This window comes from Pyxicephalus adspersus, chromosome 4 (assembly GCF_032062135.1).
Source record: "Pyxicephalus adspersus chromosome 4, UCB_Pads_2.0, whole genome shotgun sequence".
In the NCBI taxonomy this organism is placed as follows: Eukaryota; Metazoa; Chordata; class Amphibia; order Anura; family Pyxicephalidae; genus Pyxicephalus; species Pyxicephalus adspersus.
Genome location: NC_092861.1, coordinates 67,499,166 through 67,562,479, shown reverse-complemented (window position 1 = coordinate 67,562,479; position 63,314 = coordinate 67,499,166). Strand labels below are relative to the sequence as shown.

The window sequence follows — 63,314 nt, the reverse complement described above, 5'->3', positions numbered from 1 at the left end:
GATCATGAGTGACTTTCAACAATAAATGTGTACTGTAGTCTTCTTCATGGAAAAATAAGACATCACCTGAAAATAAGACCTAGGGCATATTTTGGCATTTCAAAAAATATAAGACAGTGCCTTATAATCGGGGAAACAGGGTAGTATTCATACAATTTGGACAGACAAACTTACTTGTATAATAAACATAGTCAAGTCGAATCAATGAGAGCCTAACTGCATTTAGGATTGTATCTGCTTGCCAGTATAAGATTCATCCTTAACTTCTGCCGTTTATATATTGCTGCATATGAAGACATTAAAGAAGAGATTAAAGTAATTCTAAACCCAATAACAAAAATAAAAAATTGCAGCATTTTTGTCCTTTACCATTAGTTGTTTTCAGGCTAAGACGATTCACTCTAACTTTAAACAATATTTTTGTTACTCCTGTTAGCGTCTATTCTCCATGTGGCATAAGGAGATAAACACATTTCGGACTCCATCCTGGTTGACAACTATGGCCTGTAAAGCAAGAGCTTCATTAGAGCAGAGAGGCAGCAAAGAAGTGCAGATTCCCTGTTGAGGTAGTCAGCTGTCAGAAGACACTGTCACTTTTATCTGGACATCCTGTTCTTTTCTATTGTTTGCCTCCAACCCTCTGTCTACGCTCCCCATCTTAGCACAGGCTCATTCCTTTGAGAATATCAAAACCATTTTGATGGCATAATTTTTTACTGTTACTGTAATTTCATACCTTTACTACTGAGATAGAAGCAGTACCTCTTGGGACACAGTCCTCGAGCATCAGCACTTATTATGTGTGATGTGTGCGCGATTTTTCACTTCTTCAGCATATTGGCGGTGATGCTGAGTAGAGTGAAAGAGAAAAAGTCTGTCAGAGGACCATCACAATAATAATATCTCATAACGGCAAGAATCCAAATTAGAAGAAGGAAAGTACATACTAAGTATACTTGGATTCCTTTGACATCAGGCATCCTAGATTTGGGCATTGAATGGTTTCACAGAAGACAAGGACACATCTATTACTTGTAGCAAGAAAACAAGGTCTGCTGCAGGTTGATCGCTAACTGAAAGAATGCAATGCTTTGGATGATCTGATGCCAAAAGAACTTTAAAACTTAATTTGTTTAAGGCATTAGTTTGTTTTCACAAAAATATTCATTAAATCACAGTCTTTTTTTAAATGTTTCAGAAAATTTTCACCAGACTGTGACTATGTGTATCATTATCTTTTATTAACATACTACACAGTGTTAAAATGTAAGGTTTATTTAATGCTGAGCATGTGCACAATTCCATTGTGAAGATACTCAGCACATAAAAAATAGCAATTTATCACTCAGCTGCTAAACATGCTGAGCAGATCAACAACAGCAGCATCTGCTGTGCACACAAACTAATTAAAACTGTTAACCAGTTAAAGTAATGAAGCCCGCCAACCATATTTTTTACATGGTTTACGATGCACGATGTAATGCCAGACCTAAAGTGATTAAAATTTCTTTAAAATACCGAAAAACAGCTGAAAAGGGGTTCCCACTTTTATCAAAGCATTTGTGTTGTGATCATTGGCAGTTGTTGTCCCCTGAACCCCAACTCAGACGCTGGGTAGCTCAGTAGCTGCTGGAGAACTTTGACATTGTTTTTTTCTATCTTAATGCAACTTTGGTTTAGAAAGAAATTAAGATTAAAGGAAACATTAGTGATAAAGTACAAGGCTGCACGGTGGCTCAGGGGTTAGCACTCTGGCCTTTGCAGCACTAGGTCCCAGGTTCAATTCCCAGCTAGGACATTATCTGCGTGGAGTTTGCAGGTTCTCCCCGTGTCTGCGTGGGTTTCCCCCGGGTACTCTGGTTTCCTCCCACATCCCAAAAACATGCAGTTAGGTTAACTGGCTTCTCCCTAACAATTGACCTTAGACTACATTAATCACATATGACTATGGTAGGGAAATTAGATTGTGAGCTCCTTTGAGGGACAGTTAGTGACACGACTATGGACTTTGTACAGCGCTGTGTAATATGATGGTGCTATACTGTATAATAAAAGGCTGCCATTGTTGATGTACTCTGAAATTATTAGTTTCTTAGCTGCCATGGTAAACCACTGCCTCCAGCACTTTCTAGATCATTACTTTGCAATAAGTATACATATTAGCAGTTATGATTTATCTGCATGTTATGCAAGGTGAATGACTAAACTAGTAAAGCTAAAAACAGCTGGGTAATTTGTTTTTTCATGACAAGCTCAGCCTCTGTATTTCCTTCAAAGCATGTTTCTTATAATGGTGTTGCAAAACTAGAGGTGTTATGCACTAGAAATGTTGTACAGCCTTTACATTTTTGCTTCCAGTGAACTTTAAGAAAATTACTTTCTTTTGGTCCCTTCATACTATTGTTTTGTGGTTCCCAGAAAATGCAGAAAAAATGATTTGGCACCTGCACCCGCTAATGTTGCATCCTTGCTGTTGGATTATTACCTATCTTACACTAAAACGAATGCAACAGAAGGTGGTAAAAGAATCATATGTGCAGAGGAGCACCCAAGATTCTCAGATGGTAATAATCCAAATCAGTGAGCAGTGGGCACTGCCTTAGGTCTCACTGTCCAAAAAACTTATACTTTTCTACCTTTTTGATCTGCCTATCAAGAATTTGAACATAGAATTAGTTATCATACCATATTATAACAATAGGCCAAGGTAGATGTGTATAGTTCCACCAGCTATTTTTCTTTTAGGACAAAAAAATTCCAACTAATAGTAACAATATATATTTCAGAGCTGCCATAGTAGAATAAACCCTAGGGGTCCAAATGATTCATAGAGTGCAAGAATGTGCACAATAATTTACAAATATAAGCACTGACATCAGCAGCTGTTTTTATGAAGGCCGATGTCAGCACATCTCCCCTACTGTATTCTCTGAAAATTGGCATCAGCACTCATACTGTAAATAGGTCCTTGTCAGCAAGTGTTATCCTTTTCTTACAAAACTGTAATAAATAGGAACAAGTAAGAGAAAATTCTGTAGAGCAAGGCACCTTAATGAACATCATTACAATGCTTCACTACTAAGTAATGCTAAGAAATCTTTTAGTCCAATTCCAGGTGCAATTTTCGAACGTGGGATCAGGTCTAAAATTAGAGGAAAGTTACATTGCATACAATTTTTACCATTACCTGATGAATGGAACATTTTTATTTAGAAAATAAACTGTCATAATTATGGACAAATGTATCCTTGCTGTTTGGCTAGACTATTGACTTTGGCGGTTAGTAAAAAAAAATGCTCTAAGTTATAAATAAGTGTATGTAAAAGTTTTTAGACTTTGATGTAAAATTTCTTGATGGTATAAACAATACTTCTGCTATTTTAAGATGGTAAAACTGGATAATGAACAACAGGGATGAAATATTAAGTGTAGATATTATCATACAACTATTTCTTATAGTGTGACATGAAAGGGAGTGCACAATGTCTAGATTTTTGTAATTGCCAATTAGTATGTATATTCAACTCTGTTGTAGACAATCCATTTAAATTAATTGTAACAAATCCCCATACTATCCAAAACTAAAAAAATAACCTTACATAAACTTCAAATTTTTTATTTCACACATTTTTTTGTGTATTAAATTGCAAATCATTTAGCTAGGTAGTGAGTGACATTACAAACAACAATCTATAGCTGAATTTTGTGCCTTTTGTGCTGCACCTATGAAGTAGATAGAAGTATTGTTGGTCTCTGAGCCAAATAAGTTAAAGCTTTAAATAGTAGGGAGACCAAGGTTTAATCTTCTCTAAACCTTGATTTCTTGCAACAGCCACCAGCCTAAACATGCTGAACCGCTTTGGTGCGATTATTTGCTAGGATTGCTGCAACCCAAAACTACTATCGGTCCCACAAACTTTTAAAGAACAAGGAAAGTGTGATTACAATTATCAAGGTGCAAGATGGGCTCCACAAAGTCCCACAGCTAAACAGCATTTATTGAAAAACACATTTTCTTAATTGTTGGAGCATTTTGATGTTGAGGGGGTAGGTTTTAGATTCTTGGATCTTAACTGTCGAGGAAATATGTGTGCAATGGTGCACGTGAACAGGGCAAGAGCTGGTACAGGCATGGCATGCATGCACTCACACTGAAGGCCATTCATGTTGATGGGTACTAAGTAGAATAGTAATGGACCTGATTTATCAAAGCTCTTCAAGACGGCAGAAGATAAACTATATGGATGTGTGTGATGCAGCAAACCTAAATTGGATATGGTCCAGGATTGAAAACATCTGCCAACTAGTAGCAATAATTTTTAAAAAATCCAATTTAGATTTGCTGGATCACTCAGGTTCTCCAATGATAGTTTATCTTCTCCAGTCATGGAAAGCTTTATTAATTTTGGCCCAATATGTGTAAATCAAACATCCATTTTCATACAATTCAAACCCTCATAGTTTGCAAAAACAGCAGTTCTGATAAATTCCTGGGGGATCATGCTGTTGCAGTTTCCGAATATTAAAGTTCCTAGTAGTTAATTTACCTAATGGCCCTTCACCTTAAAGTAAAAACGATACTTTCTCTGAATTATGGGCAAAGTACATAGGTTTCCAGATAGAACTGAAATAAAACAGCAAACTGAGTATCGTTAACACAATAATGTCTAATAAACCTCTCTTCATTTGTATTATGTCAGTGGAGAAGGTAGGGAAGGGCTGATGTTTCTCATGAACTTAGATTACCACATCTTACCTAAAAAGATTAGGAAAATTGACCAATGTGATGATTTATACTCTTTTAGGGTGTGGACTTAGGGATGCCAGCTCAATTTTTAAGGTGTGGTGCTACTTACCCCTAGTCTGTGCTTTAATTACTGCTGGCCAATTTGGTAAAAACTTATGTAAATGGTGCTGTGTGACCTTAAGTTGACCGAATATGATTATATTTATAACCTTCTCAACATTCATTCTATGCTATGGTATAAGTGAAATGCACATGTTCATATTTCTATTTCTATTCATATTGCTATTATTTAGTATATTTATTTGTGTGAATTTAAGCAAATTCATTAGAATAAATACAACTCACATCTAGGGTGCCTCATACAGGTGACAAATTGCAGATTACTATATTAGTCAGAGTCTCTCCAGTGGATCTGATAAGTAACACTTTGGTTATATTAGCTGTGGGTCACAAAACAAATGATTACTGCTTTGAAATGAAATGGAAGATATAGTAGCTGCAGCAGCAATGGTAAATAAATGGAAATATTTAAAAGGACTATTTGCATCTGGGTAATAGATGTCAAAGCTGGCAGGAAACAGAGAAATAAATGATACATAACCAGGTGTTTGATGTGGCAGTGTGCATTTCAGTTACAAATTTCCATTTACAGAGTCTTAAATAATGTTGCAATGCTATTATCACTTTCAAAACAATATTTTTATGTCTACATTTAGGAAGAAAATGGAACTGTACAGAAAACCAGGGATTCTATCACACCTTTAATGTTAGAATGTAACCATGGCCTGTTCTACTGATTTACCTAATTAGATGACTTTGTCAATGATGGTATTTACATCTGGTCTTTTGGTATATATACAATATAAATGGTCACAATTGTTTTTCTTAAAGTAGACCGGTGAGGATAAAAATATTAGAGCTGTCATAGCTGAACTCTATTAACTAAAACCTGGCACCTGTAAACCTTCACTATAATGCCACTATATAACCTGGAAAAGACAGGCATCCCGTGAAGTCTGAGATGTTTGACCACCAATGTGACATTCTTGTCAATGTTTTACTAGGTAGTAAAGCCCACATGAAGATTGAAGTTGAATTTTCCTAAAAATATTATATATTATAAAATATTTTCATTTTTTTAATAATAGCCCCTACAGTTGTGTTATGAGTAATATAAAATACCAAACACAGGTAATGACAATGAAATGATGGAACATTTGTTTTCTGGTAAAATCTATCCCATTGCAAATATTTGGTATATTTTTAACTGTTTATTTGTGTAGGTATATAAAGGAAGACATATGCATTTACTCTTTACCTGGCTGTCCTTCCAATGAACATTTGTGCAGAGTGATTATGGTATTCCAGAAGTGGAATACCATAATTAGTGGAAGCCTACACAGGATAATTAGAAATAATACCACCTCTGTTTGTGTTTTTGTGTTATTTCTAACATTGGACCTGATTTATTAAAGCTCTCCAAGGGTGGAGAGGATACACTTCTATTAGTGAAGCTGGGTGATCCAGCTAACCTGGAAAGAATCTGGTCCAGGATTGAAAATTGCTAACAAATAGCCAATGAGTTTTAAGAAATCCATTCCAGGTTTGCTGGATCACCCAGCTTCACTGCTGAAAGTGTATCCTCCCCTGCCTTGGAAAGCTTTAATAAACCAGGCCCATTGTTTTGCTGATTACACTCCCTGATGTAAAAGCCACCAGAAATTAAATCTACAGTAATGAAATAAGGTAGGAAAGCCTGGTAAAAGTGAAATGCACATGAAAAATAGTTTTTATCCTAAGTTTACAATTATAAATTGAGTGTTCACTGACAAATCACCATAGTGTCCTTTTAATGTAATTTTCAGGCTTATCAGGGTACTATTTATAAAGTACTGACACTAAACATTACCTGGTGGAGAATCAATTACTGCCAATGAAACACATGTTCTGTACCTGAACGAGTCTCCACCAGGGAATGTTGTAATGAATGTCAGATTCATTGCTTTGTAAATGGACCCCTAGGAGTATATGCACTTTAAACATTAGGGTCACATTATTTCTATGGAGCTCTACTTGCAGATGAACAGCAGAAATCTAAGGTCGATAAATTACACTATGTTTAATTACCATGAGCATAATGACACTTTATCCACTTAACAACATCTCTTTAACTGTTATTGACCATGAGTCAAGTATGAGCAGCAATGGTATATGGAACAGAACTTGGTACAATTCCTGTCTACCTTGTATAACAAAATGTTTCCATAAGTATTCATGTATAGTAAAACAAAGCAACAGCTGAACATGTCCATGGCTAGTAATTATTGGATTTTTTTTATACAGCTGGATCCATACTTGTAAGGGTTTGACATACAGGTACATGAAATGATAACAAAAGCATATGTTTATAATAATTTACTTTTCTGACTGCTGAAATGCCTTGGCAGAATTTCCTAAAATTTTCTGCTGTGTTTTAAGTAGTGGAAGCCGGAGCAGTGGAACAAAGAGTACAGTTGGCAGAAAACAATGTTAGATAGGATGAGAAGACAATCATTGCTTTGAAAAATGACTTTAATTTCTGTGCTATGATTTTACTGGTTTACAAAGCTCTACGGTGTCTCCTGCCTACAGATGTAAGGCAATATCAATGCATTTAAGAATAATCCAATTAATCATTTCCTGTTTCAAAGCAGGAGATCATGACATCTTATAATACAGAAGTGGTTAGGGGATAACCATTTTAAATTACTTGACCGAAACCTGCAAGTAAGCTAGACCTTTTATTGTGTCTAAGGATAATCTGATTATGTTTCCGCACAACTTGTTCTGTGTTCAGAAGTGTTATGACACGGGAATCTCATCTCATATTTATAGTTCTGGTTCCTTTAATATAGTATTGTTTTATTGAGTAATATGTTGAATATAGTGTTTTAAGTTGCATCCATCAGAACCTATGTATCTCCTTAATAAAAATTTGAGGTTTACCATAGCTAATAATACCCTTCCCTCCTAGGCTTCCTAAAGGTAACTAAAATAATTGTTTCCCTACTCCAATCCAGCCCCTTATTTACTTCCATTGCACAGCTGTATGTACTCCTATAGACTCCTATATAACAGGAGTCCTATACAAAGCCAGCTCCTGTTCCTGCACGGCCCATCATGTGTAAGACCACCCACAGCTTTGAGAATCTTAAAGAGTACTACACGGAGCTATTCTGGTGGGGGATTGCATTTTAAACTTTAACTGCAGTAGATAAACAGAATAATCATTAAAATTAAGTTTCTCAAATTCTTACAAATTATTGATTGAGGATATAATTTGGTTACAAATTGAACAAATAGTTAAATATTGGTTATTGCTCGAAGTGCTCATTGACCTTTCTCCAGAGAGGCACATGGATCTTACAGTTTCAATTGTTAAATAAATACAATTATCATAAAATTAAATATTTAAACTTTATTCTGGTTGGAGACCTTCTTTAAAAGAAAGCTTATTGAGAATATGTTTACACCTGTGGCTCACAGTGTTTATTATGTCTACATATATCTTTGATATCTTCTGCAACATTTTATAGGGTCTATAGTTTTGCCATTTAGTGTCTCTCCAAGAAGCTTTTAATTTATTTGTTCCAAATATAGACATATGTAATTAACATAACCAAAAGTTAAACTGGTGGGAAGCCAGGTAACCTGGCGTATTGCCAAAGAAAACCTAGGCAAACACGGGTAAAAGTATCTTTGCAGGTAGTACCCTGGCCAGTATTCAAGTCTGTGATTTTAGTACTGAAAGACCAGAGTGCTGGCCACCTGATTTTTTCATGTCATCTTTTTGATTTTCGCAGGTGTCTGATCTTCTCATTCTTTGGCCTTTAATTCAAAAGTCAAGACAGAAAAAGTCAATAGCCAATAAGGGATTACCAATTAACTGATTAACAATAGCTGGGTGGGGTAAGTTGCGACACTGAGGTATTGTTCTGCTCAAGTACCGGAACAATCCATGAGTTATGGAACAATCCAGAGTTTTCCCCTGGCAGAGATCCAGGTAGTTTTAAATGGTGGCTTGATGAGGGCTTCTACGGAATTAAAGATATTATTGATGTGCGTGACATTTTTAGTTTTGATTACTTGGGCAGTAAAAGGGAACTCCAGAGACAGGAATACTTCCATTACAGACAAATTAAATAATTTGTCTGCTCCAAGATCAGACAGGCCCCTCGTCCTATGTGTTCTACTCCATTTGAAAGTTCCTGTAGATCTGTTGCTTATACCAAAGGTCAAATCTCAATAATTTTTGCTGCCCTGGCATACCCCCTCAGACAAACTGTCATATATGAGGGCTTGGACAATGGATCTTGGGCTCTTCTGGTCCCATGAAGAATGGAACGAAGTAGCCTTCTCTCTTTCTAAAATTTCTCTAAATCCATCATTAGTAGAGGCTAATTATAAAGTTCTCAGATGGTACTTAGTACCAGACAGGCTTTCCAAATGTCAACCCTCTACATACCCATTGTGCTTCAGAGGCAGTGATGCTAGGGGCACCATGGTACATATGTGGTGGTCCTGCTCCATAGCCCAGAACTTTTGGTCAGAAATATTCCGAACAATTTCCAGGGTTTTAGGATGTACCAAGTATTCCGGAGAGTGCTTTATTTAGTAAATGTGACGTGGGGGTTTCCAAATACTCTTTGAAATTGATAAAACGTATTCTGTTAGCAGCTTGCATCACTTTGGCTAAATCGTGGAAATCTAGTGATTTTGCTAGACCCTCTCATTGCGAAAATGGACTGGAATATGGTTAATGATCGGCTAACACACACACTCAATAATACTTTAGGAAAATTTGATGCTATTTGGGATCCCTGGAAGGAATACAGATCACACTAGATAGGTGTTGCTTCCATGTAACAAAGTTTATTTTTTTTAGAGTCCTCCACCCCTCTTTCCCCTTGTCCCTGACCTGTCCACTACTTCATCTTAGCCTTTCAGGCATAAAGGATTGTTTACTCATGTCAGATTGTTATTGTGTTTTCTGTAAGCTGGTGAGGCATATTTGTCCTTCTGTTATTACTATTGTTTTTATTATTTTTATTATTTTTGTTATTATGTCATTTTCTTTTCTCTGAAAAACTCTGAAAATAAAAATAAAAAAAACTCTGAAAATAAAAACATTGAAATATAACGGGAGCTGGGCTCCCCCCACCAATATGATGTTGTATTATATTATTTTCATTGTAATTATTATTAATAATAATAAACAGTATTTATATAGCACCCACATATTATACAGCGCTGATATACTTACATAAGTACTAATGTATGTATCAGTTGTCCTATTTTCAGTCAGTTGTCCTATTTTTTCTCATATTGTGGTTCCTACGAGTCAACCTGATTGTAATTACATTTTGATTTGAGCAATTTGATTCTCTAATCTTTCTTAACATTGATCATGTTCCTGGGATATATTTACCAATAAATATTTAATGTTTTTATCTCATTCGTTTTGCAGAAAATACAACAAAACGGGGACTGTTGTGTTCTGTTTACTTTTATCCAGCATAATTTACCGAACTTTACTTCTATGAAGACACAACCTTCTTGCTATGTTATCTATCGCTGGTGGTTAATGCTGCAAACAGCCCTGCTGGGAAACATTCAATAGGAGGCAATGCATTTAATAGGAGTCAAATCAGGTGTAAATCCCTCCCCTCATCTTCACGGAGAAATCATTATGCCTGAAAATCAGCAGGTGAGCAAAATCTCATATATTATGTATAGACCCCTAAGGGGCATTAAAGGCCACATACACACTGAAGGTTCAGCTTTTCTTTTGAATAAAATAACTGTGTGCATAATAATATCCATTGGGACCACATGTTTGATAATCTCACTTTAATAATAGACTCCTTAGTTAGTTTAATATGCTATCATAGAAGACACAAGACTGTGAAGATAATGATCTGTGGAATCATTATCGAATAATAATATGACTAATATGATTTTAGGCGTTGTTTTACTGTAGCAATATAGAACAACTGCTGGGGTTTTACACAACTCAAGACCAGCTTAGCAAATCTTAAAGACGTATGTTTTGATGTTCAGTGTATACTTTGAGTACACATTGACCTGACATCTATAAATCTTGTAAACACCTACCACTACCCAGATCCAGCTTATTCCTTATTTGGATTACTTTGTTTTAGACTGATGAAATATGTATTTAGAGCAGACAATTTTGTATTTTGTAATAAAAGTATATATTCTGCAAGTTTAGTCCATTTCAATAAAATGACGTTTTTATGCACATTCATAGGACTGATTTTCTTGTGATAGGATGTACCAACATAAAATGTTTTACTGGTATCACAGCATACATTAATGAGTGAAATCAATTTCCTTGTACAAGGGAATGCCATAAATACCATAGATTGTTGGAATTTGAAAATAGCAATTTATGACGGCTTGTATTTTGCATTCAATTTAACAAGCATAGTTGCTGCTTTTTTCTTGAATACCAATGAAGTCAAATAAAGGATACTGGCATGTCAAAGTTACGCTGTATTTTAATACTATGTGAACGGTGGTAAAATAATTTACCTGGGTCACTGAACCATGTTAGAAGGCTATATAGCTTTATTAAAAGCTAATATAGATATATAACATTATTCTGCCAGCTGACAATATGGTCATCTTGTATTGTTGGTCATCTCCTAACCAGCAGTATATAGCTACTGAATGGTGGATTGTAGAATATGTTCATAGTTGTGAAAAAACAGACATAGGTAAGACATTGATAAAGAATTTAGTATTTGTTGGCTACTGGAAAAAGCTAAGTGTTTGCATTACTGTAAAACAGTACATCTACTACAGGAGTCATTCAAATTATTTTTTTTTTTTGTTGGTAGAGAAAATTAACAGAAACATGAGCTTTTATTTTTATTATCATAGGTGAAACCTTCCTAAGTTCTGGTCACTTAAGCTACGTACACACATCAGATTTTTATCGCCCGATAATCGGCATCGGCCAATTTTTGGGCGAAAATCTGCGGTGTGTACAGTCGGTGTCGTCCATCGTCTGGACGACCGACCTGCCGGATCCACGGACGATGGACGACAGCCGATCCTAATGAAAGCGAAGGGGAGAGCGCGCAGCAGGGTGCCGCTCCGTCGCTCTCCCCCTCCCCTCTCCATAGAGCATGAACGGTGCTGTATGTACAGCACCGTTCATGCATCGTGCACTCCCTTGTCGTTGGAAAGGATCGTGAAAGATCCTTTCCAATGACAAAAATTGCAAGTGTGTACGCAGCTTAAGTCATTCCAGCCAATTTGCAAGCGCTTTGTTCCCACTGCAATTGCTTCTATAGCAGTCACATCCACCTTTTCACAACAAATGCCAACTGCCTAGCCTCAAAATGAACTAAGCTTGTATCTATCCCACACCTCTGGTATATTACACTGATTAGCCTTCATCTATGGCAGATCATATATTTGCGAAATGAGGAGCATGCGTTTCACCCTCCACCAATTGGTGCTTCTGCTGGTTTTTATTATTTTCATATTTGCATTCTACAATTATTCTAATTACTAAATCCCAGGTGCTGGGTTATCACCACCAATCCTAGTGTTTCATGCTGTTCTTCCTTTTATACCTTAAAACCCAAAACTCCTATCTCCACCTGTATCCCCCACCCACAAAACCTCTCCAAATGCTCTCTGCCTCAGCTATGGAGCCTTATTCATGTTTTAGGTAGACTTTTAGGGCATGCGCAGAAGGGGCTTTCCTCCAATGTAAAGAATTTTTCCTGGAACATGGAAAGACAAACCTATAAGAAAAGGATGAAGATAGCATTTCTGGGTGTCCAGTCTCGGCCAGAACGAAGATGGAAGACAGTGTGAGACCAACTGGACTAGAATCACAAGGAATCGACAGCTTTCCACCTATACAGGTAAATATTTTTTTTTTTAATGGTAGTGCCAGCTGCCACCTCCCCTTACCTTATATAGCATATACCTTATATAGTTCACTTTGTCTAATGGTAGATTCAGCCCTAATCCTATTGAGCATATAGCAGCCACTTTAGGTTTTATTATTATTTTTTTTAAATTCAGTGCTATACAATGACCCTGATTTATTAATCCCCTGGCGGTCTAATTATGGGAGTATTTCTATGTCAAAAGGGGTACATTGTTTTGCGTGGAAATTTGTTGTTTAATATTTTAGGCCTGTAATTCTTAGGAATAACTCCCGGGTATGATAACGTTTGAAACACAAATCATAAATTATATTTTATAATAAACAATTTTATAAATAAAATAAACTTTATGAAAAAATTTAAAAAAAAATAATCTTGTCCAAACAAGGGTACAATAATAGATTAAACTTTTGGATTTATTATTTATTATTTGGATTTATTTTTTATAACTTTATCACTGTGAATAATGTTTTAAAAGCAGATTATAATGTCACCAAGCCACGCCTCCTAAACATACTGATGCTTCACATATCACATGGATCACACTGGAGATGTGATGCAGAAGCCGGCCGGAGATCGCTGAGGACACTGCTGGATCAAGGGGAACAGGTAGGATTTATTATTCTTACCCCAAGTGTGGCTCGAGGTTACCGCTTTTGGTAGGTAAAAATCACCCCGAGCAACACTCGGGAATACCGCCAAGGCCGTTAAAGCTCTCCAAGGCTGGAGAGAATACACTCTTATCAGTGAAGCTGGGTAATCAGCAAACCTGGAATTAATTTCCTAAAAGCCTTTAGCTATTTGTTAGCAAATGTTTTCAATCCTGGATCAGATCCATTCCAGGTTTGCTGGATCACCCAGATTCACTGATGAAAGTGTATTCTCCCCAGCCTTGGAGAGCTTTATAAAATCAGGGCCAATGTACTTATTGGTGTTTTGTGCACAAATCGGTGTAGTATAAATCCCACATACTTAAAAAACAATCTAAACATTAAATTGCATGTATTAACTGCTGCTTTGAGAACATAATTCACTTGCTGACATTATGTTTTTCCCAATTCAATACACAGGACAAAAAAATGAAATATTGCATTTGTTAATTACATTAGGAACTGTCAAACTAATGTAGTTAGACCCTTTGGATATTTTCATCATTCATATCCATCTTGTTTGATGCCACTGGGCTCTGACTGTCATCTTGCCAGTAAGAATTAGAGATATTATTGCTTACTGCAGGGGAAGAGATATACAGCATCTCAGGTTCACAGATTACTACACCCACATCATGCATGCCCTAGTAAATAGTTGTTTAAAATGTTTTGGTTATGTGAGGTTCATTTACATTTATTTCTTATGTCATTTATGTACTTAGTGTTATCAGTACGCAATAAAGAATGAATGCTAAACATTAAACTTAAAGTTCTGTCCCCCTACAATTGGTGTTATAATGCCAAGGTAAACCAACTATTTATATATTTTTTAACATTTTCTTTAGTGGCAAGATGAAAGGACTAGGGTGAAAACACCCAAAACTCTAAAGCCTTTGTGACATCCACTAATCTGCCTGGGTCTCCCTACTCGTAATCTCTGACACCAAGGAACTAAAGTGCAGAAAAGACCTAAAGCTGTCCTAAAGCTAGTCATACACCCACTGTAAACAACATAATCCAACCAATAAAACATTTACCCTATATAGCGTATATTTCGGTGCTTCATTGTGTTCATAGCTACCAGGAGATCAGAGAACCTAACTTTTCCAAATCACCTATTCTCAAAGTCTTTGTGGGTCTGCAGAGCCCTAATAACATTCTGATTGTTACCCAATGCTGTCTATAACTCAAGAATAAGAAGGACAGAAGCAGCAGAAAGAGCAACAAGAAGAAACAAACAAGCAAATAAATGAATACTTTATAAATGGCATAAAATAGCAAGAAAAAAGGCAGTGTGAGTAGAAATGGTCAGATATTTTTTTTACAATGTTCTGAGAAAGTTGAGGCTTTTTCACGCTTTGCAAGAAATCTCTCCCAGAAGAACACTTCTACCAGAAGAGCTTAGATCCAATTTTCATCCTGTTCACCTTCATCTTGCTTCGTGTTTGTTGCTCTTATCATTATATTATACTTCACTGGTTCCAGATGTAGCTACACAGGGTTTCTGTGCTTTCTTCCTCTGAAATGTGAGTAGTGTCAGGTGGTGAATTCCACTGAGTATGTGAAGAGCTTTTGAAAATTGGATCAACTTCACTCAGCTCCATGAATGTTAATGAGACGGTGAGTTTAATTAGAAAGATTGTGCTGCTATTGTCTAAGCAGTGATATAATATTATAAAAAATTAAGACCAGGCATTTTATTTTGCAATATAAGTTTGTAAAATATTAACAATTGGTTTTGTAGATGAAACATTTATCTGTGACCAGAATATGTTTTTTTGTATTTTTAAATGTATTTTTATTGAATTTTCCAAACAAATATGACAATAAACAATAACTAACAAACTATAGGAAACAGGTAAGCAGAAATAAATGACATCCAGTTGTGTCGTTACCAGGTGAAATATGCTTACAACGGAATAAAAACTGTAAACATAAGATGATGAGAAAAGGGGCAATAAGGATAGATATGGGGCACAGGGGACTGTGTAGTACAGGTATGTATCAGTTAGATGGTAGGTCATCCCTAATAGATAGTATATAAAAGTCCCATGATGCTCATATTATTGTAAGTGTATCAATGTGGTGATGTAACCAGGTGGTTAGATGTTTCGTAGGAAATTATATTTAACATCACAGGAAACCTCCAATCTCTTCAATGTTCTATGGTCCTATTTTATCATACAGTGGTATTTTAGCATGTATGTTATGAAAAAATGTATGAGAGATTGTGTGCTAAAGCTAAAATATCAGTAAGTGTTTTTGATGCTCCCTGTGTGGCACATGGTGCATTATATAAAATCAGATTTAGGCTTTGGTCTATGGAAGCAGGCTTGTCATCATGTTGCTGTATAGGCAAACTATTGGGGTCCTCATTGCTGCTGTATCTGCACAATTTGTACAAATTTTGGTAAAATGCTTTATGGTATAAATCACCCACATGAATCTACCTAGAAAAAAACTGTAAGCAAATTATTATGACAGTTTGCACTATTCCTTCTTCAGTTTTAGGTGAACTGATGCTGTTGCTATACTGTATATTTATTGTATTTTATCTTCATCCTTAGCTTGCCTTTTGTGGCTATGAAATAAAGCTGGCCTGACACTGTGCTAAAATGGGGGCCATTTAAAAGCTCTCTCTAAATGAGCTTGAACTTTTTCAGTGGATTATATGTACTGTAATAAAAATCGATAAATAAAGCCAAAAATGAATTGATGTCTAATTTTAGGTAGGCAAGAAGTAGCATTAAAATTGCAAATGGAACATTTGGGCAAATGGGAAAACTGGGTCGCAGGATACCTACGTCATCCCAGGAGTCTCTGGCTGCTCCGTCTGCGCATGCCTGACCTCTATAATATGAGGTAAAAAAATGTCGATATCAAGCATGCACAGTGAGATCAGCACTTCCCCCCATCAATGTCACCTGATCTCGCGTCTGCGCTGTGCAACATCAGGTGACGTCAAAAGAACTCAGAAGAAGACTGAATAAGATGACTGCGCCCGGCACTCTCCCACGCTGGGCCCAACAAGGATACCAGGACGACTTGGGACCCGATCGAAGAAACCTCCCAATAAATCGATGGCTCTTCGGGATTAAAGGTAAGTGTGTTTCTTTGTTTTTTCTTTAGTTCCACTTTAACATAAAGCCTAATATTCATTTACCTTTATGTATATATTCTATATATAAAATGTTTCAATATATTTTTCTGATATCCTCAATAAAAACAAAGTTTGCACTAGGTATTTTCACCTTTAAAGGCATAAAGCCTAATTATGATTACTAAGTTTAGTACATTTATTTTTGGAGACTATTTTGTCAAATGTGGAACTCCTTGGCTATCATGAACAGGAAAACAACAGATATTTTTATGTTTACTTGTATGTCTGCTAAAAAGAAATTTTCTAGTGAGATTACTAGGATACTAGTTATAATATAACTGATTTTTTATAGTTTTGTGCTACCATTTTATAAAAAATACAAAAAAACTAAACAAAACAGAAGCTGGTATTAGTATTAAGCCATTGTTTTGATAGCTGATTTATGCATTCATACTGAGAACAAATGTGCAATTTCCCTTGAGAACCAAAAATAAAGAATAGCAGTTATTAAAAAAACAGAGACCTATTGTAATGAACATTTTAATGCATAATCCTGAATCTAGGTCACAGATCTAATGTAGTATTTAGCTATATTGAAAACGTGCTGCTTAAAAATGATGTTTAATTAGACATGAATCCCTAGAAGCATCTTAAAAAAAGATTAGGGATTTCTGCTAAAAAGTAAATGCATAGTGATGCTGACTATAAAGGATAAAAAAGAAAATTATAGTAAAAAAGATTGACTTGACAGGTTGATGAACACAGTTTAGGTGGATTATACAATATGCTTTGCACGGTTTGTTTATTTGCATAAATGTTAAATGTACTAAAACCTCATTACTAAAAATGCATAAACAATATATAGTGTGCTGGAGTATCTTGACACATCTTTAGGATATTGCTATTGTAAATAAGTGTAAAGTATCTATAATGTTATTGGACATGTTGCAACACTTTGATTCCTTACTGTTGGAAGAATGTTGAAAAACCAGCTAATTAAAGAGCTCTAAGGCCATCATTGAACACTGTGAATGACCTAAATTCAATTATGATGTAGCTGTTTTACTTACTCTCTTTATTCATTTCCACTTATGAGGTTATAGTGGGTAAGTAGACAAAAGCTATTGTACACAGGCTTTTAGTTTGAATACTTTTTGTACATTTAGGACATTTAATCAAAATTCCATTCCAAGCATTGTGCCGAATGTTGGGGTCATTACATTGATGAACAGACATGCAAAATAAAATGTACTGTACATGTTACAAAAGAAAAAAAAACAATTACTGCATTTGTCTCTTTTGCTATTTTTGCATTTTATATTGAAATGGGAAAAGCACACACAATGCTGTACATTCTTTCTGGGTTCTTTCCAGGAGCTAAGGCCAGGATAAGATCCTTTAGCATGTAAGTATAAATTTGATAAAGCTGAGATTAGGAAATGGAAATTGTAATTAGAACACATGGAAACTCCTATTCAATCACATTGGTATTTCTCATAAACTGGTGTTTGTAAAGATCCTTCTCCTATAGCTTTAAAGCAGGAATAGTTTTCAAACATAATTACCTGAAAGGACCACCCCACCTATAACAGAATAGTTTTGAAATTTCATGTAGGGATTAATATTATGTTAACCTTTTTTCTAATATGTTAACAGCCAGCTCTAGACTCCTAAACAAAGTGATCTCAAAACATGTCACTTTCCTGGCAAATATAGGTCGCCTTTGGTGCTATAGACCTTGCAGAAGGCAACCTGTGAGAAGGATTGATAAACACTGCAATGGCCTGTAATATTTACTATAGTCAAGTGTTACCAAATGGTTAAAACATTATTCAAAATAACACAACTTTTTTTGTTGTTTTACACTTGAATGTTTTATATATTTTTTTTTTTTGTAACTTTTGTCATTTTATGCTGATCAAAGGATATATCTGTCTTTTTGAAATGTATTTGTGAATGAAGTGTGTAACTGCTGTTGGCAGGCTTCATTCCTGCATTTATTATTATTATTAATAATAATATTAATAATCAACAGGATTTATATAGCGCCAGCCTATAATGCATCGCTGTACATTAAATAGGGTACACAGCTAAACTGAGCAGAATGAGAAATGGGAGCCAGGTTTGATATGTTGAGTTCCCCAACCAGAGACCCTGCATACCAAACAAAGAATAACAAAGGTTTATAAAAGCTAGGCTGTTAACTTCAAAACTAGATAAAGAAATGCATTTTCAGGACCTCAGGGGTTGTAAAATACAGTGGTAGATATTTGGTCTTGGAATCCTGGTTTCACGAATCTGCAGTCTCTGTATTGCTTTTTGATTGCAATGGGTACATTATGATATTTCACATTTAAAAATGTAAGAAATTGAATTTTGATTATGAAAATGACCAAAGTATTTTACCATGTACTGTATTTTTAAATTTCTGTTATGTGTTTTCAATATTGAAACCTCATATAACATAGTTGGAGTCTCCAGATTTACACAAATTATTTATGAAGACAGAACGCATGCAATTAGTTCAGCGGGTGAGAATTAGCATGGACACCTTTTCACAGCTGTTTTATTTGACTAAAAAAATAGGAATTATATATCCAGCTGATGTAAAAAAAATACCATTTGCGGAAAATGAGGATAATTATATATACTTTCATGCACATTTTCGCTTCTGCTTCTGTCTGGCTCAATTAGAGCTCGGGAAACTTGTATTATACAACTCAATGCTGTATTTTAATGATACACAAAGACAAATGTTCGTACTTGAAATTATCCTGGCATATTAAATAGGGATTATAATTGGGAAATCATATATCAGAAAATCCAGGAAACAATTTACTGCACCAACAGGTCACATCTGGGTGGTGGATCTAGACTATGATCACTTTTGTCATTCCTAGATGAAATACTATTGATGGGTGCACCTATTCTCTTCAGGTGCACAAATATCTAGATGAAACAAGTTACAGATCCCAGTTTACATCCAGAGCTGCAAGCCTTTACTGTCCTAGTGGTGTCTGCTAATAACTGACCCAAAAGTCTTCTGTGGGGCCATCACTAATTGCCTACATCTCATAAAAGTCTAAAGGGCCACCAATGCATGGAGGTCACCAGGGCAGACAAAACGGTGGAGCCACAGCTGTTAGAAAGAGCGAAGTATATACAGTACTTGTAGAGCAGGGGTGCCCACACTTTTTTGGCTTGCAAGTCACTTTTAAAATGACCAAGTCAAAATGATCTAACAACAATAAAAACTTGGACTTAACTCCTGTGCGCGATAGAGTTTATTTTGAAAGGCAGGGCTCCGGAATCTACTCGCTTTGCCTTTGCGATCTACCGGTGGATCTTGGTCCACCAGTTGGACACCCCCTTTGTAGACTGTTGATTAGGTGGGGTCAGGGTAAAGGGACAAAGGGGCCAAATATACCTTGTTTTAAAGTGTACTTATTCAGACTAAAAAACACAATATTCAGACTCTCAGCTAAAGTACTGATTGATGTGAAGACACTGTAAAGGAGATTATGTTAGCCATGGTTTTGGCAATTCCTGCATTTCTTTTTTTGTTATGAAAAGAACTTTAATCAAAACCCCATTGTATGTGTGGTATTCAGTATGTGTGGTATTTTCATCGAGGGTGTTTCATATTGTCAATAACTAATTAACTGCAAGATGGTCAGACATCCTGACATATGTTTGGAAACTACAAACTCTCAGTAGATAGCTGTCTGTGCCTGACAATACAACAAAGGCCACTTTGACATTCAGAAAAGAAAGCTGGTCTTTTTTACTGAAACACATGTTAACTTTATTTATGCATATTTAAACTGTAGATCAGTCAAGTTACAGAGATTCTTCCTATGTTTTTTAAGGATGGATTAACGCTATTTCAGTACAACCCAGGGCTCCTGTACAGGGACCTCACTAGGAATCTCTGGGGTCTATAGCTAAGTTTTGGTTAACCCCTGCCCCGCCCCCCCCCACAACATAAGGCATATGCATTGCATTCAGTAAAAAACACTTACAAATAGCACAATTGTGTAAATTTTCATAAACTGTAAAATTGTATAAACATTTTCACATAAGAAGTTTACTGGGAGCAAGGTTTTAGCTGCTTTGTGATTTACTTTTATAAAGTATTGGATTTTTAACTTCTTTTAAGCCACCCTGTGGTAAAGATGTTTTAGCTGACCCAATACTTTATAAAAAAACATTTTGCTTTGTTACAGTGATCTATTAGCTCTATTACCTTTCTGTACAGTGCTTGCAATTGTGCTGTGCTTAGAAATGCTGATCCAACCACCGCCTATGTAATTGATTGCAGCATTTTAAAAGGTACACTATAAAGATTTACTGACCTATAAATTGAATTGTATGACTTGTTCTGTTTTTCTGGTTAACATCGCTACGTAATATTTGCAATATATCTGTCATCAAAAAATGATTCTTGTAAAAAGGAGACAATCAAGAAAAACAGATAAGATGCAAATAAAATTGCAAACAGGAGTTTTAAATCACATTATTTACAGGTTTAAAAAAAGAAACATTTTTCATCAGTGCCTTGATTTGTGAAATGAATTATGACAGTGACGTACCAATGTGTAGGGTAGCTGATACTAAAAAATCTTGTTTATCCTTTTGTGTCTTGACATTTAAAGCTGAGTACACATCTAGTACAGAAAAGTGACTGTACTGAAAATCAAGCCTTAGGTTTTACCACTGCCAAATACTAGTAAATACCATAATTTTTATATATTTATTATATTCTATATATTTATCAATGGTTCTCTGGGAAAGTTATTCAATGAAGATACTGTATTTACATGTCATATACTTTATCTTTGCTTACTAGGTGTGTTGTCTAAACACAGAACAATTCACAGGATACGAAAGTTATCACATATACATGAGGACAATATATATTTTCGTTACAATCCTATCTGTCAGCAATTATTGCACAGAGGTTAGCAGTGTAGGACTCAAAATCCAATGGTATTCTCAAAAGAACCTAAAGGGGCTTCCCTTATATATAATTTTTTTTTTTTAGTCAAGAACTTTCACTTAACAAAGCCATGGGGATGGATTCCAGTTCTAAACTGAGCCTTATTTTTAAACATGTACCTTAAAGTGGACCTAAGCCAAAACTAGTACCTTACATAAAAAGGTAGACAACCCTTTTATGTAAGGTAAAAAAATTACCTTTTTTTAGGGGAGGGTGTAAAGCCCATTCCCTTCTGTCTTTATTGATATTGGGCATGGGCAGAAAGAGCGTCTTCTTCAATGCTTCCTCCGCTCTGGGAAGAAGGTGGATTTCAGGGCGACGCAGGACTAGATCTAGAAAAAGTTTATTTCCACTTTAAATACAAAAGCTTCTAAAGTAACCTAAGACATACATTAAATAACAGGAAGATCTGTCCCACCTTGGTAGACCCATGCCTAAATTAACCTGAAATAAAATGAACATTGTAGAAAGTATTGGGCCTCCTTTGGTTGCTGTGTATAAGTAATTGGGCAGCACCTGCAAATTTGCTTAGGACTAAAGTGTCAGACATAAGTAATTACAGGTAGTGAGCATCACATTGTTCCTTTATTAATGCAATAACACAGGTTATCAGCCCTTGCAACTATGCAGTCTACAGGGAGACACAGAAATACTGACTGAGCACATTTTCCTATTGTGTCGAACTCATTACCAATTATTTTTATATGTATCTTTTTGTAATGCCTTAGAAATAATTTAGTCAAATGTAATTATTTTTGGAACAAGTAAGCTGGATTACTATTGTTATTTTCTGTTGTTACATTTTGATTCTATTGAACCTTAATGAGGAGTCATTCTGGCAGAAAACAAAATGCCTAAAATGCAGCACACTGCTAGCCAGTTATAGGTGAGTAAAAAACAACCTTGGTAGCAGAAATCTAAGAATTTTTTTGACATTGCATTATTATTGTAAGATGATAAGTCTAGAGGAAGGGCAGAGGGGAGGGGGGCAAGAGGAGACAGGGGAGGTCTCTTCTACTTTTTGTTACCACACCTGAAAATGTTTTAAATAATACAAAAAATGTCATAATATGTAGTATTTTCAGCAAAGGTAAAACCTCATTAAGGCCACTATCATTATAAACAGTACTACTAATGGTTACACCAATATAACCATGCATGCAGGAGTGTAGATTTCCATCATTTAGGATACAGGTTTCAGGCTGGAGGAGTGGGCATTCCCTAAACTCCTGTAAAGATTAGATAACTGAAAGAAAGGAAAACAGATATCTGAAAGGGGAGAACTATGGGCAGCACATATCAGGAGGCTTGATGGCAGTTGTAATTATTCAGGACAGATATATGAGCCTGTCTTAAAATTAAAAATTATTTTGCACAAGTTTGCAGGGAAACTGGACAATTCAACTTTAAGACAGGAGAGAGTTCTCTACAGGTGTAGAAACAGAATGGTAAGGCTGAAGTTCAGCTTTAGGAAAGATGTACTTACAGCATAAGAAGATTAACAAAAACCTGCTTCAAAGGTAATCTCAAGCTTTTATGTCTCCAATAAAGATGCCACCAAGGTCTTTTCCATCCAACAGTTTATAAAACCCTTATTGCAAGCTGAATTCCAAATCAATAAATTGAAAAACACTGATAGGGTTTCCTTTGTTTTCACTATCCACAACACTGTTATATGTACAATATTGATAGAGTGCAGGCTATGGTCAGGTTGGCAAGGAAGGTGTCTAATTGTAATTATAGTATGGGGGTTGGCATTGTCCCTCTCCCTTTACTATCGATGCCCTACTAATATACTGTACTATACTGTACTAGGTCTGGGGTTTTGGTTAGTCAATAAGAATGATATACTATTTGGATTAAAGTAAGACACTTAAATTGTACACAAAATGCCATATTTTAGCATTTAACATGTGCTAATCTAAACGTAATCTAACAAGTATTGATCTGCTACAATAGTAACAATAAAGTAAATGATTAAAATACATACATTATATATATTTATGTGTGTGTACAGTGAAACATAAGTGATGTGTTTTATCTTTTATCCAGCAATCTATGTTGGTGGGGAAGATTTAGTGTAGAACATTCCGCAGGGGTTAATGCATCAGAGAAAGAAGTATTTACAAGAATGATTACTACAGCGGTCAGATGTCAGTCTGACACATACTGGTTCCATTTGGCAGTCTGCAGGATGCTGATACTTCTGAGTTCACTGGCTGTGTGCTCCTACCTAGCTCCAAGTGAATCTCATGCAGCCAAGATCAGCCCAGACCTCTCCACCTCTAGAAAAACTCTTAAGCTACTAAATAATATTCATAGAATCAGTAATACATATGTTGATGGAATACTGGACACTGCTAGCTATATCTTTAGCATATATATATTGGAGAAATATTTGTGTATCTCTCAGTCCCCCCCCCCCGCCTTCCCCACCATTGCTGCCGTGAAGCATGGCCTTAAGCAAACTGTTCATTTTATTTCAGCAGAAACATCATGTTTCGTGTAGGGGCACAAAAAATGGCATGATTTATTTGCAGATAAAATCTGTTGATGACTTTTTAGAATAATGTTTACCATTTGTATGATTTTAGTTTATATGTGCTGTATAACAGCTTATATTTTATATATCAAAATGTGTATTAGCTTTATTATAAAAGCTGTTACTCACTTAAGGTTTCCTTTAAATTCCCAAGAGCTGGCGATGTTTCTTGCATGTTACACTCTAATGCACATACATCCCTGTGAGCTCGCTTACCATCTCCTTTGTAAAAAAAAATTAAACCACTGGCTCGCCAATTATTCACAATCACACCCTATACACCAACTTGTATGAACTGTGATTCTTTGACACTAATATACTGCGATTACCGGCCTGACAACCTTTTAAAGTCCATAATTTATATTACATTTCTCACCAACCTTGTAGAAGGGTCCCACAATTTTTCCATATATTCATTATTATTGTAAATTTATGTTTGGTTGTTGATTTTAATTGTATTAGTCGATGATTGGTACCCTTCCCACTTCAATGTAAGAGGGATTATTTGAAAATCTGTTGTATACAGAGAGTTTGATATGAATAAGGTCTTTCCATAGGCTGAAAAGGTGTTTTTTGGAAGGTTTCAATGCTGCAATAGAGATATAATCAGGATTGTTGTCCACCTGGGTGATTCAACAAACTTACAATGGATCTGGTCCAGAATTGAAAACATTTACCAAGAGAAAAATGATTTTAAGTAATCCAATCAAGATTTGCTGATCACCCACGTTCTTCAATTTTATTCTCCAGTCTTGGAGAGCATTAATTAAATCAGGCCCATTTGCCTGTAAAATGACCAGGATAATAAGTGAGTCTCTTTGCTAGGTATTTCACTGGATCCCTTTCCCATCAAATGGCTCTGGGTTGATAAAAAAAAGTCTTTCTGAAGATCATCAGCATTGGGCATACTTTAGATGATGTGGATGTTGGTTACCTGGCTTTCTATCTGTGCATCATGCACCTAACAGCACCAGGAATGTAACAGGACCTTAAATCAACCAAGAATGATTATTAATTTACTATGCAACATTCTAACTGTAAAAAAAATTTATTAAAAAAAAAACAAAGGGATAGGAATACAGACTTGATAAATCTTATACAGTGTAGATACAGTTTCTGAATACCCGGCATGTCATCTGAGAATAGATATACTGTACATTTGTCTTTCTACTTTATACAGAGATTTCTTAAATATATCTGGTAAAAAAAATTCTTACACAAAACCAGGTTTTGAATATACACATTTTATGCATTACAAAAAAACAGGGTAAGCAACACTATTGCTTTTCTTACACAGTGGCACATTTCTGCCATATCAGATTTATGCAACTTGTCTTGTAGAAATCCAGCTCTACCACATACAAATACTAAAATGTCCATGTAAAGCAATATTTCATCTTACATGGACCATAACCCAGTGAATGACATATTTAGTAACCCTGACCGTGACATGACTGACATACTATGGTGTGGTGTACAAGTAAATGCAAACCAGATTTTTTTTTTCTTGGACAACCACCTTCCTTCCCAATTTATGGACAGTACAACTTCTGTCAACTGTAACATATAAACACAGTATGACATCACAACATTTTCTGACAAGGTACAAATACATGGGCTTATTTACCTATAACCATTAAAATGTCAACAAATAAGAGTTGGTCTCCAGCTAGGGTGTTCAAGGTATTCTTTGAAATCAGTAATACCATTTGTATCTCATTTAAAGCAAGTGCATTTCTTTAATTTCTTCAACGATAAGGTTTTGATTTTCTGGGTTGAGGTATAGTTTATTTTTGTTTTTCGACTTAAGTTTTTTTATTTTTATTCAGAGATATACATGTATATTTTTAGTAAGCTTTGAAATACGTCATTTCCAAGCGTGAGTGCATTTTTAACTAGCTGTATTTATTTCATGATGAATTAAAAAAGATACGGTATTAAAAGTTCAACATTTTAAATCTGAACTTCAAAGCTGTATAATCAGTAAAATGTAAATGAAATTCTTTTAATGTTAGATATTTACCTAAATAAATTCTAGATAATAACATTTTCCATAAACCAGGAGCATACCTAAATAATTGCATACTTTTTTTTTTTTTTAAGACTTACAGTACATGCTTAATAATGATTTATAAGTACCTGTTGCCCTGACTCATCTTTCAAATGAAAGCTTGCATTTGGTGGCCTCTGTATCAATGCATATTGATTTATTGCCACACATTATTAGATTATTTAGAACAGTTTTTTCTTGATAGAATGTGCTATTTAGTCTTTTATAGGATTCAGCATTCTTAAATAATCTGTAACTTTTATAAAAAAAAAAAAAAAAAAAAAAAAAAAAGGACCAACTTGGAATGTTATGGCCACTGTCTTTATTAATGGTTTTAATTTTTATAATCCTAAACTGTTTACTGATAAACATATGTATTTGTTAACATCTTTTAAAACACCTGCAATAATACACAGCTAAGTGCTCACCCATGATGAGCTCCACTTATAAGTAATAACTCTAGACAGCATTGTCCCTATGAAGCTGTTACCCTAATCCAGTCATGGCCAGCTCCATTGTGTGAACTCTCTAGATTATAAATGTCAAGCCCAATGTTGGATGAACAAGGTCAGCACTATACAAACCTGCAACGCTACCTTCCAAATCTACAAGATAAAAAGAAATACACCCCATATTACTTAGACATGCAGCCAACTGAGGGTTTAGTAGCTTTCAGGTGTTCAAACAAGAAACGGGAGGGGGTAGCCAAAGAATGGGTGGGATTATCTTAGAAAACACAATTTGTAATAAAGGAAAAGCATCTAAAACAAATCAAGTAACAAATGTTAAAGAGAACATCTAAAGTTTTACAATGCCGTAAATTATTTCCTCACAAATTTTTTAACAACATAGAAGGGTCATACTGGATTAGTACTAAACAGTCAAAAACAGCAGTAAATTTACCGCAGCTCATCCCCGATTTACTGAACCACAATACATTGAAGTGGCCTTACGGCTACAGTGAGGGCCCAGCCTTAGGTTGACAGAATAGGATGTTCACAGAACAAACCCACCCACAATCCACACAAATTTATGATCACCTAAAATAAAAGGATTACACAGTTAAATGAGGGCATAAATATGACCTAAAAGGAGCAGATCACTGCCCACCTATATTGCAAATACCAAAGGCACTTTTGTAGCTCTGAAATCCTGTGAACAGCATGGCATTCCTCTGAATCAAAAAGCATGAAAAAGTGTGACAATTTACAAAAGATGTCACTAAATAATTTAAGCAAACAGGAGGGGAAGGGATGGACCAAAGTGTGATGAATCGCCCCTTTTTTTATTGATCCATTTTATTTCTGCGAAGTAACTCATAGTCATTAACAGTTTTTTTCTGGTGGGAGTTAGAAACTGTTTCTATGAAGATACCCAAAAACTCCAGGCATGTAGAGGGGAGGGTGATTTATTCACTTCTTCAAACTTCGTTCTAACGTCAAACCTCTTGCACAAAGTAGAAAATGTGCCATAAAGTCAGGAACATTCTTCAGATGATGCTGGGCCCATGATAAGAAAAACATCCAAGTAATGGATGATATTGTTCGAAGCACACTGAAATTAACAGTGAGGAAACACAATTAACAAATCATTCTAAAAAAGTAGAAAAAGATTTGAAGTACCTACAAGAAAGGGAGCAGCCCATGGGAACAGCCTTATCATAGAAATAATACCTGTCCAAACGAAAACCCAAAGAGGAAAAACTGGATAAATGTGAAGTGAATTAAAAGCGGATTGAATATCTAACATAGCCAGCTACGCACCTTTACCTATCAATTTGAGCCTATGCAACACATCATCAAAAGAAGCGTTGGACACAGAGACTAAGTCAGGGGCAATATCATTGTTGAGTGGCCCTTGGGGAAGGACCGGTGATGAATAAGCTTATAAACATTTTATTTTTACATTTTGTTTCTTGGGAAAATAAACCCAAAGGTGATATTCTAAATTTTGCAAAATGGATCCAGGCATCCATTCTGCTTCAATCTCTTTCAAAACTCTAGCTAAGTGCTCTAGGCCTACAAGGGGTGCCAAGTTATCATACAACCAGAACCCTGAAATGGAGGGGGGAACACTCAAAAGTAAAACCTTCAAGAATAAGGTTTGCTATCGGCTGACCTGGGTAAATTAGCAGCCATACAAGCATGGCACTGGAGTTCTGTTCTTTAGGAAAAAGCTCCTTTTCAAGGTTCTGGGTGAATAATAGTTATACTATTAATATAATTACTTATTAAAAGCAAAACAAAAAACTTTTTCAAAGTAGAGGGTGGGGTCAGTCTAGAATCCATAGAACACTGCGGTAGCAAATGACAAAGTCATAATCCTACATCCTTCACTTCTTCATCCTTCTCTTGCTCTGGTGAACTATCATCATAGAAAAACCAAACCCTGGATTTTTTTTTTACCAAGCTTCCAGTACAATGTCAATGAGCTGATCAGAACACATTGTTCTAGATACTTTACAGTATGAAAAGAACCAGTTGGATGGCTGGACAAGGAGGAGATAAAGGGAATTCTGAACATCTCAGCTGACAAGTTACCCTAGCCAAATACAAATTTACTCAATCTAATAAATTGTTAGTTCTCATTTCTTGGTCTTCATTTTCGCATACTAGCCCTGCTGTTGTGCAGAGAACTGCCCTCATTACATGCTTACAAATCATTTTTTAAACTATTTTCTGGTGCACCACTAACACTTCTCTTTATATTCGTTTCCTATAAAATACATGGACAAGTGTAACATACAAAACAATTGGATGGAAGAGAATCTTTTCCTCTACCTTCTGACCTTTGTAAAAAAGCATACTAGACTACAGGTGGAGCCAGTGGTTTATTGTGCCAATTGTTTATATCCTGAAATATACGGATATTGTAATTATATATCTTACTGGATAATTAAATGGAAAATAGCAGTAGCTGTCCATAGTATTCAGCATCCAGTTTCCTGCATGTGTTATAGTTGGGCAGGGAAATACAAAGTAAAACGTCTATTGATCTAAATTATGCAGTTCTATGTGGGACATTGGATAGAGGGATGACTATGTACATTGTATTTCTTAGTTATTCTAATAAGCAGTAAAATACCTTTACAAAAGCCACTAAAGAAGGCTGCAGCTGTATGCATTGTGAATTATTTAATCCCAAAATAGGTGCCAGTGTTGTATTGTGATAATGAACATCACATGCATTAGTTCCTACAATGACATTTAAAATGAACGGTTTTCTTGCAAAAAATGTTAGGTGCAGTTTTATCTGTGCTGGGTTGCCTTAACATAATGCACAATATAAGGTTTGTTATGTGCGCTGATACCTTGAACAAATGTAATCCCAGCCTACAGTCAGGTTTACATCGGTATCTAACAGTCCAGAGCGCTGGCAGAATGACAAGTTTTTGCTCGCAATAAAAAGTAAAGAGGAATGACATTTTGATTTCAATTGCCTGTGTTGTAAATTTTGTAGATAAACATACATAGTCTGAACATGCAGCTACAGGATTCTTTTAAAGGTCCACCCTTCCTATACAATGGCCTTTCAGGATATGGGGAGATGTTCAATGCTCCAATCTTGTCTGTTGGATTTAGTGTGCAGTGGGCATTGATAAAAGTATTTTTATGAATGTTAGCATTTCCAAATAAAATGTATGTATTGGTGGCTACAGTTACAAAAAATAGATAAGGGGTCACACACCTACTACTATGTTTATTGCAACTCAGATTTATTTGTTATAACCTCACACGAATCCGACAACTCCAAGATGCTAAAACCTCATTTCTGGCTGGCTGTCAATGCTGCACACCCAAAGTTTCTCCTATTACCTAAAGTTTACCACTTCTGTGGAGACTGACATATACAAAATGTAGATACCTGATGTTATATCCACAATAAAGAACCACAGCACTAGAACAAAGATGGCCTACAGGCAAACTCTCCTTTCTGACAATAAGGTGACTTTAAGATTGCTGGTTTTTGCTATTCCAAGGTTAGAAAACATATAAATTTGGGACTTCAGTGCTACATTTTATACAGTTTTGTTTTTACATAACCGTTTATGTAGTAACTCATTCCTGTATATTGTATTTATATTTCTATCATTTGGCTTTTTCTTAAATTATCAGGTTTTCTTCAGTTGTGTTGCTTTCAGCAGTAGTCCCGGGTGATAAGCTGCACAAACAATCCTTACCATCTTCATCAATGGCATCAACAACTAAAATTCTGTTTGTATTGTTTTCATCGCCGAGATGTTCTGTATTTTTTTCCATTAATTTATTTCCATAAAGGGAAATATTTGTTGTGTCATTTCTGTGTGTGGACAAAAATTTCAGTTCAGTGTTCACCATCTTGTCATCATCAGTCACAGTTGCCATTTCGTGTTTACAGTTCTCCACTAATTCAATCGAACCTGCAGTTTCCGGATTGGTCTCTACTTCAGTATGATCGGTTAGCTTTTCCTCAAAAGAACCGATTCTTGCTTTTACCTGTTCCTGCTCAATCTTGGCATCCTGAGATTTTTGTACATGTTTTTTCAGGGATCTATTTGAAGCTATTGTCTTTTTAACCGATTTACTTCGCTGAGCTTTTTGTTTTGTGGGTGGTCCCCAAATGAAGTGATCGGGAGGCTGGTAGTAATGGTAAGCGTACCGCAAAAGTCTTCTTCTCTCTCTCCTTTCCTTTATAGTATAAACAAAATACTCCAGAGCACTTTGTTTCATATTTGGGATTGTGTTTTCAACAATAGATTCCTGAAGAAAGATTTTTACTAAGGGAGCCTTAAAATGCTCATATCCAAGTTCTCCTAGACTTTTTAATATACGAGTGATTCTTAAGTAGTTGTGCTGAGATCTGGAATGACAAAGGCAGTAGAGGTCATTTCTTGACCATTTCTTGGTCACTTCTTTTGTAATAATATTGTATTTTAAACAAAATATTTAAGTTCCTCAATGTAGAAAATTGTAAGGGATAAATAATACAAATACACCTGACTGGTATCTAGTATCCGTGAATTCCAGAATAAGAGATCAACATTATAGAGGTCTAATGTTGTGTTGTGCAGCTACTACTAAATTTTACCCTGGAGGTTTCATTATGTCACAAGACAAAGCAAATACTTATAGCTAAAACTCAACAAAAAAAGTATCAATCTATTCCAGCATCTCCATTTATTCCTGTACTATATCCATATCTTTTGGCTAATTAAACTAAACATGCAAGTTACTTTCAGCTAGATGGACAAATCGTGTTGGATTTAGAGAACAATATAAACTTTATGTCAACCTTGTCAACTTGTATTTGCGTCACAGATTCAGAATTTGGAATGTTTCAGCCCAACGGCTTTTGTCCCCTGGAGATAAAGGTTATGTAGCGGATGTCTATATAGTGCACAAAAATGCATGTCGCCAAGATTTTAGTGTTTAAATTTCTGTGAGTGTTGGACAGAATGGAATATTATTTTTATTGTTTATTAACGTGAATATTCCAAATGGCATTCGATGTCTCTGGGTATAGTCAAGCAGATCTCTAGTTAAGAATACATTTTGAAAGATCTGTCTATAATCTTTATCATCAACAGACTCCTGGAATGTGCAGACGTTTGCTACAATTGTTTTTCATATGGCAGAACATTAATATTATCCAGTATTTATAAAGCACCGACATATTAAGCAGCACTTTACAAAGCCCACTTTCATATCACTAACTGTCCCTCAGAGAGCTCACAATCTAACATGTTGTGGAATTGGCCATTAATCAAATTTGAATGCTTTACAATGCTGGAACATGCTGGAAAATCTTCCAGTATACCAGTACCAGCATATTAGAAGTTCGTTCAAGAGTTCACGGCTATTTGAGGGAGCTGCTCACACTTCTGGGTTTCGCTCAAAGCACCGTCATTAAAATCCAGTGGGGAAGCGCCTCCTTTGATTGTTTCAGAAGTTGCTATGCTAGTGCTGACCCCCCCTGCAGCTTTACCTTGTGACAATATTGCTCTTAGTGCCTCTGTGACAGTGGCTGCATGCTAAGGCTGTAAACATGTCAGATGATTCTTGGACATTACAAGCTGTATGTACAGCGCTTTTAGTCCCTTGACTGAAATTTTCCAACGACAAAAATCTAGCATGTGTACGCAGCCTAACACCTGTCTCTGACTTTGTCCGCTTGCTGTAACCAAGACCATTGGCTTGTTTCTGACTCTGGTATTGTCTGAGGGCCACAACCCTCTGCAGAAAAGTCCATGAGCCCTTGTGTACTGCTCTGGTGAACACTAGCAGCTTCTTAGACCCCTTTACGTGACCTATTATACAGTGAAGCAACTACATGAACAGGAGTCAAAAGCCATGATCAATTGATCATTTTATGATTAAATACCGAATTTCTATATCCCCAAAACTACTCACGACTATGTACAAAAATCTGATAGAAATTATACATACATACGATGTATACTATTCTTTGTGTCCAAACACCAGCCTGTTAGATCCTTTTTATAAAAAGATAAATTTCCCATTTAAACTAATATTAGGTTATGCAGTACTTAATGTCAGGATAATTGTTTTTAGGAGAGGAATGAGAATAAAAACCACAGGGCAGACATTCAATTAGACAACCTTTGATACTGTCTACCTTTCTGGACAAATGTATACCTTATATAAACATTGATTGCAAGTAATACTGCCACAAGAGCCATTTACAATGCCATACATCACAAGATGCCAGTGACAAAATTCTACTCAGGAATACTAGTTAGATAAAGATTAATGAATCAAAATTGATTATTCAGAACAGCGTGAATAATCTGACATACTCATTTAAGTGCTGAAATCGTTCTTGCCAGTTTGCTGATCTGGAAACGTTGCCATTCTTGTCTACCAACTTTAACCCTAAAAAATCCAGCATCATTTTATATGCCATAACAAATCTTTTGGTTGCCTCCTTTGTCTTTTTAAATTCCTTAAAAAAAAAAAAAAAAAAATCAAGTCAGTACACGAACAAAAACCATCTGAATGCTTTACAATTTATTTTACAACACATCTATTATGTTATGTTATCTTATTGGAGTTTATGATATGATATCTTTTTAAATAGGATTATTGTTCCTTGACATTTTTAAACTATTTAACTCACAAATTATATAATATATACTCCTGTAGGAAAGCTATATATTGTGAATAATGTATTGAGTTAGTATAATTAGCGGACTTTCCAGGCCTCCCTCTTCTGCATTTGATCCTTTGGTATATATACCTTGCAGCATTGAATTGTTGGTTTTATTGAGTGATTGTGTTTAGTTCTGAACTTAAGTCTTTTAATGGTACAATATATGCAGTTCATAAAATTGGGATCTATTTCCTAAACTATGATTGGTAATTTATAGTGATACCATTCTAGATCCTTTCAAGGTTTGCTAGATCACCCAGGTTCACTAATAAAATGTACCTTGTCCAGTCTTGTAGATCTTTATGTATCAGGCCCAATGTCTAAATCTGTCTATTCTTTTAAAATAATGTTTACATTTAAGATGATCAAAAATCCAGAATGCTATTAAAACATTTGAATCATACTACAGTACTGTAACTGCCTGAAAAACACAAAATAACTGTATAGCTAACTAAAAAAAACAATTATAGATGACAATAACATAAAATACAAGTGTAATGAAATATATAATCAGAATTACGAAGTTTGATTTAAAAAAAAAAAAAAATTGTTCTTTATTTTTAATAAATCTTAGGGTTTGCATGCCAGCTGGAGATTTAGTTTTGCATATTCCAGGGCTCATTAGAAGAAAGTCACTAAACATTTATAAAAAAACGACAGCCTAATCAAATTAGCATAAAGCTTCACAATAATTTGCTCATCTAATATTTTTTATAGCTTGATGTATTTGATGTCACACAGGTACTTCTAAGAACATCAAAGATGTCCCCCCTCTCTGTTTTTTTTAAAAAACCATGCAAACAAATGTCAACCCTCAAAGCTAAGTAAAAATGCATATTTATATTCGGAATTGTGAACAGGTTATGTGAAGCTGCGGCCTTTAGTCAGTATTTTAAAACATGGGCTACTCAGAATTTTTATTTCAAACCTGTAACCATAAAAATGCAGTAAACATTTATTTCAGTTTCACAGACTTGCAGTTTACCTCAATTTCATACGAGGTCAGTTCCTTGGCATAGAAATTTAAACCTTGCTCTCTTAGAGGAAAAAGCCTGCAACATAAGAAAAAGACTGCAGTGTAATGGATTCAAATATCCTATTTCCATATACTTGACATTTTAAAGATTAGATGATAAGCAAACAAATTAAGGGGAATATATGGCTGAGCAGGATCTTTGTTGTTTATAATCCACAGTACAAATCTGAAAGGTAAAAGCATGCATGTCCATGACTGTCAGTAAAAATGATGGTGTGCATTGAGACATAAATTTTATCCTCACCTACAACTATTTTTAATCCATTCCCAGCAAATGGTTTTATTTTTTTTTACCCTGCCCTCACACAATTCCTTGTGGCCCCCACACAATTAACTATATATATATATATATATATATATATATATATATATATATAATTACAACAACATAATTTGTTTGACTGAAGTTTTACTGTAATAGGCATTTATTAGAGATAGGAGAGATCAAAACTTACCATTGTATATATGTATGATTATGTTCCAATTTATCATAGTCATACTTCCATTTGTTTAGAATGTCTTCAATATATACTCCTAAATGTGAATAAAGCAAATAAAATCAAAACTGAAATGTTGAAAACAACAAATATGTAACACATTCATATTTGCATTTATACATTGGAGCTGATCTACTTAAAGAAATAGGCTATTCACTTAAAAAAAATACAGCATTGCCTAATGTTGCAAGAGCATATAATTCACATTCCTTTGTGGACAGCCTACAATGATTTAATAAATCAACCAATGCATAGCAGATATTTATTAAAAGGGTTTATAAAGGACACATGTCCATGATCTATGATATTTGACCTTATACACTTTTTTTGTTTTCAATTTTTTTTTATTAAGAATAAGGGTTTTACAATTTTTCAAAAAGAAACAAGCAATAACAATACAAAACAAATAACAAGAAAGAAGGGGGGAAAGCGTGGAAGATAGTCCAGTTCAACTATGGCGAATAAACAGTTAAGCATTACAATGCCTGTGAATCATGACAAAATAAGCAACTAGAAAATCGACAGTTTGATTCAGCCAAAATTACCATTATTAAACAAAGGCTTAAAAAAAAAAAAAAAAAAAAAAAAAAAAAGATATTAAAGAATTAAATATAACCCACATTATTCACTGGGGTGTGCACATTAGAAAAACCTTTTAAAGTAAAAGTAAATCTTTATTAAAGTCAGCCGGCAAGTAGTTGTCTATCCAGGGTGACCATATCATTTGAAAAGTACCCATAGTTTCATTCAGTTTAGCTGCCAAAAGATAATTAGGAAAATACCAGTTGTCCTTATGCCCTAGCAAGTGTTCGTTTAGCAGAGGTAAACACAAAATTAGGAAGCTTAAATTGGTATTTCGTACTGTTATTGGGTTTCAATAGTAATAATGCGTCTAACGGGTCTTTCCGCATATTTCGTCCCAAAAGTGTGTACACTAGTTGGTGAAGTGGGTGTGCACATATGATAGTGCGCACCCACTTCACCACATTGCCTGAAACACAGATTGGACATTGTTTGATAAAATTTCGCCAATCTAACTGGGACCAAGTACCAACGCATAGGCAATTTGTAATTAGCTTCACGGAAGCCAGTGTGGACAACACCTTGTGCCACCGTGTCCTAGATTTGTGCCCATTGTGTGTCATCCAATGTTCTGCCCATATCCTCTTCGCACCTGGTTGCATACATTGGTTTATCTGACAATTTTGCTGAGAGCAAAGAATTATAAAATTAGAGAAATAATTCCTTTACCCAAGGGGTCCTTGTCACATTTCCCTTCAAAAGTAGTGTGTGACAGGATTATGTATGTGTTTGAGTAAGGACCGAACATTGTGACGTAGCTGTACATAAGAAAAAACACATGAGGAGGGACATCAAACTTAGATTGTAAAGATGGGATTTACATTACTCCCACAGCCATCATTCAATCTTTGGCTTTGCGGATATCTCGAGCCAACCACTCAAGACAAACGAGATGGTACCTCAAAACCTGTAAAAAACTGGGGTATGGTAGCCAACGAGGTGTGTGGTGACATCAGAACACCAGAGTATTTTACATCATTCCATACTTTCAAAGAGTGTTGTGTGATGGGGCTATCAACCCCCTTCTGAAAGGTTGGATGGATCTAGAGTAGGGTACCCTAGGTCTAGACCCCTGCCACACAAAATCTGAAAACTCTCTGTAGTGAGCGAATTAGATGTGAGATGGTATAGCTACCGGGAGACCCCAAAATAAATACAGAGACCTTACACACATTTTAGGATATAGGATGTCAAAATGAACCTCCTGGACATTTGGTTTGATGTCCCCAGCATATTATTACAGTAAAAAAAAACATACCATACTAAAGTGCCTTACAGCACCCATATGTCATACCTTATACCTTGTGGTGCACAGCTTTGCAAAAATACAGGTGTGTTTTTTCCTGTGATAAAGCACTTAGCTCATTATAAATGCCATATCACAAAGTATTGACATGCACTAAAAAACACTGCTATAAACAGTGGGATTTTCCTCACAACATACAATAAACAATGCTAATACCATGACCTAGGTGCAAAAACTTACAGCAAAGTTTTATGAAACTTTAACAAAATTACATCACTGACAAAAATTGAAATAATGCTTTCTAATAAATCTACCAGATCAATAAAGAATACTAAAATGAATGGACAGAGAGTGATTGTAATATTTACATCTAACTATTTCTGTCCATTGAACTGCTTTTCACCTGAACATTGTATTGTGTCTTAGTTCTTGCAACGTTACACTTTTTATACCAGGTTATTATGAGGGACATTGACAAATACTTTCTTCACTATCTATATCAACATATTGCAAAAATATTTAGACTCTTGACTAATATAAACTTAAAAAGCTTAACATTTTAAAACCATTTAAAGCAAATCCTTTTGGCATCATGATTTGTAAGCTGAAATTTCTAGGCTATGCTCCAATCATGGACAGTAACATCAAAGACTGCTTTTTTCTAAATCTAAGCGACTCAGCCCCTCTGAATTCTTCATTAAAAAATATAAAATTTAGCAGCTAAACAGTGACTTCTGTGTTCAAAGGAAAACTACAGCATGAGCACAGTAAGAGACCTGCAGCTTTTTACTGGTTCCCATCTCAGTCACAGATCAGAGCATATGTAAAAGTTTAACTTTTAGTACGGAAAAGTTTATGATGCTCTGACCTAAAGTAGGGTCAAATATACAAAGATATTGTTGAATCCAACTTTGTAAATTATGCCTAGTCTGAAGAACTTTAGCTTTAGAGAGTGTTTGTAAGTTTAATGTTTCATGCTGAAGCACACACATAGTACATACTTGGATTTAGTTTTAGAGCTGGCAGTTGGCATTCGTATAATAGAAGTGCCCCACAACTCACTTACTAACCTGTTTTGTAAGAAAGAGAAAGCCAGAAATCAAACAGCTTTTTACGAGACTCTTTACTTAATATGTACCATGAAAACTACTAAACAAAACTTTACAATGACATCCATTTAGAATTTATAATCCATATTTAGCTATCTAATCCATGCCATCATCACTTAAATCTAAAATTAACATACCATCAGGTTTAAAAGGGATCTTATTCATGTAAAATCTGAGATTGCACAAGTCATTTTGACAACGGAGATCTTTAAAATTCTGCTGAAAAACAAAGAAAACATCTAGTGATATTGTGCCTAAAGTTATTGACATTACTGCCAACAATGGATGTGACAGAAGCTGTTTTGCATGGGTAAATGAAGGATTAGTGGCTATTAACATTCCATATATTACAGGAGAGATAGGGATCAGTCAGAACAGAATTTTAGAAGCTGTCAATGTAGCACCTGGGATATCCACTCCATGCTACACCAGTTAGTCACTGACAATGAAGAAGTGTGCAGCGCTTCAACCTCCATACAATAATATAAGGCATTGGAAGCATTCATATTTATATCCTAACAGGTCATCAATGTACAGAAAAGGTTCATTATCTTTAGTTGTGTCAAATATGTGCAAAGTCACTTTACAAACTGCTGTCCTTAAAAACACTGTATTTAGAACCTACTGAAAGTACTTTTTGTAAAGGCCTGTTTCTGTTATTTTAAATTTCTGTTATTTTTATTTTAAATAAGACAGTTATAAAAGAAAATGAATAGAGGAACAGGAAATAATTAAAAATGAATTAGAAATCTCATACTGGGTATTGGTGTCGATACTTGTACAGATCTCTTGCTGCATAAAAGCTTCTCTTTGGTTTGAAGTTCTGGTCTGATGTGCTACTGTCATTCTGAAAAATACATATTGAAACATTAAAAAGCATATTAATATAAAAACCTATATTACGATATATATTTATATAAAAAAAAGGTTTCTGTAACCATACCACTACCTCACTAAATAGACATGTAAGAAGGAAATATAGATAATGGCATTGCTGAATAATCATGCTACTCCAACTTCTGCAAAACTATTGACAAGTGACAAGAATATAGGTCAGAAGTTCTGACTTATCTCTTTCTGTCCTATAGGCTTGTTCCAGGTCAGATTTACCAACTTTTGTTGCATCCACAGCCCTGCGCTACTGTCCCCCCAAGGATGTTTAGCAAGCAGATCCGAGTCGGCAATGGGGGAGTGAGCGGGTTCTGGCATCATCATGTCACTCTGGGGGAAGTTTTTTCCCCTTTGAGTGACATAGCGCACATGCGTGGTCCTGATTTTGTGGATTTAGCGTTACGTGATGTTTGAAAGGTTGGCGACCACTGAAATACATTAATACATTAAATCTGGCTGAAAATGCAACAGAACACAGGATTGTTGATGGTATAAAACAAGAACGGGTTATTTTGCAATTTTCCCAATACCATGAGCGTTAATCAATGAACTTTCCAACTTGTTTAACATTTTGCCTGTAAAAAGGAAAGCCCAAACCAGCCTAAAAACATAAGATTTGGCCTTAGCTGCCTATTTTACAAAATGTCAGGAATGGAATCTGAATAGGAAAAAAGTCTTTATGTGGATTATGGTCCTTTTTTCAGCTGTTGAAAGTGCAATACAATATAACTGGTTAACAATATACATATGTGGAAATACAAGCGGATATGAAGGCAGGTGTGTCAAATTCTGGCCCAAGGGCCAAATCTGTCCCACAACGACCTTTTTTTTGGCCCCCAAGCAAATCCTAAATATGAATTTTACCTGGCCCGCAGCTGCATTTAAATAGCACCACTACTACAATTCCCGTCATCACTCACGTCCATAGACTAGCTGCCTCTCTGCCTAGGTGTGGCCCCACTTTGGACTGTTTTATAGACGCAACTAATGCGGGAATTGTAGTAGCGACATCACTCCCGTCTATAGACCATCGGCCTTTCTGCCTATGCGTGGCCTCGCATTAGACTGTACAATGCAGGGAATTGTAGTAGTGGTGCTACTTCAGTGAAGGAGTTCCAGCCACTCATAACATTAGGCCCCGCACTGTACTGTTCTCTTAACGCAGAGAATCGTAATAGGTGTGTTATTTCAGTTTCAAGTTTGGCCCGTGACTTTGTCTAAGTTTTTAGTTTTGGTCCACTGTATATTTGAGTTTGAGACCCCTGATAAAAAGGTATAAAAAAAATACACAGTTATAGATTTAAGGGCATTCTTCACATAGTCATTAATGATAATGTTGCATGGGAATAGCTTTCTAAAAGCAGGTTAAAACATAACAAGAAAAATGTTCTTAGCTGTCGCTCAAAAGCTTAAGATACATTAAATATTTGTGATAACCATGGCTGAAATATATGAGGTCATCAAGATTATCTCTCTGGAAGTTAATCATTATATAATAAACTAGGAGGATTGCCTTCTATAATTCCATGTAAATACCAAGGGGTGTGACGGAAGAAGATATATAAACAAGTTTTAGTGGGGTTGTTCAGGGTATTAATGATCATGGTCCTTTTAGGAGGGCAGTAGGGAATATTTGCATCCAGGAACGTCTGGGAGCACATGGTATATAGTGTGAGGGACGGAGAATTGTGCTGGGATGCAACATCTTTTGGGTATTGCCAAAAGTCCTGTCCCTGCTTGGGGATACCCAGAAATGGCTTGGACTGTGAAAACCCTTCTACAGGTAAAAGCTCTAAGTTGTTGTGGCACTTTTTTTGCTATGTTTATGCTGAAGACAAGATGGTTTTGTTTTGCTGCTTTGCTCAAAGATATTTTTCCATTTGCTGTTTAAAGATGTTAGAATTTGAGGAAATTAAAAACATACTTTTGTCACTAAGAAGCTGTGCTCCCTGAACTCCTGAACTTTAAACAGGAAAATTGAAATTAAATTGTTTTGCTAAAACTCTTTATCTTGACCTATTTGAGAGTTGTACTGAGAGCATTACCAGTTTTAACATGTGTACACTTCTTTCTATATCCTAAAAAAACCATCGTTTCTCATTTTTAGGGACTCTTTAATAACTGGCATGGTACCAATGGATTGGCATAAGGTCAATGTGGTTCCTATCTTTAAAAAGGGAACAAAGTCATTACCAAGTAACAGACCTGCAAGTTCAACTTCTATAGTTAGAAAGGTAAATATTCACATAGAAGTTTTTCTGCAAGAAAATAATATTTGATAGCATGCTTTCAATAAAGACCAAAGTTGTCAACAAATTTACTCTCTTTTTATGGGGAAGTAAGTAAACAGGTAAACAGTGGAATAACAGTTGATATAGTGTACTTGGACTTTGCTAAAGCATTTGACACTGTATCGCACAGACGGTTAATATGCAAATTAGGGTCAATAGGTTCAGAAACGTCAATCTGTAAATGGATAGGATTTGGAAGGATTTTTCCAGTTGGGGAAAAAAAAAAAAAAAAAAAAAAAAAATTCTAAACTAGGGTTTATAAGTTTTTTTTTTGCCTTCCCTGGATCAACTATGTCTATAGGGTTTTGTCTTGGATATTTTTATTTCCCTTGTGGTTGAAGGTAATGAAATTACGCCTTTTTTAACCTAACTATGTAAGTGTTTTGCCGGTGCAGTGAGCCATCTGGTACAGTTATTAAAAATTAGCAACTTTTTAATCTCTAAATGCTAGCTTACCTTGATGTTCCTGATCCAAAAGATTAAAATATAGCACCAGTGCAGATGAGCTCGTCCTAGCTCCAATCACTATCAAATGTGCTCCAATCACATGTAAAAGGACAATGTGCTGCACAATGTGACCCCCTTAATGGTCAAACTTGTTAAAGATGAAACGCATCAGCACAGGAGGCAACTCAGTGGGTTAGGAAGAATTAGGTTTTATTTAGGATGAAATCATTGATGTATATTGCTCAGTGTAGTCTTATATGTTCTAGCTCAGAATTGGTTGGTAGGATAGAGAATGGGTCATGCAGGGATACCAATATACAGAAAAAACAAAAACATAACAAATTAAAACTAAATAACAAATTTTGGTGCTGCAGATACTGAATAAACCATGTATGAGCAACAACATAATCAAAGATTTGTATCATAAAAATGCAATTATGCTCTAAATGTTTATGTCACAAAAGTATAATTCTCTTCAGTATATATAAATCCTTCAGCCTATCTCCTGTGACTAGTACAAGCTGAAAAGGTAATATGAAGAAATTTCTGATAAGGATATATAGACTTGCATATGCTACAAGGAAATCTGCTCCATATGTTGTGTTTGCTTTATTAAAATCAAACAGCTACTAGACAGAAGCTTGAGGCGCTGGCTCCACAAATTTACACATTTAATTAAACTGAAAGTAACATCTTAAAGCAAAACATTCACAAACGCTTTAACCCCCCTAAAAATAGGACTCAAAATTATCATATATTTTAAAGTAAAATTTGCCTTCCCAGTATCTTGCTGACAGGTAATATGTTTGTAGGGCTTTCCCCAGGGACTTTATGTTCAGCTTCTGAACATACAAGTAAATATATGATAAAGCTGCCTCGACTTTCAACTACATAGCAGAAAAATTGATTTTTTTGTGCCCAGGAGCATGTATTCTTAGCCAGCTTCAGTGCCCCAGGCATGTCCTGGCTTTCTGCTGCCGTACAGTAACTTTCCGTCTTAGAAACAAGCCAACAGTAATAAATACTCATTTTAGCTAAATGTATGTAAACAAAAGTCATCAATAGGTATTTCAGACAAGGATCTTTGTCTTCCTATAAAATTACAGACATACACATAATGAGTATGGTAATACTGACATAATCACTAAGAGCTCTGCTTCAGAATTTTGCTGTTTTGATGTAATCGTGAAATTTATATCTATGAACAGCAGTATAGAGATTCGTTTTTCTGTCTCCCGTTCTAATAAATTGATCTCTTGCACTCAAAAAAACCTTGCTGAGGGTAAAGGTTTACTGGCCAATTTAGGCCTTATATCATTAAGTTATGAGCATCCTAACAAAGCTCCTTCTCGGTGAAAGTCTTGATAGTATTACTGACCATGGGATCCAGATCAATGTTAAGCTGCTGGATGAAAACCTATTTGAAAATATAGTCTTCATGGTGAAGACCGGTTGGTTTCTTCTAATAGATGGAAGTAGTCCCTGCCAGACTTTCCCACTTTTCCCAGGGTAACCCAACCAAGGATTGGGCTATACCCATATTCATATGTGGTCAGACAAACAGCTTAAATATGTGCATTATAGGCCTAGGCCCAAAGTCTATTTTTCAGTCAGCTCTGTCTGTTCCCTATGTTGGGGTTATGCTAAATTACCTTTCAAACCTAAAGGGGCATCAACTCATATGAGCAGTGTTCACAACAAGCTTTACACAAGTTCTGTGTAGGTAGAAGTTCTTACTGACACTTTAAAAAAAGAGGCTAGAAGACTTTTAACAAGCATTTTCACACAATGTTGAAGCTTACCAACGTCTGCTAGCAGCCTACTTAATGTGACAGTCAACACTATCTATGTTTAGCATGTATCTCCAGGCAAAGTTTTTGGATATAGTAAAATGTTTTACTACTATGTCTTCATATTCTTCTATTTCTATTGGTGATCATTGTCACTGATTGGTTGGAGTTTTAACTCATTCCTTCTCTATCCAAATTTAAAAAAAAATAGCTTTACGTAAACTTCAACTTTCCCAACTTGAAATTTCAACAAAGCTCGAGGGAAGCTCTACAAAGGCTGCTGTACACACAAACAATAAAATGTATAAAATCTTTTTTTTAGGCATCCTATATTTCCCCTTCTAAAAGCACAAAAGTCTTCCAATATAATATAGACCATATATTTAATACCTGCCAAATGTTGAAGACTGTTGATCTAATGTTCATACATGTGTAGTCATCTCACATTATAATCATGTTTCAAAGTTTGAGCATCATTATTGTATTAATGTAAGCTTCTTTGTTGACATATGGCATGAGAATGTTGGGCTTGAAGGATTTGTGGATGGAAGTTTGATGAAAAACATTAGGAAGGTCCCTTTGTGACTACTGGAAATGTAAATTGACCTTATATGTGAAAAAATCAAGTATTTGTATAGTTTTCAGCTAACATGTTATTTTTCAGATAAATTCAGATCTAACATAACGGTCACTGCTTGCATTGAACCTGATTCAATGTCTGAAATGATTTTTGTTGCATCCACGTCATTGTAGGATCAGTCTGCTATTTTGCAACGGTGTCTCATACTTGATTTTTGTAATATGGTGCAACTGCTTTCAAACTTCCCACTAGTTTTTTTTCCCAGTATGTGCTGGACTACTAATGCTAGCTCCTGTGAAAGACGCTGGACATGTTCAATGAGCTCAATGAACCCTTAGGCTGGGTCTACATGAACAGTTTCAAAAAATGCATGTAAATGTTCCAACCACGTTTATATGCATTTTTACGAGCGTTTTAAGCTTGTCTTTAAAAAGCTAAAAAAAAAAAAAAAAAAACTCTTATAAACGCCGAGCAATCAGGAGAGCCGAACTGTCAGGAGAGCAGAGCTTCACCAATTGCTCTGCGATTGGCTGAGAAAAGGGAAATCCTGATGACGGCTCAAGCGTCATAAGGGTTTCCCCTTCCTCAGCCATTCAGCACTAGAGGTGAATGGGTACAAGTCTTTCGGCAACCAATCACAAAGCACTAGAGGTGAATGGGGAGACTTGTCTCAATTTACACAAAACACACACATTCAATAAAATACTTTACATTAAAGCCTGGTCTTATTTTATACACATTTTAACCCTGTCAAGGAATGAGTGAGGGGTTTTATGTACCCCTGTACTCATTCCCCAGGATGTGGTGGTGGAGATCTGGGAGTCTCCTTCTTAAAGGGGGGCTTTCATGATTCCAAAGTCCTGCTTATAAAATCCCTCATTGTTTTCAACAGAAGCTTTCATACAAAGCTTAAAAACGCTTGTAAATGCCTCTATTTAATTCAATGGAAGCATTTACCCTGCGTTTTTATTTTTTAAAACGCTGCAAGGAACATTCTGTATACCGCTCAAAACGTGCCTTAAGGAAACATTCTGGTGTAGATTAGCCCATTAAATGCATGAGAATTTCAAACATGGGCTTTAAAAGCCTCAGGTTAAACGCTGGGGAAAAAGCCTTGGGGTGAAGACTTTTCTGGTTATCTGTTCTAGGGTTCTTGTATTAGTGTTCTCTTTTTAAGTTGGTTTACACTTTTTCAATACCCATACTTTGTACAGTTTCTTCATGACCCTTGTTATCTGTCTCCTAAAAAAACCTTGCTATTTTTCTGCTGTTCTTTGGGCAGCTTGACTACAACTTCGTCTGCTAATTTTGTATGTTTCAGAACGTCAGCTGTTGCCCCCAAGATTTAAACCTGGGAGCCAAACTCAGCTCATCTCTTACAAGTCTCCTAGACTTGGCAACACAGAGGGCTCACAACCTGTGAAAATACCACTACAATAGCTATCCCCCAGTCCTTATTAGATCCAGATCAGATTGTATTTGTCCTGAGACCTGAACTTTGGACCTGAGTTACAACTTAAAATTTTGGCCCGTTGTATCCTTTCTCAAATGCTCAAAAAGCACATATGAGATATGCAAGGGACTTCATGTCAAATTCATCTCAGTGGTAAAAGCCCTTTATACTTTTCCCAAAGTTAAACTGAGTTTCACATTTTCAGTTCTTAGACACAACATCAAAGATGGTGACGATATTTACTGCTGTGGTCCCCCTTAAAATGAATGCCTAAAATTACTGTACAGAGGTAATTTAGCCCCACTACATATATCTAAGATAGGTATGTGCATCATCAAGAAATAACAATGGCTAAAACTTAACAGATACTATATATGTAAGGCTCAGGTCATTACCAGTCCCCACCAGACACCGGTCCCCCAATCTAACACCACAGTCTTCACCTTTAGTAAGCCCCCGCTCAGCCTCGAGAGACTGTTTGTGTCTCCCAGCACTCGGTTGCCCCTAGGACTTACTGCGCAAGGGATGGTGTCTGGGAGTAGGCCGGGAACCCACAGATAGCGGTACCAGGATTCCAACAGAGCCAAGTCCAGAATACAGAGCAGAGGTCATACACAGAATATCCATCCACCAAACGAAGTCGGGGTCACAGGCAAGGGTCGGTCCAGACAGCATAAACTGGCAAGGTCAGCAACAGTAAATCAGAGGATAAATCTCCAGCACAGATTAGCCCAGCTAAAGGCTACAACAGGCACTGATGACTGGGAGCAGAGAGGCCTTAAAGTCCAAGCAGCCATTAGCAGTGCAGGACCGAGTCAGGAGCTGATCAGCCTCCAAAATCCCCTTCAGCTGTGCACAGCCTAACAATGGATGCTGGGGATGTCATAAAATACATTAAGCTGCACATCTAAAGGGAAGCAGAGGCTGCTGGTATCCCAGTTCTCCTGGTTGAAGCAATTGACATTCTGGACAAAACAGTGTTTATCACCACGATGGTGCACAGCACGGAGTCGCCGGACAGATGAGCATTTCCTAACAATATACAGTATTCTTGTTGCAGCTGGAATATTCTAGGATTCATAATGAAAACATTGGATGCCCTACAGAACACGCAGTTCATAAATAAAATGTAACAAACGCCATCAGATATGATGGACAACCTTAACCTAGAATTACAGAGCATTGCTACCCACGACTTATTTGCTGTTTGACCGTTACCAATTAGGGTGTACCAGTTCAGCTTACAAATAGTTCAGGATTTTTATTGACAAATAAAAAAATCCAAGTTTAAACTGTGCATCTTTGTCACCTAATGGTATCTACCACAAAAAAGAAGAAGAAGAAGAAAGACGAAATAAACTCTAAATAATCAAACTCCAAATTATAGAGCAGAATATAGCATGTTTCCAACCATGCTATGGAGGGCTGGTTGGATACAGGTCAAACCTTTGCTCTTTGATTATAAAGCCAGATATTGCTAAAAACATAGGGTGGTTTATAAACTTTGGGTATAGCACAGCTGAAGTACCAGAGGATAGTACATGAAACTATAAATGAATGAAAAGTAAGAATGTCCCTACTTGTGAAGCGCTGTGTAATAAGTTTGTGCTATATAAATCCTGTTTATTATTAATAATAATATTATGTTTATGTTACCCTCTAAATAAAACATCTTTACATTTTACAATGTTCTTGAATACCTTCTAACATATACAATGATCAAAAATTGTGTGGCTACTTTCAAATGCTTCTAAAAATGTTGCTTAGTTGGATCATGGTAGATATCACATACTATTATTATTATACAGTATTTATATAGCACCATCATATTACGCAGCGCAGTACAAAGTCTATAGTCATGTCACTAACTGTCCCTCAAAGGAGCTCACAATCTAATGTCCCTACTATAGTCATATGTCATTAATCAATTTATGTCATTATTAACCCACGCAGTTAATTAATGTCATTATTAACCCACGCAGACACGGGGAGAACCTGCAAACTCCATGTAGATAGTGTCCTAGCTGGGACTCGAACCTAGGACCTAGCGCTGCAAAGGCCAGAGTGCTAACCCCTGAGCCACCGTGCTGCCCTATGCATAGTTAGCATAGTTTATTTACCTGACTCATGGTTTCATGTTTTTAGCGATCAATCAGCAAAACCGTGTTAATAGGTCAGGTGATTGAAATATTCCCTCACCTACCGTGTTTCCCCGATGATAAGGCAGGGCCATCAAATAAGACAGCCCCCCCTTTTTAGAGAAAAATGTAAAATAAGGCCCCCCCCCGCAAATAAGCCATGACTCTGAATGACTCCGTGTGGTTCCTCTGTCTGCCTCCATGGCTGCGTGCCCCGCCTCGTCATGAAGAGGAAGTGACAGGACTGCAGTGCGCGCACGTGACTCCGCCCAAGCAAACACAGGCAGCTTCCCTCATCCCTCCCTAACGGAGACTGCAGGAGTTTGTTCACGGCCAGAACATCCAAAAGTGAGACACAGACAGGTTTCTTTTGCTGTGAGCAATACCACTTACTGTATATAAGCTTTAGAATGGGACATTAAATGGTACAGTATATGATGAATTACAATGGGACATTTAATGGTACGGTATATTATTGATTACAGTAGAAGGGGACAATGAATGGATCAGATTAATCAGAAGGGGACAATGATTGGCACAGAATGATCAGAAGTGGACATGAATGGCACATGAACAATAACTGTGTACTGTAGTCTTCTTCATGGGTAAATAAGGCATCCCCCTGAAAATAAGCCCTAGAGCATATTTTGGCCTTCCAAAAAAAATAAGACAGTGTCTTATCATCGGGGAAACAGGGTAATCACCAGTGTTAAACAGATGACCATATGAATTCCCCAGACACATACCATGTTGATGTACAGTATACTATTTATTTTGCATACATTGGCGGTTTCTGGTAATTGGTCCATTTTGACTGTGGATGTAAAAAACAAAGAGTAATACAAACACTTTTCTTATGGTTATGCTTTAAAACTGTGATGGTATTGATGTGCAGTATTGTGGCAAACTTCATTTTTTCATCATGCTGTTCCTCGCAAGTTGCATGAAAATGCGACAGCACTTCAAAAAAAAGTTCTGCATACAAAGAAGACACGCAAACATTGGAAGAAAAGCTGTGCAACACAGAACTGTTTGAAAGGTTTCTGTTCCATGCAAAATAAATAAAACTTTTTCCAATTGCCTACACTTAAAAATGTACAAACCTGAACTTACTATAGTAATACACTACGCAGTACCGCATTAGAACATAACAATTGCTTGTGGAAGGCAAATATATTTCACTGCTACACTTTGAAGAAATAAAAGCCGCATTATGTGAAAACAAGTAAAAGAGAAAATGGGAGTTCAGCCAAGGTTTAGGGGCTTAATCAAAACTTACTCTACACGGAGAAGACTACAGGATTTGTACCTCTAGGGTTCACTAAGAATATTTCAACTCCATGTGGGATTCCAAAAATGTGAATTCCTGACAATATACAAAAAAAAAAAAAAAATTTTATATAAGAAGTAAACCTGCTTATATTTATACATTACATATGTTTATTATAGTTTATATAGGTCATGCAAAAAAAAAAAAAAATTGCAATGAAAAACAGGTAGGTACAACATGTTTTATAAAATATAGTGGGGACTGCTTTAAACTGCTATTGACTGAAATTAAAAGGCATTCCAATTCAAGGATCAATGACAAAATCCACAAATTAGTGTTTAGCAGTTGTATCACTAGATACAATGTAATAACTGTGTTTCGTATTGGTCAGTACTCAAATGCAAGTCATGGCTGTTTGGTATGTTTTGGCCAATCATTTTAAATCAATAAAGAATATTAACGAGCAATCTAATTTTGTTTATATTCTTTTTTCCAAAATCTGAAATGCATTAGGCTGGACTTCAAGAAGCTGCCATTGAGGTGTTTTTTTCTTAATATTTTCAGGTAAATTGGTTGTTAACTTTATTATTGATTATTTATAGTCTGGTGCTCAATTAGTGATCACCACAGTTAGAAAGAAAGAAAATAATGATTGCCGTTGTATAAATCTGGCACTATAAAAAATCAGAAAATTCTGTCCCATCATGTTTCCTCTTCTCTAATTTCATTACAGATGGATTTTATAAAACATTTATAAAGTGGGTAATAAAAGAGCAGAAGAGAGGGGAAACTGGGTGGGGATAGAACTTAAAAAATAAGTTAAAAAAAAGTTCCTTGGAGGAAGCTATAACATCACTTCCCTCTGATGGTACCTCCTACTCATGATGATTAGAGACTTAAGGTGCGTACACACTTCCAATTTTTATCGTTCCAATCGAACGACGAACGATCGATTGGGCAAAAAATCATTTGTAAAAAAGTAACCAACGATGCCGACGAACGAGGAAACTCGTTGTAAACGAACGACCGGACCGGCGGATCGGACGACGATCGTTGAACATCGTTCGTGTGTACGGTCGTTCGTTGATTGTCCATGTTCAGAGCATGCGTAATGAACGAACGTTCGTTCACTTTCCTGTCGTGCACATAGTTCCTCTATCGCTTAAACGATCGTATCTATTGTGTGTACAATATCTACGAACGATCGTGTCGTTATCTCTATGTCCAGGATCGGTGCTATACGATCGTTCGTATATATCGTGCAGGATCGTTCGTCGTTCGTTTTCCAACGATAATAATTGGAAGTGTGTACGTAGCTTTAGCAAGATGGCAATGTAACAAATAGATAATGCAATTGCACCTGGTTGTCATTTTAACATAGAAGCAAATCTTTCTAGTTCTGCCTAAACTGATATTAGTCAACTAAAATTACAATGTAGTGTTAATATTGCTTCATAATTACCTGATTATAACTTGATATACCTGGTTTCATTTTACAATTTACAGAATTTTTTTTACTCCTGCCGAATTTACTTTTTTAGTACCAATGCATTTTAAAAAAAGCAGACAAAAAAAAAATTATTTGTTAAATACCTTTAGTGTCATTATAAAAGGAGAAATGATAAAATCAAGTGTGCACCTTCTATTATCTATCAATAAACACTTGCTTTAAAACTACCTTTGGCTGCTGTTTTTTTTTTCCATGTTCTCACATTAAATACAAATTATTCAAGACATTCTTACTAAAAGGAAGCATTGCTTGTACTGAATAAGATAAGCATTACTTTGTTATCATAAGTAATGATAAGATTATCACTAAATCAATAGGCCCATAGCCCAAATGAAACAATTGCTCTGAACTAAAAGGCATAATAAAAGGGAATTTCACCTGGATTTGCAATTTAAAAAGATAAACTGGCGTTTGTGAGAAATAGCAACTCAGAATGACAAGTTTTTTTAAAGCTACTTCTACAAAAGAATGGTCCTCAGTGCTGATACTTACACATGCCAAATAAAATACTTTCACTGAATAGCAACACATGAACAGCTTTTGCAGACATGCCTAGAATGATGGAAAAGTTGTTAATCTATTTTGGTGGCAGATACCACACAGATTATTCCATCATTCAGAATATTAAAAATAGCAGTAGTTTCCTATCCAAATGCTATAGAATGCTACTTTAAATTCACTAAAATGTAAATGCTCTGGGAACTGCCAAATGATGAAAAAATGATTAAACAAAGCATTATCTGCTCTGTTACAGTAAAGATCTTACAGGTAAGATTTCTGCTAAACATATGAACATAAGAAAAAATTACAAAAATAAATATGTATAGTCAATAACAGATAAATAATAAAAAAAGAAAATATTTACTTTTCATTATATCTGTCCTTTGGGGCCTATTCTAGTCCCGTGCATGTTTACACTGTTACCTGTAAAGTGGAGTGGAAGTGTTAGGTGTAATAGGCTTGAATGTCATTTAGAATCTGAGAACATCATAGCTCTTCCATAACATGATTCCATTGTTGCATTGTTTTAGCATTCTTCTTGAACCATAAGGAACTTATTGATGTCAAGGCTCATGTATGATGCTTTCCAAAGCACTAGAGCATAGAGATCTTTCTGTTATGTAGACAGGTAAGTTCATGGTAATTCCAATGCCACGTACAGCATTTGATGAGCTGAAATCTTACACATATCCAAAAGTTAGGTCTAATGTCCATATATTTTATTCTATTGAATTTGAGAAATCAAATAAAAACATTGTACACTGTAGTGGTCAATAACATCAACATGCTGTATATGCAAAATCATTTTCATTTTAAACAGCTGCTGGTAAGCAAAGTAATGCTATATTTTTAGTTCATTTCAAAGGTGAGCTCCTTAGTAAGTAATAGGTAGGTGCTTGCAATATTATTTGGGAAAGTAGGCTTCTGCCTGAGCCTCAAGTTGCGGTCACAAGTGTCTCTATTTTCAGGGATCTTGCTCGTTGCCTACAGTTTCATTTACAATGAAATTTACAAATGTTTTTGTTAGTGTATTATTGTTAAAATATTTTGAATTTTAATTGTGACAAAGTCATCTAAATGGGAAATATGTGTGAAATAGGCTAATAAAACTGACCTAAATTCTCCTCCTCTTATTCCTTTGCCAGTGTCAACATCTTAACTCTGGGTTCAGGTCTTTGGTCATCTTCAGTGGCTAGGCTGGAATGTAACTCCTGCACATGAATTTGTTTGTTCCTGGCACCCAGGTATCATGGGATTGTGCCCTGAGCTATGCATAATCAGTAAATAAAATTATATACAGGTAGTGCCGAGTTAGGGACATCTGACATAAGGACGACTCCTAGATTCAAACGGGGCTGCTCCCTCGTGTGCAGGGCGGAGGCTGGATGGGGCAAAGGCGGCGATTTGCAGAAGAAACCTTTAGCTAAACACAGCTGAGACTGAGCTCTTCTGCAACATCTTGTAACTCTTTGATGGCCAAGACAAACTCTGCACTTGATTCTTTTTGCATGTCAAAGCACAGCTTGCTCCATAAGTTAATGAATGTCTAGGCTCCAAAAGGTTTTTTTTTTTGCTTTGTGATTAACTCACAGTGAGGATTTTATACAGTAACTGACACCTCACTGCCTAATAATATGCTGAGACAAACATCTGTCCTAATTGCATTTAATAAAATAATTGTACCTGTTCCGACTTACATACAAATTCAACTTAAGAACAAACCCACAGTCCCAATCTTGTATGTAAACCAGGGACTACGTGTGTGTGTGTGTATAATTTATATATATATATATATTAGTCAGCATTGGCAGCCCCAACATTTCTTTCAGCACATTTCATTTAAACTGCAACCAATAAATAAGGTATTTTGCATGCGTGGGCACTGTATTAGTTGTGTTGCTGGAGATCTCCTATTATTTGTACCAGAATAGTGGTAATTATTATTAGCAAAGAAAGTTGATTTAGTCTGGGGTAATCTCAGCATTGCAACCACTTGTCCCCTCTGCTACATGAGGGCATCGTGAAGCTGTTGGGGCAGATGTTTCTAGGTCTGATCACATAATAATGTAAACCTACTGTAAACCTAAAGGAAACACAGGGGCAATCATCGCTGGCCTCTTCTAATACATAATATTTTTTAGCTGGCTGTGTTCCTGGGTCTATACCTTTACCTCTTCCTGAATTACAGACATTGAATTGATATGGAGATCAAACATTTTCAAGTGTTTTTTTTAGCACACTTGTTCTGGGTTAGTGGCTGGAAGTAATGAAGCATGAGGACTGGTATGACAGCTAGGAAACTTGAGTTTAGGAAAAGTCAGCAGTGAAGGCGTCCTGTAAATACTCCCTGACTCTGTATGGTTTCAATACATCACAGTGATTGGTCGAAAACAAGTGAGCAGCACATGAATGTTATATGAATGTCAGAATTCTACATCAGTAATTTTAGTTTAGCATCATGTGACAGCACAACACCTGAGCTGTACTTGTGTTCAAGATCAGTGACTCGGAAAGAGCTGAAACCAGAGCATCGCTATGACAGGGAGGGGACTGCAATATTCATATGGAGGTTAGCACTGGCAGACTACATGTCTCCTGATGTTTGCCTAAAAAATACATTACCAAAAATCATTGGGTCACCATCACTGACCTCATTTAATGCCAGTTGTCTAGCTGTTTTATGTCAATGATCAAGAACAAACAAGCAGCTAATGAAATCTTTGGGAGACGGTTAGTGCAATGACTATGGATTTTGTACAGAGATGCATAATATGTCAGCTCTTTATAAATATGAGTAAAAATAAGTAAATTAAAGGAGAATGTCACATCCCTTTAAAAAAAACATATGTTTAGAAAAGAAAGAGAAGCTTATAGCTAGTGTGTAGATTCATATATATATATATATATATATATATATATCTTTCTTACATGTTCATGCCTTAAACCCACTGCTAAAATCTGGACATCATGATTGTGCTTTATCACCCTCTTACAAATGTTACCATTCAATTCTACATATACACACACACATATATATATATATATATATATATATATATATATATATATATATATATATGCGCATTTTGCTGAAAACCCCATCCAAGATGCAGCAAGAAGGATGATTTTAATGCACCTGAAATTTAATTGCGTGGATGGCTCCTGTTTGTAATATCAATAATATACAAAAAGTTTTTATATTTGTCTGTAATTATGTAGATCACAGACAATAATTCAATACAGATATAAATGACAACATCATAATCAGTGCTAATGTTCTGTCACCCACCCCATCCTTACATACAGGAAAATATCAACATTGTATACTACAGTGACTCCATAAAAATGAGAACTATGTTAAAATCTGTACTACCATAATAAACATGTCAGGACACCCAGATTACCCATTTTAACAACAGTTTTAAACATTTACTTATATTATTAAACCTGACAGGTGGGTGATGCAGGAAGGTGCAGGAGATCATGGATACAATACTCAGTGTCCACACACCCTTCAATGATCTTCCAGTCCACCCTAACAATAACCCGGGGAATGGTCATCAGAAAAGTTGGTGCAGATTCACCTAACTTGCTTATTAAACGGATGAAGATTGTATGAATTACAAACAACCCTAAGAGTTAATCACATGGCACCAAGCTCATCAGCCAATCAGAAGGCTGGAGTTGTTCATCTCCTCACACACAGCTGGAAGTCTGCACAATTCAATGTACACACAATTGTCTGTTGTATCTGGGGGTACATTTGTGTAATGTTTAATCTTAAATGTTGTCACAAGGGACACTAATGAGCCAATAATATTCTCCACAGATAGTGTGTGTGTGTGGCTAAAACACACAACTATTCCATAGTGTGTGTGTGTGTGTGGCTAAAACACACAACTATTCCATAGTGTGTGTGTGTGTGTGTCCCCAGGAGTGTTGTGGAGTTTGTAAAGCATTAGGAGCACATGACCTGTGTGTTGTACACAGTAACACATGACTTGCTGTGCTGTGTGAGTACATTTCTCCGTATTACAGAGGTGTGTGTACACAATACTAGCAGAGCACAGACACACAACACACATGCTGTTACCTGGCTGCCCTCTGATCTCTGTTCCTCGCCTTCACTCTCCTCAGCCCCAGCCTGCAAGCCGTCCTCGTCGTCGTCCTCCTCTTCCCCCCCGGAGTCCGTCTCCCAGGTGGAGTCACACTCCTCCACAGTGCTGGGTTCCTTGTAGCTGGCCCCGTTCAGCAGGTTCCCCATTGGCGGTGCTAGTGTCGTGGCAGCCCGGTCATGTCACAGTGCGGATGTAGCCGAGCCCCAGGCCGCACACTGGCCTCCTGAGTGCTATGAGTGCTGCCACAGATAGCGGAGCAGAGAGGTGATCCCCTCCTATATTAATCAGTGTGTGATCAGGGGAGGAGCAACAAGAGCCCTGACTGGGGATTACTGCTAGCCTGTCTGCACTATAGTGCCCACCTATAAAGCACTTCTGGGACACATCAGTGACAGGGAAATGTGTCACACACAGCATGGGACAAAGTAGCAGCGGAAACCATGCTGGGGTGTAATGCACATCACTCAATGCAGCTATACTCTGCCATACACTGCAAGGACATTGCTGCTCATACAACACAAGACTATACAGACTAAATAATGACTGCTGGAGGCTGCTGGATGCAGTGATCACACAAGTCTAGTTACCAAATGAGAGAGGATACTTCATATAAGTGAAGTGTGTAAGAATAAAGCTAGCCATACATAAATCACATTTCACCCGATTTTCAGTTGGTTCAATTTAGACTTTGACCATTGAAATCAATTGATCATATTAACACACACTGTAGATTATTTAATATTCAATTCCTTTTAATCAATCAAGATCACAATAGTTTACTCAATCCCCCAAGGATCAGCATATGAGTGCATGCTCCAAAATCAAATGAATAGACATTGTGTATGTCAGTTACTTATATGATCAATGGAAACTTTTCAGCTTGAACCATCAATGTTTCTAAACTTAATATGAATCACTTTTGTTCCATTAAATTTATAAAAAAAATCAATGTATGGTCTTTTTTAGGCAAACATCAAATGCACTGCTTTGTAAAATTGGAAATCATCCCATGTAGGGCCAGCCATAATCATTCTTCTTTGTATTGCTGTTTCCTGCTGGAAAGATTTACCCTGTGTATGTATTCTGGTGACCATTGTCTCTGGGACAGAAAATGATAAAAATTCAAACAATTTAGAGTTGTCACCAGATCAAAGGTGAGGAAAAAATATTCCTATTATTGCCTTTTGTGTTTTTGGAACAAGAAGTGAAGAGAACTCTTCCCAAAGCATTGCATAGATCAATCTGACCACAGTTGAATAAAGGCCTCAATGGGCTAAATCTATAAAGCAGGGAATTGGACTTTCCTAAACATACACTGGGGGGAATCAGTTAATGCAATTGAAACACATGGACCTGGAAGATGTTTGAAGGAATGTCCAATTTCCTGTTTTATGGACCCCTATATGTCCAACCCAAACTTTTTTTTAATTTGGATAGGGTGAGGGAGATTTTCCTTCATTGTGTTTACCAGACAGCAATTGAGGGAAAATTTGCAACACAGCCACATTCTTGGTTAATGTTTTCAAAAGCTGTATTTTAATGCAGGTCCTCAAACTATACATGCTTTCATCAGATTTAGGAAGAGGTCAGCTGGAAACCACAAGAACCATCCCTACAAGATGAGAGAAAACTATCCATGGAGTTTACATAAGCATACATAAGCACATTCTACCAGAACAAATGTCATCATTATGGGAAGTGTACAGAAGAAGTTCTGGGACCTGAAAACTGCAATGTAGCCATGTATTACATAAACTATGTATGAGAACGAAGTGAAGGTTTTTCAGTTGGGTTCTAGTAAATTTTAGAAGCCATCAACCAACCCTTTTATAGCTGAATAAATGGTAAATGAAGACATAGATAAAAGCTACATTTTATATTGCTGGTCTGTAGTTATTTGTTAACTCCTGAAATGTCTATTTGGCACAACTTACAAGCAATCCTAAACTGGCGAGAGGAGGACACTCACCTTCCAGATATAACTTGTTTATGGAGTCCCTTGTGTATTTATTGTAACTTCCAGGGACATAAGGGGAAAAGTTGTCCTTCCATCAGCCTGTGCACCCCTAGAGGTTAACCATTCATCATTTAAAGTGGTTGGGTTTGGTTTCCTTCTTATATCTCTGGCCCCGATTTCCTGCATTGTTGAAATTAATGACCACAGTTTTAAAACTTGTTATTTTTAATTTGTTATGAATACACATAACATTGAAAACATAGGAACAAACTTGTATACATGGACAAACTTTGTTGACTTTTACATAACGTATAAAAAGTGCTGTAAAGATATTTTTCTGACAAATGATCATCCTGACCCACCCTCTTTCGGGTATCACAGGTAAACAGCTCGAAACACAAACATGGAAATTTGTTAGAACCATGTATAAACAAACAAAAAAAAAGAGCATCCATCTGCCCAATGTGAAATAGGAACATTTAATGTAGTAAGGGCAATAATGAAAAATCAATCAAATGGTTAAAAAAATCCACATTCAGTGTAGATGAGACTAATGAAGGGGGCATACTTTGGGAATTCATTAGCCTTAAAGAATGACAATTTACCAACTGATGCTGCCTTTTCTGGCACTGGGGTTGATTTACTGAAGGAGCTTAAACTGTTCACTTGGTAATTTGAATTATGATACTTCAAAGGATTTTTTATTTAGCTGCATGAATCCTCCTGTTCGCGCAATCCCCGGGCACTAGATGTTAATGAAGCCACAGCTGCAATCATTGAAAAGATGCCTGGCAAAGGAGAACCTCCTGAGGTTGTAATATAAGTATCTGTTACTAATGATACATTTGTTACAGATACAAATGTATCATTTGTAAGAGATACTTATATTACAACCTCAGGAGGTTCTCCTGTGCTGGTCATCTTCTCAATGATTGCAGCTGTGGCTGCATTTATTGAGAGGAGTGAGCGATCCCAGGGGCACTAGAGGATTTCCAGGGCTGCATGATCGGCGAATCAGAAGGCCGTTCTCGCTTATATTTTCAGTAAGCAAGAAAGGCCCGATTCGGCGCAAGATTGAACTTAATATTCTCGCTCGCTCATCCTTAGTAAACAGCCTAAACTTCTTTAGTAGATCAAACTCAGGGAATGTGTGTGTTTTAAAAAGATTGCTCTTTCGTGTTTGAGAAAAACTGTCATTTGCAAGTGTCTATCTGTTATATGTTAATATATAAAATATATATATATATATGGGGGGACAAATGCAAGTGATGCACCCCCAGCTCTGAGCATATAATACTGTATTTTTTACACTGCACTGTTTAGGTTATCTGTTTTAACCAATAATTTAGGTAGTAAACTGCTGAACATGTAAAAAAATGCAATGCAAATTAACTTGTAAATTCAACAGGGTTGTTTTTAGGAATTTCCCAAATGGTAAAGAATCTAGAATATGCAAATTTTATTTTCACTTCTTAAGAAGTGGTTGCCGACAGAGAAGTTGTATTGAAAGTTTCATTTTCAGGATTAATTATTCTTTTATCTACTGCAAACACAGGACCACAAATATGTATTTCATGATTTAGGGTCTGTCAACTACACACTGCAACTCATCTAAAAATAAAAATATTTTTTGGGTATTAGGACTGTGGCATATGTGTGCTATGTGTGCTGTTTAGATTCTAATTACCCATTGACCTTTAAATCCTTATCTCTACGACAACATGCTCCATTTACCACAGAGCGCTACATGTGCTGCAATATTTTCTTTCTTATGGTGTCCCCAAACTTAATCCTAGCAATACCCCTAAATATTGAAAAACGTACCTTGCTACAAATAAAAAGTCCAAGCTGTCAGCTAAGACAGCCTAGATCACATTTAGCAATCTATTACCATTACATAATAGCAAGATAAGTGGATCCAAAAGGCTACTCATATGGACAAAGAAAATTGCTGGGGGAATATTCAAGAAGCATCTGTATAGTTGTAAGAATCACAGATAAAGAATCTTTACGATCTACAGAACAGATAAACAGAACATATTAACATGGTAGGTGCCACAAATTACATAGGAGATGCTAGTTTTTCACTGTAATAACTTTGTGTCTAACAGTGCAGCCTTTTTGTGGGTAATACGTAAGGTGCCTGGTTTTCCATGCTTATGGGATCCTGAAGTGTAAATTTGGTCCTGACTGCACATCTTCAGGTACAGAAAAGAGAACAATGAACAGCACAGTAGTGACATAAGCAAACTGCTTTGCAAACCTAGCAATTAGAGCAAGGCACTGCCTTAAGGGCTGAACTTCTGCCAACCATTGATCAACCGCCTAGTATATACGCTCAACAATAAAATGAATGAATACAGCACTTTACTTTGTTTTAATGTTAGGCACTAATGCTAGGCAGTATATATATATATATATATATATATATTTTTTTTTTTTTTTTTTTTTTTTTTTTTTTTTTTGGTTTGTAGATTTTCAGCTGCTCTGTACCATCTCACACATCTGTTCATGGGAAGCAGCCCGAACCTCCACTCGTATATATATAGGTGTGAGGGTCAGGGTTTCAGGAAGAAGGTGAGTCACAAGGTATACTTTGCAGAGTTCTGCTTAGTCACAAATATTCTTTCTAGATGTTACCTATAAGACAGAACAGTTTTATTATTTTAGTTAGGGTCCACAAGAGATTGAAGCGACTGTTATAATAAAAGACCACTATGGGGAAAACTCTGTATTCAGGTAAGTATACAATGCCTAAATTTATCTCACATACCTTTATTTATATTTCCTATACATTAAATGTCATCTACACTGTCCACCAGAATTGACCTCCACCTCACATAAAAACAAATTTGCATAGTTATTTCCACTTTTATAAAATGAGGAATAAACCAACCTTTTTTAGAATTATAATAAATGTCTTCTGCTTTAGTAGGCACTACTTCTGTTTATGTGTATGTGAGGACAGCAGGATAGGGGTTGTAGTCCTAACAAACTAATAGCATTTTGTAAACTGGAAGAATGCCGGCACAAAGCCGGAATAGTGTTACTTTTCATGTTCATGTAGCAGTGAAGTTTTTCCAAAATATCACACATTCGATTAGTTCACGCTCAAAGAAATAACTGACATTCACCAGAAAATTTAGTGGGGAGGAGATGCAGGGAGGTCTTTTTCAATAGTGGCAGGGATGCTTCACTACCTGCCACAGCCCTGCTACCCAGAGTACACAAGCAGTCAGTAGTGGCACCATAACCACCAGCAAAGGACATCTAACAGAGACACTGCAAACTTTCTCCAGGCAGCAGAGTAGTGAAGAGAAGTCTTCTTCCAGGTGGCACTAACAGTCATGGCTCCTTTGTGATGGTTAACAAAAATGTTAGCCTCAGTACGAATACCAACATCCTCAAAAGCAAACAAAGATAAAAAAAATCTATGGTCTACTGGATGTCCAAGATGGACTAATGGCCAGAGCTTGCTAAAGGTGCTGTTGCAAGTTTCTTATCAGAAACACAGTTTCAGCACAGTTGAGGGGTGGTGCATGGCAAACATATATTTGAGGCATATTTAGGAAGCACTATGTTAGGAGATGCTCATCTGTCCGGTGACTTTGTGTTGTGCACCATCGCGGTATAAAACACTGTCTGTTCTGTCCAGCGATGTCATTTGCAGCAGCCAGGAGAACTAAGATAGCAGCAGTCCCTGCTTCCCTTTAGCCATCCAGCCTGATGTATTTATGGCATCCCCAGCATCCATTGTTTGGCTGCACACAGTTGAAGGGGATTTTGGAGGCTGATCAGCTCCTAACTCAGTCCTGTACTGCTATTGGCTGCTGAGACTTTAAAGCCTCTCTGCTCCCAGTCACCAGTGCCTGTTGTAGCTTATAGCTGGGCTAAACTGCTGAAATATGATTTCATCTGATTTACTGTTCCTGACCTATCATTTGTATGCAGCCGGGACTGACCTTTTGCCTGTTACCCTGACTCTGCTTGTGTTTTGTCCTTGTGTACTTCGTTTGGTAGATGGATTTTCTGTGTATGACCTCTGCTCTGTATTCTGGACTTTGCTCTTTTGGAATCTTGGTACCGCTCTATCTGTAACCTCCTGGCTTGCTGCCAGCCTATCCCCAGACACCATCCCTCGCACAGTAAGTCCTGGGGGCAACCAAGGACTGGGTGACACAACCAATCTCCCGAGACAGAGTCGGGGCTTTCTATAGGTGAAGACTGCGGTGTGAGATTGGGAGACTGGTGTCTGGTAGGGACTGGTGCTGACCAGAGCCTTACACACTACTTATTGACTATGTTCTTGATGCAGCTAGTGGGTCTTGTTCTAACAGTATTAATCACACACTGGTGCATGTTGGGGTGGTTATTGACAGCTGATAAGCTGTTGAGTGGCACTTAGAAAATTACCTGGCTAAGTTGGTATCATTATTTGTTAAAGATGTTGTAGGTTCTTTTAAAATATATCTGCTCCAAACTAAAATCATTTAATTTCACCCCAGGATCTGGAAATTACAAGACGGTGACACTTGCTTGTTTTATGCCTCTATGATGGATGGGTATAAGTGTGAAACATCAATTGGCAGTGTGAGCTTGTGGGGAAGAGGGGCTGTCACTAAATTAAAATGAGAAAACCCTGATCGTTGGCTTTAGAAACAGAACAGTTGCCTTTTGCTGCTAAATTTGAAACTGAAGGCTTTTGCTTTTAAATTTGTGAAAAAAACCTAACACCTATTTCACCAGCAGGTTGACTGGTAGACAGTCAGCTGTTTAGGCAAAACAAACTGCTCTGTTTGAAGATGTTAGGTGAGTTGCAAAACGTTGCCCCAGCAAATAAAGTTTATGGTTTGGGTGAGGTAAAATTAGTACATCTTTGGATGTTTTTTCTTTATTCTTAAAACTGGAAGTTAGGGAAGCTTCTGCCGACTATAATGCACCTGCGCTTGTTCAAAAAAGGGCACTTTGCAAGGGGTGTGTGTGTGTGTGTGTGTGTGTGTGTGTGTGTGTAGGGTTATAAGGACGTGACCCTCTGAACTTTATGTAAGCTAATTGCAGGATTACCTGTGAGTGATTAATGTACCTATATATTAACTTAGAAACATTAAAAAATGAAACTTTAATGGGATAGTACACAATTATAACAAAATGCACACAAATCAGTATTAATATGAAACCTTAGAATTTCATACACAATCAATCAAAACAAGACACTCTGAAAAACACTAACTATAAAAGTAACTAACAAGCATAATGCTAAAAACAACTGAAAGTTAGATAAAAAATACATAAAGAACAAGATACAATCCTTCCTAACTATGCAGTGTTGCTGGAATTTGCCTCAGCCGGATCTACACTATTTTGTAGTTACTTAGGGCCTATAGGTTCACTAAGGCAGGAATTCCCAAGCAGCAATAGGAACAGTTTCCAAATCTGACCACTTGTGGGGGATTTGGCGTCACAACCATCTTCTGTGATCTCAATAGATTAAAAAAAAAGGAACGGTGTAGGGAAATTCCTCCAATGGAGACCAAAATAAGTTATAAAAAATCTGAAAAAAAATGAAAGAGGTCTTAAGCCTTTTCCACTTGATACAAAATCATAAACAATGTTTGAGTTTTAGAGTCACACTTTATAGGTTACATAATCTAATAGTTTTAGACTATTTTCTCACATACTTACTATGAGAAGTGCTGGAATAAATCTCTTTTATTTACAAATCCTTGGAAAGTGCTGTCAAATTACAAATAGTTGTTAAATAAACAAGACTTATTTTATGAACCAAGCAAACCTGAAATAAAGAAATTTTATTAGGATTGTTGTTTTCTGGTCTCCAGTGGTAGCATGTATCTAGTACATAGTACCACATCAGACATTATTATTCTTAATATAAACAAATAATTAAAATGGCCATACAAAGGGGTGTGGCCGTGCGATGGAGGAGTGAGGACATGCTAGTACTGACCTCCCCGCGGCATGCGACTTTTACCTTAGTCTGGCACTGTTCTTCTGTGACATCCCCCTATCTATCCTGATGCCCGGAGCCAAGAAGACTCCTAAGCAGGCCAGCAAGAAAAGAGAGTCGGCTTTACTGCGCTGTTTTCCAGCAGGCAGCGTGCTCAAGTGGACTCCTGGACACTCCTGCTAGTCCAGTGTTCCCTTCCTTCACTGCTATGGCCAATACAACAGAGAGCTCTTCTGACAGAATCCACACAGACCATGCTGTGCACACAGAATTACCTTTTCTTAGAGCAATCTTATCCTCTTCTCCTACCAGATCATATCTGGATAGCATGCTTACTAGAATGGAGGCCTCTATGCAGCAAAAGCTGGAAGAAATCCAACAGCAAATCTGCACTACTGCTTCCAAGGTTAGTAGTACATTAGAAATTTCTAATATTAAGTTAGAGGAGAAAACTACTATTTTGTAATCAACTATTACCACAATGCAGTCACAGCTTATTTAACTTCTCTTGCGGTCTTATGGCCTAGAAAATCGAAGCCGCTGTAATAATGTTAGATTAAGGGGCATTCCAGAAGCCACGGCAGGAGTAGATTTGCGAGCAACAGTAATGGCCGTTTTTAATGACTTCCTGGGCCGCCCTCCTACTACTGACATAGTGATTGATAGAGTGCATACAGTGAGCAACATGGGTCCCCCCTCATGTAACCAACCCAGAGATGTGCTGTG

The 63,314-nt window shown here is 36.4% G+C and overlaps 1 protein-coding gene and 1 long non-coding RNA gene across 6 annotated transcripts in view; one reads left to right on the top strand and one right to left on the bottom strand.

Annotated features, from left to right (window-relative positions):
* LOC140328713 (uncharacterized) overlaps positions 1-17,648 on the top strand; it is a 47,375-nt gene extending 29,727 nt beyond the window's left edge. For 2 of the 3 annotated variants that reach the window (XR_011920339.1, XR_011920341.1), the window contains exons 5-8: positions 10,254-10,493; positions 12,492-12,690; positions 13,196-13,326; positions 14,213-17,648. This is a non-coding gene — a long non-coding RNA (uncharacterized lncRNA). The remainder of the gene's footprint in view (positions 1-10,253; positions 10,494-12,491; positions 12,691-13,195; positions 13,327-14,212) is intronic. The other variant, XR_011920340.1, reaches the window with a different exon arrangement.
* An 8,717-nt stretch (positions 17,649-26,365) lies between these two features.
* On the bottom strand, positions 26,366-54,950 carry OGFRL1 (opioid growth factor receptor like 1). Of its 3 annotated transcripts, XM_072408505.1 has the most exons (8): positions 54,642-54,950; positions 38,435-38,524; positions 37,815-37,896; positions 34,699-34,777; positions 34,193-34,259; positions 32,855-33,000; positions 30,239-30,897; positions 26,366-27,612 (listed from the first exon to the last, which is right to left on the bottom strand). In XM_072408505.1, exons 1-8 carry the CDS (start codon positions 54,810-54,812, stop codon positions 27,548-27,550), a joined length of 1,359 nt encoding a protein of 452 aa, XP_072264606.1. In that variant the 5' UTR covers positions 54,813-54,950; the 3' UTR covers positions 26,366-27,547. The 3 variants fall into 3 exon arrangements, with proteins under 3 accessions (XP_072264606.1, XP_072264604.1, XP_072264605.1); XM_072408503.1 differs by having other exon boundaries at positions 26,366-30,897; XM_072408504.1 differs by having other exon boundaries at positions 26,366-30,897; positions 37,815-37,893.
* Between the last annotated feature and the right edge of the window lie 8,364 nt (positions 54,951-63,314).

Coding starts and splice junctions, on each gene's coding strand:
- OGFRL1 (XM_072408503.1), bottom strand. CDS start 54,812: ATGGGGAACCTGCTGAACGGGGCCAGCTACAAGGAACCCAGCACTGTG. Junction 34,260..34,698: donor AATCATACATATATACAATG/GTAAGTTTTGAT, acceptor CTTATGTTGCAG/GCTTTTTCCTCTAAGAGAGC. Junction 33,001..34,192: donor TGACCTCGTATGAAATTGAG/GTAAACTGCAAG, acceptor TTTTTTTTTAAG/GAATTTAAAAAGACAAAGGA.